This window comes from Equus asinus, chromosome X (assembly GCF_041296235.1).
Source record: "Equus asinus isolate D_3611 breed Donkey chromosome X, EquAss-T2T_v2, whole genome shotgun sequence".
NCBI classification, from domain to species: Eukaryota; Metazoa; Chordata; class Mammalia; order Perissodactyla; family Equidae; genus Equus; species Equus asinus.
In genome coordinates this window covers 17,625,927-17,698,015 of record NC_091820.1, presented here as the reverse complement: position 1 = coordinate 17,698,015, position 72,089 = coordinate 17,625,927, and the positions used below count along the sequence as shown (strand labels likewise).

Here is a 72,089-nt window from a genome sequence, read left to right as displayed (position 1 = left end):
AAGTTCTAGAGATCTGCTGTACAACATCGTCCCTATATGTAACAGTACTGTGCCACATGCTTAAAAATTTGAGGGTAAATCTTATGGTTTTTTACCACAATAAAAAATATCATCTTTTAAGTCTATTCGTTTCAACCTATTTTGAGATGCTTTATCACTAGGACATACCAATTTACTGGTACATAAATATAGAAAAACATGAATATCACTGTGATTGCAGAAAAAGAATGCATGATAGAATATACATGGTTATTTAGTTTGCCTTCTTCATTTTGCAAGAAACTAAATTATTAACTTTTTATTGAAGTATAATATATATTCAACTCATAAATATACAGCTCAGTGAATTATCACAAAGTGAACACACCCAAGTAACGATCGCTTAGATCAAGAAAGCAAATTATCAGCCTCCAAGAAGCCAGCATCATGCCTCCTCTCAATCAAGACCTATTTATCCCCCAAATGTAACCACCATCCTGAATTCCAACAACATAGATTAGTTTTGGTTGTTCTTGAACTTTATGAAAATGCAACCATACAGTATCTATTCTTTAGTGACTGGCTTCTTTGGGACATTATTAACTCATTCTATAGTTGATGCGCGTTTGGTGGTTTTGTGGGGTTATTTTTACAGTTCTTAGTCATTTCAAATAAAGCTGCTATAAATGTTTCTGAACATGTCTGGTACAAATATGTATACATGTCTATTGGTTATATGCCTAAGAGTGAAATTTCTGGGTGACAGGATATGCATGTGTTCAACTTTGGTAAACACTGATAGTTTTCCAGAGTCGTTGAACCAATTAAATCTCCCGCCAATAGAGTACAGATTTTCCCCTTGCTCCACATTCTTGCCTACATTAGATATTTTCAGGGTTTTTAAACTTTTAGTCATTCTGGTAGGTCTTTAGACATTTAGTTTGCCTTTTTAAAGTCAGTTTATCATTTGGATATCTTATTTCATAAGTGCCTATGTAATTCTTGCCTGTTTTTCTGTTAGGTTGTCATTTTCTTTTATTTAAAATAACCACAACAGTTCACCTATTTTTCTCACACCTTGCATTTGGCAAACACAAATCTGTTCTCTGTACCTATGAGCTTGGTTTTTTGTTTTGGGGTGTTTTTTTTTTTTAGATTCCACATATAAGAGATCACACAAAATTTGTCTCTCTCTGACTTATTTCACTTAGCTTAATACCCTCAAGGTCAATCCATGTTGTTGCAAAAGGCAAAATTTAATGCTTTTTTTTGGCTGAATAATATTCCATTGTATAAATAGACCACATTTTCTTTATCCGTTCATACATCAACAGACACTTAGGTTGTTGCAATGTCTTGGCTATCATAAATCTGCAATGAATATGGGAGTGCATATATCTTTTCAAGTTATTTTTTTTGTTTTCTTTGGATAAATAACCAGAAGGGGAATTGCTGGATCATATAGTAGTTCTATTTTTAATTTTTTGAGGGACCTCCATACTGTTTTCCATAATGGCTGCACCAATTTACATTCCCACCAGCAGTGCACAAAGATTCCCTTTTCTCCACATCCTTGCCAACACTCGTTATTTCTTATCTTTTTGATAATAGCCATTCTAACAAGTGTGAAGTGATATCTCATTGTGGTTTTGATTCATATTTCCCTGATGATTAATGATGTAGAGCATCTTTTCATGTACCCGTTAGCCACCTATATGTCTTCTTTGGAAAAATACCTATTCAGGTCTTCTGCCCATTTTTTAATCTGATGGCTTGTTTTTCTTGCTATTGAATTGTATGAATTCGTCATCTATTTTAGATATTAGCCCCTTATCAGATATATGAGTTGCAAATATTTTCCCCCATATCACAGGTTGCTTTTTCATTTTGTTGATAGTTTTCTCTGCTATGCAGAAGCTTTTTAGTATGATGTAGTCCACTTATTTATCTTTGCTTTGGATTCAAAAAGTCATCGCCAAGATCAATGTCAAGGAACTTATTGCCTATGTTTTCTTCTAGGAGTTTAATGGTTTCAGGTCTTACATTCAAGTCTTTAATCCATTTTGAGTTAATTTTTGTGTATGGTGTAAGATAGTGGCGTACTTTCATTCTTTTGCATGTGGCTGTCCAGTTTTCCCAACACCATTGATTGAAGAGACTGTCCTTTCCCAATTGTATATTCTTGGCTCCTTTGGTCATAAATTAATTGACCATATGTGCATGGGTTTGTTTCTGGGCTCTCGATTCTGTTCCATTCAGCTATGTGTCTGTTTTTATGCCAATTCCATACTGCTTTGATTACTATAGCTTTGTGATATAGTTTGAAATCAGGGAGCATGATGCCTTCAGCTGTGTTCTTTTTCAGGATTGTTTTGGCAGTTTGGGGTTTTTTTGTGGTTCCATATAAATTTTAGGATTGTTTGTTCTATTTCTTTGAAAAATGCCAATGGAATTTTGATTGAGATTGCATTGAATCTGTAGACTGCTTTGAGTAGTATGGACATTTTAACAATATGGATTCTTTCAATCCATAAGCATGGTATATCTTTCCATCTATTTGTGTCTTCTTCAATTTCTTCCATCATTATCTTATAGTTTTCAGTGCACAGGTCTTTTAACTCCTTGGTTAAATTTATTCTGAGGTGTTTTATTTTTTCTGATGCAATTATAAATGGGATTTTTCTTTATTTCTCTTTCTGATAGTTTGTTTTTAGTGTATAGAAATGCAACATATTTTTGTATTTTGATTTTGTATCCTGTAACTTTACTGAATTTATTAGTTGCAATGGTTTTTTGGTGGAGTCTTTAGGATTTTATATATATAATACGCCATCTGCAAATAGTGACAGTTTTACTTTCTAATTTGGATGCATTTTATTTCATTTTCTTTCTTAATTGCTCGCTCTAGGACTTCCAACACTGTCTTGAATAAAAGTGGCAAGAGTGAGCATCCTGGTCTTTTTCCTGATCTTAGAGGATAAGCTTTCAGCCATTCACCATTAAGTAGGATGTCAGCTGTGGACTTGTCATACATCGCCTTTATTATGTTGAGGTACATTCCCTTTATACCCACTTTGTTGTGAGTTTTTATCCTAAATGGATGTTGAATTTTGTCAAATGTGGGGGTTTTTGCACCTATTAAGATGATCACATGATTTTTAATCCTTCATTTTGTTAATGTCGTGTATCACATTGTGTGGATATTAAACCATTCTTGCATCCCTAAATAAATCTCACGTGATCATGGTGTTTGATCCTTTTAATGTATTGTTGAAAATGGTTTGCAAATATTTTGTTGAGGACTTCAGCGTGTATATTCATCAGGGATATTGTCCAGCAATTTTCTTTTCTTATGGTATCTGTCTGGTTTTAGTATCAGAGTAATGCTGGCCTCATAAAATGACTTAGAAGCATTCCCTCCTGTACTATTTTTTGGTAGATTTTGACAAGGATTGGTATTAATTCTTCTTTGAATGTTTGGTAGAATTCACCAGTGAAGCCATCTGATCCTGGACTTCTGTTTGTTGGGAGATTTTTGATTACTGATTCAATCTCCTTACTAGTAATCAGTCTGCTCAGATTTTCTATTTCTTCATGATTCAGTCCTGGAAAGTTGTATATTTCTAGGAATTTATCCATTTCTTATGGGTTGTCCAATTTGTTGGTGTATAACTGTTCATAGTGGGTTTCTATGGTCCTTTCTATTTCTGTGGTATCAGTTGTTATGTTCCCTCTTTCATATCTGATTTTAATTATTTGAGTCCCCTCTCTTTGTTTCTTGGTGAGTCTAGCTAAAGGTTTGTCAATTTGTTTGTCTTTTCACAGAACCAGCTCTTTGTTTCACTGATCTTTTCTATTTTCTTTTTAGTCTCTATTCATGTGTTTCTGCCCTGATCTTTATTACTTCCTTCCTTCTACTAACTTTGGGCTTCATTTGTTCTTCTTTTTCTATTTCCATGAGGTATAAAGTTAGGTTGTTTGAGTGTTTATTTTGTTTCTTGAGGTTGGCATTTATTGCTATAAACTTCCCTCTTTTGCTGCATCTCAAAAGTTTTGGTATGTTTTATTTCCATTTTAATTTGTCTCAAGGTATTTTTTATTTCTCTTTTGATTTCTTTGTTTACCCATTGGTGTTCAATAGCATATTGTTTAATCTGCACATATTTGTCACTTCCAGTTTTCTTCTTATAATTGATTTCTAGTTTCATACCATTGTGGTCAGAGAAGGTTCTTTGATATGATTTCAATCTTCTTAAATTTATTAAGAGTTGTTTTGTGTCCTAACATATGATCTATCCTAGAGAATGTTCTATGTGCACTTGAGAAGGATGTATATTCTGTTGATTTTGGGTGGAATATTCTGTATATATCTAGGAAGTCCATCTGGTCTGACATGTCATTTCAGACCAATGTTTCATTATTGACTTTCTGTCTGGATGATCTATCCATTGATGTAAGTGGGGTTTTAAAGTCCCCTACTATTATTGTATTGCTAGCTATTTCTCCCTTAAGGTCTGTTAATGTTTGTTTTATATATTTAGGTGCCTTTAGAGTTCTAACAGAAATCCTGGAAGATATGTTAGGACTCCTCCCTCTTGGTGGTCTTGAACTCGAATTTTCATCACAGGATGCTTCTAAGTCTATTGAAAACTCTGTCCCATTTATTAGCCTCTCAGCTTTTGGAATGGTCACATGCCTTGAGGTATAAATCAGTGCCAAATGCCAGGCTCACTTCTCTGGATTTTCTTCTCTATAGGATCTTAGTGCCACTAATCTAATCCTAGCACCTTGGTAGCTCCCTTATGCCTTCAAATAGAACTTTTAAATATTTAGTTCAGATTTTGTAGGTGTTCTCAGTGAGAGACTTGTTACATTGCCAAAAGTTGAACTCCTCTTCAGTCTATGCATGATAGACATAGGCTTAAACGACATTTATTGAGTACTTCCTATGCACTGAGTGCTAAACAAAGGCTTATGTATGTTTTATCTCATAATCTTCATAGTAACTCTGGATTCAAGAATTTCTGTTCTACAGACAAAGGTAAAGACATTGCTTAAGAATGTATGCCTAGCAATTTCCAGATGTGGAATTGTATACATTTAGTTTTATCTTTGTCCCCACATCCTATTGTAGATATTTGCAAGTATTTTCCTAATAATTGAGACGAGTTTGTATTTTTTTTCATATACTAGAAAACGCAGCTCTAATCACACTCGTAGAAGTTGAAACTTTCCTCGATGCCTAGCATTCTGGTTGGGTAATAGTAGCATGCCTCATTAATCACTTCAACCTGTTTCATCTGTTTTGTGATTTTTATTGGAAAAGTTTCCAAATGCACTAAAGAATAGAGAGTACAATGAACCTTAATTGACCTATCACATAGTTTCAATCACCAAAAATCTATTTCCAGGGCTGGCCCCATAGCTGAGTGGTTAAGTTTGTGTGCTCCACTTTGGCGGCCCAGGGTTTTGCCAGTTTGGATTCTGGGTGCGGACATGGCATCACTCATCAGGCCATACTGAGGCAGCATCCCACATGCTACAATTAGAAGGACCCACAACTAAAATATACAACTATGTACTGGGGGGATTTGGGGAGAAAAAGCAGAAAAAAACAAAGATTGGCAACAGTTGTTAGCTCAGGTGCCAATCTTTAAAAAAAAAAATCTATTTCCCTTTATCTTCTCTTTTACTATAGCCTTTTAAATAATGTCCCAGAATTTACCCCCTTAATACTTCAGTATTCATCTCCAAAGATAAAAATATTTTTTGCTTCATACTTTTAAAAGGTCCTACCAAATGTATCTTGCTCATATCAAACTGGAGTTCTACTTTTTAAAAAAGGATCAGCATCCAAGAAATTCCATTTTAGGCAGATACTCAAGAGAATTGAATGTATATGTTCACAAAAATATATGTACAAGAATGTTCATAGCTGCTGTAGTCACAGTAGTCAAAAATTGAAAACTACCCAATATCCAACAAGAGTATAATATATAAATAAATTATAGTATATTCATACAATAGAACAAACTACTGCCATATGTAACAATATGAGTGAATTTCACAGACACAATGTTGGATAAAATAAACCAGGCAAAAAAATACACACTATATTACTCTGTTTACATAAATTTCAAAAATAGGAAGAATCAATTTATGGTGATTGCCTTTAGAAAAAGAGACAACTTTGGGAGTGAGTGTTGACTGAGAAGGAGCCTTCTGGGGTGCTGGAAATTTTTCAAATTCTTATCTGAGTGGTGGTTACTCATGTGAATCCATATGTAAATTTCATAGAATTTGTACCCTTTATTGAAGCATTCTATTCAACAAAACATTAGGAGGTTGGTGTCAAGATGATGGCATAGGTGGACTCTGAACTCAACTCCTCCCATGAACACAACCAAATTACAATGATTCTTGGAACAATTACACCTGAGAGAGAACTGAAAACTGGATTAAAAGAAGTCCCACAACAAGAGACCATCTTGACTGGGGTATAAGAGATGGTTCTTTGAAGAGGTAAACAAAATTGACAAACCTTTAGCTAGACTTACCAAGAAAAAAGAGAGAAGGCTCAAATAAATAAAATCAGAAATGAAACAGGAGAAATCACAGTGGAAACCTCAGAAATACAAAAAGATTGTAAGAGTGTACTACAAAAAGCTATAAGCCAACAAACTCAATAATCTAGAAGAAATGGACAAACTCTTAGAATCATACAGCCTTCCAAAACTGAATCAAGAAGAAATAGAGAATTTCAATAGACCAATCGCCAGTAAGGAGATTGAAAGAGTAATCAAAAAACCTCCCCAAAAATTAAAGGTCCAGGACCAGACAGCTTCCCTGGGAATTCTACCAAACATGCAAAGAATTAATACATATCCTTCTCTAACTCTTCCAAAAAGTTGAAGAGTAGGGGAAGTTTCCTAACTCATTCTACAAAGCTAAAATTACCCTGATACCAAACTAGACAAGGACAGCACAAAAAAAGAAAATTATAGGCCAATATCACTCATGAAGATCAATGCAAAAATCCTCAACAAAATACTAGTAAATCTAATACAATACATCAGTAAGATCATACACCATGATCAAGTGGGATTTATTCCAGGGATGCAGGGATGGTACAACATCCGCGAATCAATCAACATGATACAAAACATTAACAAAATGAAGAATAAAAATCACATGATCTTCTCAATAGATGCAAAGAAAGCATTTGACAAGATACAGCATCCATTTATGATAAAAACTCTAAATAAAATTGGTATAGTAGGAAAGTACCTCAACATAATAGAGGCCATATATGACAAACTCACAGCTAATATCATTCTCAATGGAGAAAAACTGAAAGCTATCCCTCTAAGGACAGGAACCAAACAAGGATGCCCACTTTCACAACTCTTATTTAACACAGTATTGGAAGTCCTAGCCAGAGCAATCAGGCAAGAAAAAGAAATAAAAGGAATCCAAATTGGAAAGGAAGAAGTGAAACTGTCACTATCTTCAGATGACATTTTATATACAGAAAACCCTAAAGAAACCACGTAAAACTATTAGAAATAATAAACCAATACAGTAAAGTTGCAGGATACAAAAATCAACTATGAAAATAAGCTGCATTTCTATACACTATCAATGAAGTAGCAGAAAGATAAATTAAGAATACACTCCTATTTACAATTACAACAAAAAGAATGAAATACCTAGGAACAAACTTAACCAAAGAGGTGAAAGACCTATACACTGAAAACTATAAAACACTGTTGAAAGAAATTGAAGAAGACACAAAGAAATGGAAAGGTATTCCATGCTCTTGGATTGGAAGAATTAACATAGTTGAAATGTCCATACTTCCTAAAGCAATCTACAGATTCAATACAATACCTATCAAAGTTCCAACAACATTTTTCACGGAAGTAAAACAAAGAATCCTAAAATTTATATGGAACAATAAAAGACCTCGAATAGCCAAAGCAATCCTGAGGAAAAAGAACAAAGCTGGAGGTATCACACTCCCTGATTTCAAAATATACTACAAAGCTATAGTAATCAAAACAGCATGGTACTGGCACAAAAACAGACACACAGATCAATGGAACAGAATCTAGAACCCAGAAATAAAGCCACGCATATACGGACAGTTAATTTTCAAGAAGGGGATCAAGAACGTACAATGGAGAAAGGAGCCTCTCTTCAATAAATGGCGTTGGGAAAAGTGGACAGTCACGTGCAAAGAATGAAAGTAGACCATTACCTCACACCATACACAAAAATTAACTCAAAATGGATTAAAGACTTGAATGTAAGACCTGGAACCATGAAACTTCTAGAAGAAAACATAAACAGTACGCTCTTCGACATCAGTCTTGGCAGCATATTTTCAAGTACCATGTCTGACTGGGCAAGGGAAACAATAGAAAAAATAAATAAATAATACCACATTAAATTAAAAGCCTACACAGCAAAGGAAACCATCAACAAAACAAAAAGACAACCTAACAATTGGGAAAATATATCTGATAAGGGGTTAATATCCAAAATATACAAAGAACTCATACAGCTCAACAACAAAAAAATCTAACAACCCAATTAAAAAATGAGGAAAAGATCTGAAAAGATATTTCTCCAAAGAAGATATGCAGATGACCAACAGGTACATGAAAAGATGTTCAATATCATTAGCTATCAGGGAAATGCAAGTCAAAACTACAATGAGGTATCACCTCACTCCGGTCAGAATGGCTATAATCAACAAGACAGGAGATAACAAATGTTGGAGAGGATGTAGAGAGAAGGGAACCCTCATACACTGCTGGTGGGAGTGCAAACTGGTGCAGCCACCATGGAAAACAGTATGGAGATTCCTCAAAAAATTAAGAATAGAACTACCATACGATCCAGCCATCCCACTACTGGGTATTTATCCAAAGAGCCTGAAGTCAGCAATCCCAAAAGTCCTGTGCACCCCAATGTTTATTGCAGCACTGTTTACAATAGCCAAGACGTGGAAGCAAGCTAAGTGCCCAGCAACAGACGAATGGATAAAGAAGATGTGGTACATATATACAATGGAATACTACTCAGCTGCAAAACAGAACAAAATCATTCCATTTGCAATAACATGGATGGACCTTGAGAGAATTATGTTAAGTGAAATAAGCCAGCGAGAGAAAGATAATCTGTGTATGACTCCACTCATATGAGAAATTTAAAGTTATGGACCAAGAACAGTTTAGTGGATACCAGGGGAAAGGTGGGGTGGGGGGTGGGCACAAAGGGTGAAGTGGTGCACCTACAACATGACTGACAAACATTAATGTACAATTGAAATTTCACAAGATTGTAACCTATCAATAACTCAATAAAAAAAAAAAAGAATAGAACTAGCGTACGACCCAGCTATTCCACTGCTCGGTATGTATCCAAAGAACATGAAAACACTAAGTTGAAGAAATACATGCTATATAATGTTATAAACCAATGTTACTGCAATAAAAAATTAATTTTAAAAGACATTATACTTTTACTTATACCTTGCTTATATGTACTTATACATTATACTCCAACAGAAAAGTAATTTTTAAAAAGGAGCAACTAATATGCTCTAGATCACGAGTTGGTAAAATTTATCTGTAAAGAGCCAGAGAGTAACTATTTTTGGCTTTCTGAGTCATAGGGTCTCTGTAACAGCTGCTCGCCTCTGTTGTAGTGCGAAAGCAGCCATAGATAATACATAAATTTATGAGCATGACTGTGTTCCAATAAAACTTTATTTATGGGCATCAATATTTATATTTCATACAATTTTCACTTATAATGAAATCATGAAATATTATTCTTCTTTGGACTTTTTTGCAGCCATTTAAAAATGTTAAAACCAGTCTTAGCTCATGAGACATACAAAAACAGGTAGTGGACATTTGGGCATTTTTGGACTACATTTGGACCACAGATTGTAGCTTGCCAACCCCTGCTGTAGATGTTGTGTATGTGTATAAACATACCAGGAATGTATAGATGAATATGGGCATGAGAACTTGAATAGTTCTAGAAAAGCTGAAGGCCAAATAGACCTGACATTCATGTGTGGAAGATTTATTTCAGGCTTTCTGCAGTTGTGGGGAAAGATAAAAAGAGCCAGTGTTCCACAGTGATTGGTGACAGTGGTCAGTAACAGGAATGTAGATTGTTATTTTCGTACTATGCTTTATGGTGAAAGTAAATAATGTTCTGGGATTTTTATCATTAGACCACTTATGAACATTTAACAATTTCTTCCTGCTGTGCTCTTTATTTACCTGAAAGTTTTACTACACACAGTGGTGACAGTAATTTGGGATTTGGGGGAGATGGCACTAAATGCAGGCAGCTTGAGCATGGAATATCTCAAATGAACTTTCCTCACCAGCCCATCTCCAAAGCAGACTTCTTTTAGGAACATGTTTTTCTGTGGCATGGAGGTATTCATGGCAGTGATGATAATAATAAGACTTGGCACTTATATGGTGTTTTCTCCTTTCAAAGTGCTGCTCTCTAAAAAGAACCTAAAGGGTACATTTTAAGTCCATCTTCTTTTCACAGCAGTGAAAGCCACAATTTTTACTAACTCCAGAGAATCACTGTAGCCTTTCTGAAAACATGTACTTAGTTTGGTACCAGAAAACCCTGGCCATGACCAGAATTTTCCTTCAAAAACTGTGCATTTCACCTTTTTAATTCTGTCTTTTCTGTTCTTCCATTACACAAATTGCAACTAATTATAATAAATGAAAATTTACTCACTTAACCCAACAGTCTCTTTGTATAGCTTGACTTACTTGAATAGTTACATTAACAAAAATATTGTGTACCTCCTTAATTGTGATAATTATTTTTTCATGGTGCCAAAATTTATTTAGTTCACATATGGTAAGCACTAGAGGAATTAGATAAGAGCTTCCTCAGGGAGCTCACAGCCTTATGGGAGAGACAGACTTGGGGGGTAGATCCCATCTCTGTCCTTTATATCTGGTTCCTTCTGCTAATACACTCCTACAGGCACATAGGCGGCCAGCTCCTGACAACAGTACCTGTTTCAAAAGTTGCCTGGGATAATACCCTGCTTTCTTGAAGTGGATTTATCTTCTCTCTGGCACCAAATCCCTGCCACTATTTGCTTTTGGCCCTTTGGCTTTAACCATCTGCTTTGATTTGACCTCTCTGGCTTACTGGACTCAACTTCCTATTCAGCTCAGCTATGCATCCTCCTTGTTTTCAGCCCTGCTGAATCTTCATGGAAAAGAATTGCTCCATTAGTCCTGGACCCAAAGGACTATGATAGCCTGGCTGACCTCTGGCCTGGGGAGAAGTTTCTGGACATACACCACAAATAGGGATAATATGATTGAGTTGAGCAACTGCAACAAGAGCAGAGAGGAATAAGCCAAACTTCCCTGTGTGGATATTGGTAATTGTCCCAATCTAATGGCTTCCTCAGAGAATAAGAATCATCATCCAAAATAGAGAAAACATAGGCAATGATCATGACTTTTGGCCTCTGTTGCCAGATTCTAACATATAAGAAGTAATTTTTCCTGCATATACTTAAGCAAGTAGAATTCAAAATCTTGCAGTCTATAGTTTTCTGTTCCATTGATAATTTCATTAATTGCTACATGAAATTTTTGAAATCTGGTTTCCTTAATCTTTGAATAGATGCCTATTCTCATGCTTGAAGCTGAGGAAGTTTCCCACATCTGAAAAGCTGTATTTTCTTCCATAGACACAGCCTACTTTTGATTAAGCTGAGTAGAGTGGCTGAGCCAGCGAATAGAGCATCCAGAAGGATAATAACAGTGAGGTGTTCTCTTTGTGGGACTACATCAATTCAAGCAGGAAAATCAATGCACCTGGGGGGAGAGTACAATACTATTCCAGCATCATTAATGCTCAGGAGGCAAACAAAATCACAGGGAGAAAAATTCACTCAACTTTGGCCCTGCAGAGAAACAACAGGAGAGCTGGCTAAGCTTGCCCTCAGTCACTAAGAAGAGAATGTCCATTTGGGAGGCATTGCCAGGTTAATTTTTAGCGACTCTAGCTACTGAAAGAAAAGCCACGTATTTAAAGTACTGTGGGCTTTTAAAAGTCTTTGCCATCTTTGATTTTCCTCACATTTACTTTGGAAGGAAGGCTAACTAGTGATATTTTCCTTGTTTTCCTGGTAACAAAGCTTGAGAGATAAGGAGTTCAGGAAGAAGAAAGTTGCATCATGTAAGCCAGAAATAGACCTTATTAAAGCAAAGGGTTCTACTCAGCTGCCTTGCTCACTGAGCTGTGCAATTTCTGTTACACAAATCCATAGAATTTGCAGGTCTCCCTCTTCGTAAAACTACTAAAAGAAACTGCCTTGAAAGCAAATAATCCCTGTCTGATCTCCCCAGCACTAAATGCAAAATCCAAAGGGAGCTCAGAAGAATTACGGAGGTTAATTCAGCCTCCCTCAATAATGTGCAAAGTCCTCCAAGAAAGGAGAAATCCTTCTTATATTTCCCCTTGTATTAGTCAGCTATGTTACAATAATGACGAGTAACAAATTGACCCAAAACTCTGCATCTTAAAACAGATCTATAGATTGGCTGTACCTCGGCTGGGCTAGAATGGACTCCAGGCATAAGGTGTCAGTCTCTAGATTAGATTCAGGTCCATTCCCACGTGTCTCCACATTTTCCTTGGACCAGCGGTTACCCAGGTTCTCATGGCAATCATAGGAACACAAGAGGTTAAACTCAACCATACAAGCAAGTGTAAAGCCTGTGCTTGTGTCATAGTTGTTAACACTTCATTGGCCAACACAAGTCACGTGGTGAAGCTCAAAGTCAAGAGATGAGGAAATACACTCAGCTCACCATGAAGCTGGGGCAAGTATGTGGATATATAAGGAAGGAAATGAAGTATTATGAGCAGTGTCCTACCTTACCCCTCAAAATGGAAGAGATTTTCTCTGGTTGGAACTGGAGGATTGCTATAGTGATAGGGAATGTTTCTCTTTTGCTCCTTCAGGAAAAATATCTAGTTGCTCACCTGACTAGCCTCATTCCATCTATTAAGGTTGATGGGAATTGACTGCTTTCATGGATCTTCATACAATTCAGCTAAGTTATAAAGAGAGGGAACATTTTCTTCTGTGGCCTCTAAAAGGCCTAGAGCTGTGCTGTCCAATATGGTAGCCACCAGCCATTTGTGGCTACCTGAATTTAAATTATTTAAAATAAAATAAAATTTAAAATTCAGCTCCTCGATCACACTAGCCCCATTTAAAGAACTCAACTGTCACATGCAGCTTGTGGCTACCACACTGGACAGTGCAGCTCTATCATATTACCCCCACATATTGCCTTCATAGCGCAAATCATACTCTAAAATTCTCTTACATATTTTTATGCCTGTTTACTTTCTCTCTCTCCCTGTGGTAGACTAAATAATGACCCCCTAGAGGTGTATACACCCTAATTCCCAGAACTCATAAATGTTACTTTATATGAAAAAAAGTGACTTTGCAGATGTGACTGAGTTAAGGATCTTAAGTTGAGAAGATTATCCTGGATTATCTAGCTGAGCCCAGTGTCATCACAAGGATCCCTGTAAGAGGGAGGCAGGAGGGTCAGAGTCAGATAGAAGGTGATGTGACAATGAAAGCAGAAGGACAGAAGAAGGACAGAGAAAAAGAGATTTAAAGATGCTACATTCCCAGCTTTGAAGATAGAGGAAAGGGGACATGAGCCATAGCATGCAGGCAACCTCTAGAAGCTGGAAATGGCAAGGAAATAGATCCTTCCCTGGGGTTCCAGAAGGAACACATCTCTGTGCACCCATTTTAGGCTCCTGACCTCCATAATGAAAGATAGTAATTTTGTACTGTCTTAAGCTACTAAGATTGTGGTAATTTGTTACAGCAATGATAGGAAATTAATACACTCCCCATTACCGTGTAAGATCTATGCAAGATGGACCTTGTCTGTCTCATTCACTACTGTATCTGCAGCACCAAGCCCAGAGCCTCTCAAAGAGCAGCTACTCCTAATTATTTGAGAATTAATGAGTGTATGGAGAAATGGCCAACATAAGCTCCAAAAGGCCCTTCTAATACAAAATACCTTCCACAATCATGTGCCACCTATCCACAATCTGTACCACTGGAGGTCATCATTTTTTGCATCTAATTTCCAGAAAATCACTACTGGGAGACATCAGATCAAAATAGGAGAGCATGTTGAATGAGTAGCCACAAAATTAATTTATCAGTTAAGCAAATAGCAGAACAGATTCATGGAGAACAGAGAATCATGAAGATTTTGAAACATGAGAGAGAGGGAGGACAGATGAGGGCAGAAGGGAGGGAGGAAGGAAGGAAGAGGAATCCAGGATGAGAAGACCAAATGCTTTGTAATAGGCACATCAATAAGAATTAGCAGGTGTCATGCACTTTGAAGCTGCAATTCGCCATCATATTCTTTTATCTCATTTGAACTTTAACCACTTGCATTTAAGTGAGCAGGCAGATATTAATCCCATCAGCTTACAGAAACTTAGGCTCAGAGATATTAACCATCATGCTCATGGTACTGCAACTAGAACATGCCTCATATTCAAATCTCATGACTTGAAATCTAGTTTTCTTTCCACTACACTTGGAATGACGTCATGTGCAAAAGACTTGGGAAAGCACTTGAAATATTCACCATTTCTATTTCAAATTCAATTTAGCATTTTCCTACTCAGTTTGAGTCAAAGTATCTGGCAACTTTCAAGTCAAAGAAGACAACTGCAAAGAGAAGCAGGCCTCACACAAAATGGCTAAAATCACAGCCCACACAATCATTGTCTACAGAATACACTCACATTTCAGAACTTGGAAACACAGCCTCCATTGAAGAGCAGCCTACCTGCAGTGGGATATTTGGAAGCAAAGAAGCATGATTGTTTGGGACAAAATATGAAGTGTAATACGTATACTTAGCCAGTAAAAGTAAATGGTTATATAAGTTTCTACATCATAACCTTGATTTTGCTTCTTAGCCTGAGAAGCCTAAAATATTCACTATCTTGCCCTTTAAATAAAAGTTTGCCAATCCCTGTTCTAGATGAAAAGTGAGCCACAGGTACTTGCTGTTTTTCCCTTAGCCTTACCAGAGACATGAAGAGTGAAGACCCATATCACTACCTCACTCTGCGATTTTCTATATACTCCTCTACGATTCAGCAGCTTCTTCCTTTGTACAGAGAAAGTTTTTAATCTCCTCTCTTTGTAGAGGGACAAAAAATCAAGGAAGAGTTTGGATTTTTTTATGGCTGTGCAAGGAATCACCAGAAACTTAGTTTCATAAAGCAAAACTCATTTTATCATCATCATCATCGCCATGTCATAGTTAAGGAGGTTGATTGGGCTATGGTGGTTCTTACTAGGGATCTCTTAGTTTGATGGTAGTGGGAGCTAAATCTATATCAAAAGCATCTTCTGAGATGCCTGGCACCTAAACTGGAAGACTCAAACAGCTTGGGAATGGAACAGCTCAGACATCTCTATCTCTGTGTGTTCTCTCCAGCATAGTAGCTTCAGGTTAGCCATGCTTCTTAGGTGGTTGCTCAGTATTCCAAAGGTATGAGTCCAGAGAGAAAGAGCATGCCAGGTGAAAGTTGTACTGCCTTTTTGCCTTTTATAACCTAGCCTTGGTAGTCATGTAGTACTGCCTTCATTTTCTATTGCTACCATATCAAATTACCACAAATTTAATTATTTAAACAACACAAATTTTTATTATTTCACACTTTTATAGGTCAGATGCCCAGGTATGCATGGCTGGATCCTCTGCTCCAAGTTCCAGCGGCAATGTATGAGAATTCCATTTTCTCCACATCCTCACCAATACACAAACTTTCTATTTTTATTATTATTATTATTGTTATTATTATAGCTCTCTTCATGGGTGTGAAGTGGTATCCCATTGTAGTTTTGATTTGCATTTCCCTAATGATATTGAGCATCTTTTCATGTGGTTATTTGCCATCTGTATATCTTCTTTTGGAAAAATGTCTATTCAAGTTCTTTGCCATTTTTAAATTGAGTGATTTGTCTTTTTTATTGTTGAGTTATAAGAGTTCTTTATATATTCTGGATACTAGAGCCTTATCAGATAAATGATTTGTAAATATTTTCTCTCACTCTATGGGTTCTTTTCATCTTCTTTGTTTTTCCAGCTTTATTGAGACGTATTTGACATATAACATTGTGTAATTTTAAGGCATACAATGTGATGATTTGATATACATATATATTGCAAAACGATTACCACAATAAGGTTAGTTAACACATCTACCACCTCACATAGTTATCATTTTTGTGTGTGTGGTGAGAACTTTTAAGATATAATCTCTCAGCAAGTTTCAAGTATACAGTATACTATTGTTCACTATAGTCATCATGATGTACATTAGATCGCCAGAACTCATTCATCTTACCCCTGGAAGTTTGTACTCTTTGACCACCTTCACCCATTTCCTTTATCCATTCATTTGTCAATGGACACTTAGGTTGTTTGCCTGTCTTGGCTATTGTGAATAATGCTGCAGTGAACATGGAAGTGCAGATATCTTCTCAACGTGGTGATTTTGCTTCCTTCAGATATAGACCCAGAAGAATTGCTGAATAATATGGTAGTTCTAGTTTTAATTTTTTGAGGAATCTTCATACTGTTTCCATAGTAGCTGTACAAATTTACAATCCCACCAACAGTACACAGGACTTCCCTTTTCTTCACATTCTTGCCAGCATTTGTTATCTCTTGTCTTTTTCATAGTAGCCATTAACAGATGTAAGGTGATAGTTTGATTTGCATTTCCCTGATGATTAGTGATGTTGAGCACCTTTTCATGTCATGTACCTGTTGGCCATTCGTATATCTTCTTTGCAAAACTGTCTATTCAGGTCCTTTGCCCATTTTTAATTGGATTATTTGTGGGTTGGGGTGTTTTCTGGTTTTTTTTTTGCTATAGAGTTATATGACTTCTTTATATATTTTGGACATTAACCCCTTGTCAGATAGATGATTTGCAAATTATTTCTCCCATTCTGTAGGCTGACTTTTCATTTTGTTGACTGTTTATTTTGATATACATAAGCTTTTTAGTTCAATGCAGTTTCACTCGTTTATTTTTTATTTTGTTCCTTGTGCTTTAGGCGTCATATCCAAAAAATCATTGCCAAGACCCATGTCAAGGAGCTTTTTTCCTGTTTTCTTCAGGAGTTTCATGGTTTGAGGCATTACATTTAAGTCTTTAATCCATTTTGAGTTAATTTTTGTGTGTGATGTAAAATAGGGGTCCAGTTTCATTCTTGTGCATGTGGATATCCAGTTTTTTCAGCACCGCTTGTTGAAAAGACTATCTTTTCCCTATTGAGTATTCTTAGCTCCCTTGTCAAATATTAATTAACCACATATAGGTGGGTTTATTTCTGAGCTCTTGATTCTGTTCCATTGCTCTATGTGTCTGTTTTTATGCAAGTACCCTACTGTTTTGATTACTATAGATTTATAGTATGGTTTGAAATCAGGAAGTATGATGCCTCCAGCTTTATTCTTCTTTCTCAAGATTGCTCTGGCTGTTCGGGGTCTTTTGTGGTTCTATACGAATTTTAGGATTTTTGTTCTTTTTCTGTAAAATATGCCATTGGAATTTTCATAGGGATTGCATTGAATCTATACTTGGGCAGTATGAACATTTTAACAACATTAATTTTTCTGAAACATGAACACAGGATATCTTTCCATTTATTTGTGTCTTCATCAATTTATTTCATCAATGTCTTATAATTCAGTGTACAGATCTTTTACCTCCTTGGTTAATTTTATTCCTAAGAATTTTATTGTTTTTGATGTTTATGGTCTTTTCACTTTCTTGATGGTCTCCTTTGAAGCACAAAAGTTTTTAATTTTTTTTTTTTTTTGAGGAAGATTAGCCCTGAGCTAACTACTGCCAATCCTCCTCTTTTTGCTGAGGAAGACTGGCCCTGAGCTAACATCCATACGCATCTCCCTCTACTTTATACGTGGGACGCCTGCCACAGCATGGCTTTTGCCAAGTGGTAACATGTCCACACCCGGGATCCGAACAGGCGAACTCCGGGCTGCCGAGAAGCAGAACGTGTGAACTTAACCACTGAGCAACCGGGCCAGCCCCCAGAAGCTTTTAATTTTAATGAAGTCCAATTTATCTATTTTTCCTTTGGTTGCTTGAGTTTTAATGTCATGTCTAAGAAATGGTTGCCTAGTCCAAGATCACAAATATTTATGTTTTCTTCTAAGATTTTTATGGTTTTAGTGTTATATTTAAGTTTTTGATCCATTTGAGTTAATTTTTGTATATGGTGTGAAGTAGGGATCTGACTTCATTCCTCTGCCTGTGGATATCCAGTCATTCCATCACCATTTGTTGAAAAGACTATTTTTCCCCCATTCAATGGTCTTGGTGCCCTTGTCAAAAATCAATGAAACATAGACGTATAGGTTTATTTCAGCATTCCATTGGTCTATGTCTATCTTTATGCTAGAACTACACGGTCTTTATTGTATGTTTGTAGTAAGATTTGAAATTTGGAATTGTGAGTTCTCCAATATTGTTCTTCTCTTTCAAGATTGATTTTAGCTTATCTATGTCCCTTATATGCCCCTCTACATTTCAGGATCAGCTTGTCAATTTCTGTGAAAAAATGGAAGTTGGAATTTTGATAGGTATTGAAGCTGTAGGTCAATTTATTGACATCTGAACAATATTAGGTCTTCTATTCCATGAAATTAATAAGCCTTTTTAAGGCATCATTTTAAGAAGTACTGCTGAACTGTGTATTTAGGCCTTCAGAATCTTGACTACAATCATAAATTCAGGTCCTTTTTCTCCATAGCTACCTCCATATCCTGTCTGTTGCTGTGAATATGGAAGGATTTTATAGTGTAGTGGCTCCTTAATTGGTGGAATAATATAAAATTAAAAACCAACTCTCATATATTGGTGGTGGGAATGGAAAATAGAACCACTACTATGGAGGGGAATTTGGTAATGTCTATTAATTTACAAGATATCATGGGAGATTTTTTTCCACTCAGACCAGGACAGCAAGCTTCTTTTCTGTCTCCCTCTTCCCCATCCTTTAACTGAGGAGGTCGTCCTTTGAGAGTCTCAACTTTATGCATGCATGTGTATTTCAGTTCCAACTGCCGTGTCATACAAGTCTACAGCCTTGTCTCCTAGTCCCAAGAAGGCACTTAAAAAACCCAATTTGCTAGGTTACTAAGACCAGCATCCATCCCATCTTCACCCAGGGCACCTTCAACCTCAGTTCAGGTACTTAGACTTTGGTTTTAGTTTTCTTTAGGATTTTTTCCCCTTGAGGATTTCCTCTAATTTGTTACAAGCTCAACTATCCCTTTAACAGGATATTGTCTCCCTCTTTCCCAACATTTCTAAGTGCTTTTATAGCAGGATGATTTTTCTAGTTATCTACTACAAAAAAAATTGCCTAACATATTCTTAAATGTGTCTATTAAATCATAGACATAAGTACCATAAATAAATCTGATTCACAGATTTTATTTTCCCTGTGTTATATTTTATTTTCTATTTTTCCCCACAGTTTTTTGGAAGAGCGTATACAGATCTTACTTTTGTCTACCATAATAAATGCTAATATTGGTCTCTTGCCTACTTAGTAAGGAGGTCACTGAATTGGCTAAACGTATTCTTTTTCCTGTAGAATTCTTTGAGATAAACACTCTTTGGACGTGTGTATTTTAGGTGGGAAAAGACAGAGTTTTTAACCCAAAGGTGTGATCATAGTAACAAAAAATTAGATTCAAAACATATTAACTGTTTCAATTAAAACTGCATGGAAGTTCTTCTGCTTTAAGTTCCTTTCCAAGCTGGCTTTCAGACAGAAAATGAGATATATGACTGCAGGTAAATGAAAGACATTATCTAAAGAAGAGCAAGGTCTCCAAGTCTCATCCATTTTATGTCAAATTGGTCAATCAGAAACAATCAGAAAAGGTGAAATTGAGCATAGCAGAATCGCAAATACTTAAGAATTTAGTTTTAGCTCTTTACTGAGCACCTCAGCTTTTGATCATACTCATGAAAATTCTTAACTAGGTTCATAAGTGGTAAAAACATAATAATTCAAGTAGAAAATATGATAATTCTATTTTTAAAGCCCCATGATAACCACAAATTTCCAGTCTGTCAAACTGGGCAGGCAGTTTTTAGAATTTTTTTTAAATGCCATCTTAGAAAAATAAACATCTTAAACATGAAAAGCAGAGGATGTCAGTCAAGAAGGAGAGCCATGAATAAAGTACATTGCTAGGCATTCACCAGTGTTGGCAATTTTTCACCTTTGAGCCAAAGTTACCTTCAAAGACAGGAGACAAATAAATCTGTAAAGTTATCCAGTAAGATAAATGAAAATTCAACAAGTATTTGATCCAATATTCTAGTTTTATTCTAAATTATTTGTTATAGCTTTAGGTATTAATCTTACATACCAATTCAGTGAGTTGACATTTTCAGTTGAATGAAGAAAGTGATAGGGATGGCAGTATGATTATAGCCACTAGAAGTTTATTTTTTTTTAATATTCATGTGCCCCCAACCTATCATCTCACAGTCTATTGTGGGCAAGAGTTGCTGTCTAAAGATTAGTTGTGAACAAAGATATTTACAGAGCTTCACTCAAAAACAAAATTAAATGAAAAAACCATATGTATCCAATAACAAAAGGGATATCTTAAACAAATTGTGGTACACCTGTATGATAAAAGATTATGCAGCCATTAAAATTATATATGTGAAGAATGAGGAAATGTACTTTAATAATTTTATGTGAAAATGCAGAGGAGGTACTCAGTTTTCCTGGGTATCTCCCATGTATATAGGAGGTATACATGTTAAGAAATTCCTGTTTTTTTTCTCTTGTTACTCTGTCTTTTTACTACAAGGGAGTCTCAGCCAAGAACCTAGAAGGGTAGAGTAAAAATTATTTTTCCTCCCCCACAGTTTGGCCACCTACACTGGAACTTGCTGAGATACCATACTCACTTAGGAACCTGTAGATGGGACCCTGGAAAACTGGCAGAAGCTGGGGAAGGGTAAGATTTTTTTACCAGAGTCAGCTCTCCCAGATCTCTCTCTGTAGTGTGTGGTCAAGAGAGGAAGGTAAAAATTCCACCTTGTCATTTCCTTTCCAAGTTTATTATTTTATTATAATTTTTTTGAGGAAGATTAGCCCTGAGCTAACTGCTGGCAATCCTCCTCTTTTTGCTGAGGAAGACCGGCCCTGAGCTAACATCAGTACCCATCTTCCTTTACTTTATATGTGGGATGCCTACCACAGCATGGCTTGCCAAGCACTGCCATGTCCACACCCGGGATCTGAACCAGTGAACCCCAGGCTGCCGAAACGGAACATGCACACTTAACCACTGCGCCACTGGGCCGGCCCTTCCTTTCCAAATTTAGATTAGCAGGAGAACATGTTTGTGTGAACTGATTGTTTGGGTATAGCAACTGGTAATGATTTGTTATGAGTACTCTTGTTTTCTGTTGATCCTCTTCCTCCCAGAAATAGTCATTGTTTTCTTTTGTCTCTTTTGTGTCGTTTGTCATAAGGAGGAAAACAATGGGTTTGATGAAGTTTTCCTTTCATCTTGTTCTATGTCTTGAGAGCTTGGCTTTGTGACTAGTGAAAATATTCTGTCTGGTCTCTGACAGCTGGAGGATGCATGTACTGGCATGCATCTCACAGGCAACTGAATAGGCTGTGGATCTAGAAGCTGCATTTTCTTTGTCCAACCATGCCAGCTCTCAGGGGAGTTTGTCATAAGGGGTCCTAGTCCATAAGGAACCTTTTGCCACATCAACCTTTGTTGTCTTGTTAGTGATGGAAAAGTCCCATTCCAATAGCACCTGCCCAGTGTCAGAGATTAGCAGGTCTGTGGCTGGAGGCATCTCACAGTCTCATGGAAAACCAGGACACCTTTGGCAGTATACCATTCTTATCACCTATAGCTACAAAGATCTTTGCTTTCTTTTTTTTTTTTTAAAGATTTTATTTTTCCTTTTTCCCCCAAAGTCCCCTGGTATATAGTTGTGGATTTTTAGTTGTGGGTCCTTCTAGTTGTGTCATGTGGGATGCCACCTCAGCATGGCCTCATGAACAGTGCCATGTCTGCACCCAGGATTCAAACCAGTGAAACCCCGGGCCGCTGCAGTGGAGCGCATGAACTGAACCACTTGGCCACAGGGCCGGCCCCTAGATCTTTGCTTTCTTAGGCTAACTCTGGGAGTGAACTTTCTGGGTCTTGTAAGGGCTGCATTATTTGCATTCTTTTGGGACACCTCTTGTGTCCATAGTTAAGCCATAAAAAAGCCTAGTGGTTTGAGTTGCTATTGAGATTAATATAAGATCCTACTCATCAATGGCCAGGCAATGGATCCTTGGAATTGTAAAAGCATCTACATTTCAAAAAGTTTTAGAGAGCTTTCATCCTAAACAATTGTCTTATTGGTCTCTACGGAAAGCCCAAATTAAAAAGTGGACACTTTTTAAAAAGAATATGGAAGCTAGCCTTAGGGGCTTCCCTTAACAAGATGAAATTGTAAAGCCTTTTGTTCCTCCATTTTCAGAAGATCCAGCCAAATTTAGAGAAAAGTTAGAAAGATGAGTAGACATTCACAACCCCACTCACAGGGACCTTAATTGGCTACTATGGGGTATTCTTTCCACCCATAATTATATGGTAGTTAACAGACAAGCCAGATGCCTCCTTGGGGAAAACTCCCCCATCACAGAGGAAACAGATAACCAAAATGTCTCCCAGACACTCCTACAAATGAGCAGGAATGGTGAGCCATTGTTCAGGAGCTGATAGAAGCAACAGTAGAGGCTTTTCCCCATAAGGGGAGTTGGTCCAAGGTTGAATTTTACACTCAGAAAAAAGGAAAGCGTTTCAACGCCTTTGTTAAACACTTTATTCAGATTTTATAAAGGAATAATGCATTAAACCCTGAAGCTCCACTTAAGAAATCTGCAATTAAGAAAAAGGAAATATTTAAATAGTAATTACTCTAGACCTCTGATAAATTATAATAGGCAAATATACCCCAAAACTCTTAGGAGAAAACTTGGATACTTTCTCTGTGTCTTTATGATGTATATTTCTACCCCATTTTCTCTAGGATGTAACAGCCATTCTTTGAAATGAAAAGAAGCTATTTTGAAGCTGGGAAAATGAAAAATCTTAAGTGTCTTCTCCACATGTATTTAGTAAAAAGCTTTAGCCATCTGAGCAGGTAAACTTAATCATTCCAACTACCAGAAACACAATTTGGATCCAACTGTTCTTTTATAAACAGGTGAGTTTTGTATTCTATACCTGAATCATGGCTAATATTTTAGAATGATAGCTATAAGGTCACTGTTTGTGTCTATCTGTATGTTTATGTTTATCTATGTATGTTGTAGATGCGGTATTTTTCTGCCAACAGATGGTATTGCCAAAATTAATTTGTAAAAGAGCTCTATTTAATTGGCTTAAGGGAAATTAGCACTTATATAAATTAGAAGTATAGAAACTAATCCAAGTGTTTTTCTTTCAGGGGGGGAGTTAATGGTTTTTTGTTTGTTTGTTTGTTTGTTTTTTTACTGCAGTAACATTGGTTTATAACATTATATGTTTCATGAGTACATCATTCTATTTTGATCTCTGTGTAGACCACATCATGTTCACTACCCAAAGCCTAATTAGCATCCATCACTGTACACATGTACCCTTTTACTCCTTTTGCTCTTCCCCCTGCCCCTTTCCCCTCTGGTAACCACCAATCCAATATCTATGTGTTTGTTGTTGTTGTTGTTTTTATCTTCCACATATGACTGAAATCATATGGTATTAGGCTTTCTCTATCTGATATATTACAGTGAGCATGATACCCTCAAGGTCCACCCATGTTGTCACAAATGGCAAGATTTCCTCTTTTTATGGCTGAGTAGTATTCCATTGTATATAAATACCACATCTTTATGCATTCGTCCATTGATGGACATTTAGGTTGTTTCCAAGTCTTGGCTATTGTGAATAATGCTACAATGAACATAGGTGTGCAAATATATTTTCAAATTAGTGTTTCTTTGTTCTTTCGATAAATACCTAGCAGAGGAATAGCTGGATCATATGGTAGTTCTATTCTTAATTTTTTGAGTAATCTTCATACTGTTTTCCATAGTGTTGGTACCAGTTTATGTTCCCAACAGCAGTGTGTGAAGGTTCCCTTTTATCCACATCCTTTCAAAAACTTGTTACTTCATGTCTTTTTAATAATAGGCTTTCTGACAGGTGTGAGGTGATACCTCATTGTAGTTTTGATTTGCATTTGCTAATAATGAATGATGTTGAACATCTTTTCATGTGCCTGTTGGCTATCTGCATATATTCTTTGGAGAAATGTCTGTTCAGATCCTTTGCCATTTTTTAATTGGGTTATTTATTTTGTTGTTGTTGAGTTGTAGGAGTTCTTTATATATTTTGGCTATTAACCTCTTATCGGATATATGATTTAAAAATATCTTCTCCCAATTGTTAGGTTGTCTTTTTGTTTTGTTGACAGTTTCCCTTGTTGCACAAAAGCTTTTTAGTTTGCTGTAGTCCCATTTGTTTATTTTTTCTTTTGTTTCCCTTACCTGGGGAGACATGTTATTCAAAAAGATACTGCTAGAACTGATGTCGAAGAGCATACTAACTATGTTATCTTCTAGGAGTTTTACAGTTTCAGGTCTTACATTCAAGTCTTTAATCCATTTTGAGTTAATTTTTGTGTATGGTGTAAGATAATGGTCTACTTTCATTCTTTTGTACATGGCCATCCAGTTTTCCCAACACCATTTATTGAAGAGACTTTCCTTTCTCCATTGTATGTTCTTGGCTCCTTTATTGACAATTAGCCATCCATAGATGTAGGTTTTACTTCTGGGATCTCAATTCTGTTACATTGATCTATGTGTCTGTTTTTGTGCCAGTACCATGCTGTTTTGATTACTATAGCTTTGTAGTATATTTTGAAATCAGGGAGTGTGATACTTCCAGCTTTGTTCTTTTTCCTCAGGATTGCTTATGAAATCATGTTACCTGCAAATAGTGACAGTTTTCCTTCTTCCTTTCTAATTTGGATCCTTTTTATTTCTTTTTCTTGCATGATTGCTTTGGCTAAGACTTCCAATACTGTGTTAAATAAGAGTGGTGAAAGTGGACATCTTTGTCTTGTTCCTGTTCTTATAGGGATAGCTTTCAGTTTTCACCATTGAGTATGATGTTAGCTCTGTCATATATGGCCTTTATTATGTTGAGGTACTTTCCTTCTATACCCATTTTATTCAAAGTTTTTATTATAAATGGATGTATCTTGTCAAATTCTTTCTTTGCATTTGTTGAGATCATGATGTGATTTTTATTCTTCATTTTGTTCATGTGGTGTATCACATTGATTGATTTGTAGATGTTGAACCATTCCTGCCTTCCTGGAATAAATCCCATTTGATCATGGTGTATTATCCTTTTAATGTATTATTGTATTCAATTTGCTAATAGGTTGTTGAGGATTTTTGCATCTATGTTCATCAGTGATATTGGCCTGTAATTTTCTTTTTTTGTGTTGTCCTTGTCTGGTTTTGGTATCAGGGTAATGTTGGCCTCATAGAATGAGTTAGGAAGTGTCCCCTCCTCAATTTTTTGGAAGACTTTGAGAAAAATAGGTACTAAATCTTCTTTGAATGTTTGGTAGAATTCACTGGGTAGGCCATCTGGTCCTGGACTTTTATTTTTGATTACTGTTTCAATCTCCTTACTGGTGATTGGTCTATTCAAATTCTCTATTTATTCTTGATTCAGTTTTGGAAGGTTGTATGATTCTAGGAATTTTTTCATTTCTTCTAGGTTATCCAATTTGTTGGTTTATAGCTTTTCGTAGTATTCTCTTATAATCTTTTGTATTTCTGCAGTGTCTGTTGTAATTTCTCCTCTTTCATTTCTGATTTTATTTATTTGAGCCTTCTCTCTTTTTTTCTTGGTGAGTCTAGCTAAAGGTTTGTTAATTTTGTTTATCTTTTCAAAGAACCAGCTCAGTTTCATTAATCCTTTCTATTATCTTTTATGTTCTATTTCACTTATTTGTGCTTTGATTTTTATTATTTCCTTACTTCTACTGATTTTGAGCTTTGTTTGTTCTTATTTTTCTAGTTCCTTTAGGAGTATTAGATTTTTTAATTTGAGATTTTTCTTGTTTCTTAAAGTAGGCCTGTATTGCTATAGACATCCTTCTTAGTACCACTTTTGCAGTATCTTATAAATTTTGGTATGTCATATGTTCATGTTCATTTGTCTTCAGGTATTTTTTGGTTTCTTGTTTGATATCTTCATTGACTCAATAGTTGTTCGGTAGCATTTTGTTTAACCTCCACATATTTGTGACTTTTCCAGTTTTCTTCTTGTAGTTGATTTCCTGTTTCATACTGTTGTGGTCAGAACAAAGATGCTTGGTATTATTTCAGTCTTCTTAAATTTGTTGAGACTTGTTTTGCGGCCTAATATGTGATGTATCCTGGAGAATATTCAATGTGCATCTGAAAACAATGTGTTTTCTTCAGTTTGGATGGAATGTTCTGTGCATATCTACTCAGTCCATCTGGTCTGATGTGTCATTTAAGGCTGGTGTTTCCTTATTGATCTTCTGTCTGGATGATCTATCCATTGATATAAGTGGAGTGTTAAAGTCCCATACTATTATTGTGCTACTGTCAGTTTCTTCTTTTATGTCTGTTAATATTTGCTTTATGCATTTAGGTGTTCCTATGTTGGGTGCATACATATTTACAATTGTTACGTCCTCTTGTTGGATTGTTCCCTTTATCATGGGAACATGATAAAGGGCATGTAGTGGCCTTCTTTGTCTCTTGTTATAGTTTTGGTTTTAGAGTCTATTTTGTCTGATATAAGCATTGCTACCCCAGCTTTCTTTTTATTTCCATTTGCATGGAGAATCTCTTTCCATCCCTTCACTTTCAGTTTGTGTCTTTAGGTCCGAGTGTGTCTCTTGTATGCAGCATATATATGGGTCTTGTTTTTTTATCCATTCAGCTACTCTATGTCTTTTGATTGGAGCATTTAGTCTATTTACATTTAAAGTAACTATTGATAAGTGTGTACTTATTGCCATTTTGTTACTTTTTTTCTGGTTGTTTTCGTAGTTCCTATCTGTTCCTTTCTTCTTCTCTTGCTCTCTTCCTTTGTGGTTTGATGGATTTCTTTAGTGTTATATTTGGGTTCCTTTATCTTTATTTTTTGTGTATTTATTTTTGTTTTTTTATTATCATGAGGTTTATATATAATAACCTATGTAAACAGCAGTCTATATTAAGTCAATGGTCTCTTAAGTTTGACATCTTACTAAAAGCTCTACACTTTTACTCCCCCCTACATGTCTTACATTTTTGATATCATATTTTACCTCTTTTATTTTTGTGTATTCCTTAACCTCTTATCAGAGATATAGATAAGTTTAGTAATTTTGTCTTTTGAACCTCATACTAGCTTTATAGGTGGTTGATCCACTACTTTACCTGTATGTTTGCCTTTACCAGTGATATTTTTTTCTTTGATAATTTTCTTATTCTTACTTGTAGCCTTTTCTTTTCTACTTAAAGAAGTCCCTTTAACATTTCTTATAAGGCTGGCTTAGGGGTGATGAACTTCTTTAGTTTTTACTTGTCTGAAAAACTCTCTCTCCTTTTATTCTGAGTGATAACTTTGCCAGGTAGAGTATTCTTGGCTGTGGGTTTTTTCCTTTCAGCACTTTGAATATATCATGCCATTCCCTTCTAGCCTGTAAAGTTTCTGCCGAGAAGTCAGCTGATTACCTTATGGGTTTTCTTCTGTATGGAACTTGTTCCTTTTCTCTTGTAGCTTTTAGGATTCTCTCTTTATCCTTAATTCTTGACATTTTAATTATAATGTGTCTTGGTGTGGGTCTCTTTGGGTTCATTTTGTTTGGTACTCTCTGTGTTTCCTGTACCTGCATATATGTTTCCTTCTCCAGGTTAGGGAAGTCTTCAGCTATTATTTCCTCAAACAAGCTCTCTGCCCCTTTGTCTCTCTCTTCTCCTTCTGGGACATCTATAATGTGAATGTTAGTACACTTGATGTTGTCCCAGAGGTCCCTTAGACTGTCCTCATTCTTTTTAATTCTTTTTTCTGGGTGATTTCCTCTTCTCTTTCATCCAGATTGCTGATCCATTCTTCTGTGTCATCTACTCTGCTGTTGATTCCCTCTAATGAGTTTTTCATTTCCATTATTGTATTCTTCAGTTCTTATTTTTTTTTCATATTTTCCAATTCTTTGTTGAAACTCACTGTGTTCATCTATTCCTCTCACAAGATCACTGAGTATCCTTATGACTATTAGTTGTACTCTTTATCAGGTATATTGTTTCTTTCTGTTTCATTTAGTCTTTTTTCTGAGGACTTGTCCTTTACCCTTATTTGAAATATATTCCTTTCTCTCTTCATTTTTCCTACCTCCCTTTGATTGTATCTATATATTAGGTAGACCATGTATGTCTCCCAATCTTGGAAATGTAAGAAATACATTTTATGTATGAGATGCCTTATGGGGCCCCCCTCTGATAACCCATGCCAAATGCTCCAGGAGTGTCCCCTGTGTGGGCTGTATGTGCTGTCTGTTGTGGTAGGGGTGCTACTACTGCGGGCACAGAGGTAGGCTAGGCTGGACCCCGGGCCAGCTGGCTGTAAGGCTCAGCCACATGTGGCTGCTACAGTCACTTTACTGGGTGGGGCAAGCCCCAGCACAACTGGCTGTGAGGTCTAATATCACACAACTCCTGCTGTTTGTTCTTAAGCAAGTCAGGCCCCCAATGTGGCTAGCTGCTAGGATAGGGGCTTACAATTGCTCTAGGCCTCTGGTGCAGCTCCCTGCAGCACTTGGCTGTTGTCAGCTCTCTTTTGGGCAGGGCAGGTCTCTGGCAAGATCTGGCTATGCTTCCCTGTGGTACACAGCTGCCTCAGGAGCAGAGATGGGTGGACCCAGCCCCAGGCACATCAGCACACAATTGCTTCAAGCATTGGAAGGTGGACCAGATCCCCTGTGGGGCTGTTTGTGATGGCCAGCAGCACAAGTCTGCTCTGGGCCCACACACAGCACTGCCCACTGCCATAGGCCCAAGAGTTCCTTTCAGTCTTGCTAGTAGTCAGAGCCAGTCCCTGGGGCAGGCTACATGCTGCCTGGCTATGCTGGATTGCTTCAGGTGCTCTATTGGGCAGAGCAGACCCCTGCACTAACAGGCTAAGGGAAGGAATCCAATGGGTAGCATCTGTGCCAGCACAATTGAACTAGGTCACAATAACTGCTACTGCTAGTGTCTCAGTCCCTGGGGGGTTGGGGGCAGCTGCCTCCTGCCTTTCTGAGATGCACTCCAAGCTTAGTGAGTCTCTTTTACCAATGGACTATGCACTTTTCTATCTGGTGTTTTTGTGCTGGTTTCCCGAATGGGTGAATCTGTGCATGGGCCCCTAAGAGTAGGTTTTTGTTTCTCTGAAGTTCTATAATTTTCCTAGGTGTATTCCCTGTTGGTTTTCAAAGCCAGCAAAGTCAGGTATTATGGGATCTCATCTCTGCTGTGCTGAATTTAAGGGCTGGAAATCCAAATGTGGAGCTCAGATCCCCTGCTCCTCCAGGAAAATCTCCATACCTTTTGATCTCTCTTGGCCCTGAAGTGCCATGGCTAGGGTATGTGTTTTTTCCTCAGTAGGGCTGTATTTCTGTCTTTTCCATCTGTGTTAGTGTTGTCCTTTGTTGTGGAGGTTATTTTTATCTAGTTGCCAGATCTCTCTAAGGTAGTTTTAGATTTGTTGTGTCTGTGAGAGGAGGAGGATTCAGGATCCTCCTATGCCACCATCTTCTAAAACTCCAAAAATGTTTTTCAAGTTAATGTGTTCTAAGATAATCTTTTTAGTAAATAAAGGTTAAGTTTGTTGGTTCAATTAAAATAGGTATGTCTTCAGAGTTATCAGCATTAAATATAATGCAGACATATAACTTTTATTCTATCTTAGTTTACTAGTCATAAGTTGATGTTATATGTCACAAAATTTGTCAGGAAGGGAAAACTAACTTAAGATGACAGCCAGCTGTGTAATGGCTTGTGAAACTTTGTTGGGTAATCTAAACATATTGTTGGGAGCAAGTGATTTAGATAGACGTAAGTGGGATAAGAGTTTTGTTCAGAAATAATTATTTGTTATGGTATGTCTAGTTAAAAAGTTTGTTAAATCTTTTTGGTAACTTCTACTCTTAGAGTTTTAATGAGTTAAGTTAAATGATGGAGATTTCTGGGTTTTTTAAAAAATTTTTTATTGAGTTAATGATAGGTTACAATCTTGTGAAATTTCAGTTGTATATTATTGTCTGTCAGTCGTGTTGTAGGTGCAACCCTTCACCCTTTGTGCCCACCACCACCCCCCCCCCCTTTCCCCTGGTAGCTACTAATCTGTTCTCTTTATCCACAGGTTTAAATTCCTCATATGAGTGGAGTCATACAGAGATTGTCCTTCTCTATCTGGCTTATTTCACTTAACATAATCCCCTCAAGGTCCATCCATGTTGTTGCAAATGGGACGATTTTGTTCTTTTTCACAGCTGAGTAGTATTCCATTGTATATACATATATATATATACACCACATCTTCTTTATCCAATCATCTGTTGATGGGCACTTAGGTTGCTTCCATGTCTTGGCTATTGTAAATAATGCTGCAATAAACATCGGGGTGCATAGGACTTTTGGAATTTCTGACTTCCTGCTCTCTGGATAGATACCCAGTAGTAGAATAGCTGGATCATGTGGTACTTCTATTTTTAATTTTTTGAGGAATCTCCATACTGTTTTCCATAGTGGCTGCACCAGTTTGCATTCCCACCAGCAGTGTATGAGGGTTCCTTTTTCTCCACAACCTCTCCAACATTTGTTACTATTTGTTTTAGTTATTTCTGTCATTCTAATGGGTGTAAGGTGATATCTTAGTGTAGTTTTGATTTGCATTTCCCTGATGATCAGCGATGATGAACATCTTTTCATGTCCCTATTGGCCATCCGTGTATCTTCTTTGGAGAAATGTCTGTTCATGTCTCCTGCACATTTTTTGATCGGGTTGTTTAATTCTTTGTTGTTGAGTTGTGTGAGTTCTTTATATATTATGGATATTAAGCCTTTGTCAGATGTATTACTTGCAAATATTTTTTCCCAGTTAGTGAGTTGTTTGTTTCAATCCTGTTTTCCCTTGGCTTAAAGAAGCTCTTTAGTTTGATGAAGTCCCATTTGTTTATTCTTTCTGTTGTTTCCCTTGTCCAAGACATGGTGTCTGAAAAGATCCTTTTAATACTGATATCAAAGAGTGTACTGCCTACATTTTCTTCTAGAAGCCTTATGATTTCAGGTCTCAGCTTTAAGTCTTTGATCCATTTTGAGTTTATTTTGGTGAATGGTGAAAAAGAATGGTCAATTTTCATTCTTTTACATGTGGCTTTCCAGTTTTCCCAGCACCATTTGTTGAAAAGACTTTCTTTTCTCCATTGTATGCCCTCAGCTCCTTTGTCAAAGATAAGCTGTCCATAGATGTGTGGTTTTATTTCTGGGCTTTCAATTCTGTTCCATTGATCTGTATACCTGTTTTTGTGCCAGTACCATGCTGTTTTGATTACTGTAGCTTTGCAGTATGTTTTGAAGTCAGGGATTGTGATGCCTCCTGCTGTGTTCTTTTTTCTCAGGATTTCTTTAGCAATTCGGGGTCTTTTTTTGCCCCATATGAATTTTAGGATTCATTGTTCTATTTCTGTAAAGAATGTCATTGGGATTCTGATTGGGATGGCATTGAATCTGTAGATTGCTTTAGGTAGAATGGACATTTTAACTATGTCTATTCTTCCAATCCATGTGCATGGAATGTCTTTCTATCTCTTTATGTTGTCATCCATTTCTTTCAGTAAAGCCTTGTAATTTTCATTGTATAGGTCTTTCATTTCCTTAGTTAAATTCACCCCAATGTATTTTATTCTTTTTGTTGCAATTGTGAATGGTATTGTGTTCTTGAGTTCTTTTTCTGTTAGTTTGTTATTACAGTATAGAAATGCTAGTGATTTATGTAAACTGATTTTTATACCCTGCAACTTTGCTGTAGTTGTTGATTACTTCTAAAAGTTTTTCAATGGATTCTTTGGGGTTTTCTATATATAAGATCATGTCATCTGCAAACAGCGGGAGTTTCACTTCTTCCCCCCCATTTGGATTCCTTTTAGTCCTTTTTTTTTTTTTTTGCCTGATTACTCTGGCCAGGACCTCCAGTACTATGTTAAATAAGAGTGGTGATAGAGGGCATCCTTGTCTCGTTCCTGTTCAAAGGGAGATGGCGCTCAGTTTTTGCCCATTGAGAATGATGCTGGCTGTGGGTTTGTCATATATGGCCTTTATTATGTTGAGGTAGTTCCCTTCTATCCGCTTTTTGTTCAGAGTTTTTATCATAAATTGCTGTTGGATCTTGTCAAATGCTTTCTCTGCATCTATTGAGATGATCATGTGGTTTTTATTTCTCAGTTTGTTGATGTGGTATATCACGTTGATTGATTTGCGGATGTTGAACCATCCCTGTATCCCTGGTATGAATCCCACTTGATCATGATGTATGATCTTTTCGATGAATTGCTGTATTCGGGTTGCCAAAATTTTGTTGAAAATTTTTGCATCTATGTTCATCAGCGATATTGGCCAGTAGTTCTCCTTTTTCGTGCTGTCCTTGTCAGGCTTTGGTATCAGCATGATGTTGGCCTCATAGAATGTGTTAGGAAGTGTTCCATCCTCCCTAATTTTTTGGAATAGCTTGAAAAGGATAGGTATTAAATCCTCTCTGAAAGTTTGGTAGAATTCCCCAGGAAAGCCATCTGGTCCTGGGGTTTTATTCTTTGGGATGCTTTTAATGGCTGTTTCAATCTCTTTCCTTGTGATTGGTCTGTTCAAACTGTCTGCTTCTTCTCGAGTGAGCTTTGGGAGAATGTAGGAGTCCAAGAATTTATCCATTTCCTCTAGGTTATCCATTTTGCTGGCATATAGTTTTTCATAGTATTCTCTTATAATCCGTTGTATTTCTGCAGAGTCTGTTGTTATTTCTCCTCTTTCATTTCTGATTTTGTTTATTTGAGCTTTCTCTCTTTTTTCCTTTGGCTAGAGGTTTGTCAATTTTATTTATCTTCTCAAAGAACCAGCTCTTTGTTTCATTGATACTTTCTACTGCCTTTTTGTTTCAATAGCATTTATTTCTGCTCTGACTTTTATTATTTCTCTCCTTCTGCTATCTTTGGGCTTTGTTTGTTCTTCTTTCTCTAATTCAGTTAGGTGTAGTTTAAGATTGGTGATTTGGGATTTTTCTTGTTTGTTAAGATGTGCCTGAATTGCGATGAATTTTCCTCTTAATACAGCTTTTGCTGCATCCCATATGAGTTGGTATGGCATGTTATCATTTTCATTTGTCTCCAGGTATTTTTTGATTTCTTCTTTAATTTCTTCAATGATGCATTGCTTGTTCAATAGCATATTGTTTAGTCTCCACGTCCTTGTGCCTTTCTTTTTTCTTGTAATTAATTTCTAGCTTTATAGCATTATGATCGGAGAAGATGCTTGTTATTATTTCAATTTTTTTTAAATTTGTAGAGGCTTGCCTTGTTTCCCAACATATGGTCTATCCTTGAGAATGTTCCATGGGTGCTTGAGAAGAATGTGTATTCTGCTGTTTTTGGATGAAGTGTTCTATGTATGTCTATTAAGTCCAGCTGTTTTAGCTTTTCATTTAGCTCCACTGTTTCCTTGTTGATTTTCTGTCTGGATGATCTGTCCATTGATGTGAGTGGGGTGTTGAGGTCCCCTAATATTATTGTGTTATTTATGATATCTTCTTTTAGGTTTGTTAATAGTTGCTTTATGAACTTTGGTGCTCCTATGTTGCATGCATAGATATTTATAAGCATTACTTCTTGATGAAGTGTCCCTTTGATCATTATATATTGGCCCTCTGTGTCTCTCTTAACCTGCCTTATCTTGAAGCCTGTTTTGTCTGATTAAGTATTGTGACACCTGCTTTCTTTTCTTTGCTATTAGCTTGGAGTATTGTCTTCCACCCCTTCACTCTGAGCCTCTGTTTGTCCTTGGAGGGAAGGTGTGTTTCCTGGAGGCAACAAAGTGTTGGATCTTGTTCTTTAATCCATTTTGCCACTCTGTGTCTTTTTATTGGAGAGTTCAATCCATTTACATTGAGGGTGATTATTGATGCATGTGGGCTTAATGCTGTCATTCTGTTGCTCATTATCTGGTTGTCCTGCATTACCTTTGTTTCTCGTCCTTTGTGTTTTAGCCTACCCATTAACTTCTGCAATTTCTTATAAATAAGGAAGCATGTTTTGTGTGTCTGTTCTGTTTTTTAGTTTACTGGCTACCCTCAAGTTTGTATTCAGAATCTCGTGTATAACATAGTCCATTTTATGGTGGTCTCTTACTTACTTAGCCTAGACTGTTTCAGTCCCCTTCCTCCTCCCCTCCTAAATTATTATTTTCATCTCTTACTCCAACTTGTGTTGTGAATTTGTGGTTAGCGTGATAAGATTGTCTCTGCTTTTGTGATTTCCTTCCTTTTATCCTAATGTTATAGTTGAATATTTGCTATCCTATTCAGATTCTATCTATCTGTCTCCCTACTCTGTGTTTTGTGACCCCTTACTCCCTTTTTTTCTTTTTTCAGGTATGAGAGCCTTCTTGAGGATTTCTTGTAGTGGAGGTCGTGTGACTATGAAGTCCCTTAGCTTTTGTAAAAGATTTAATTTCTCCCTCATATCTGAAGGATATTTTTGCTGGATAGAGTATTCTTGGCTGAAGATTTTTATCCTTTAAAGTTTTGAAAATGTCACTCCAATCTCTCCTAGTTTGTAAGGTTTTTGTAGAGAAATCCACTGAAAGTCTGATGGAGGTTTCTTTGTAGGTTATTTTCTTCTGCCTTGCTGCCCTGAGTATTCTTTCTTTGTCCTTCATTTTTGCCATTTTTACTACTATGTGCCTTGCAGTAGGTCTTTTTATGTTGACAAATCTAGGAGATCTGAAAGCTTCCTCCATACACATTTCTCTCTCAATCCCTAGATTTGGGAAGTTCTCTTCTATGATTTCGTTGAGCACACTTTCTGCTCCATTTTCCTTTTCCACGCCCTCAGGAATTACGATGATTCTTAAGTTGCCTTTTCTCATTGAGTCAGCTATTTCTCTGAGATTTTCTTCAGTTTTTAAAATTCTTAGTTCTCTTTCTTCCTCTGTCTGGAGCCATTCAGCCTGTCTATCTTCAATTTTGCTAATTTGCTCCTCTATGGTGTCTACACGGGCATTCAGGGAATCTGTATTCTGTTTTATCTGATCCATTGTATTTTTCATCTCTAGTTTTCTAATTGATTGATTCTTCTTTATAATTTCAATCTCTTTTGTGAAGTAATTCCAGAACTCGTTGACTTGTTTCTCTATATTTCCCTTTACCTCATTGAATATTTTGAGGATAGCTATTTTGAACTCATCTTCACTTAGTTTACCCATTTCTAAGCCCTCAGGACCTACTTCTGTATTTTTATTGTTTTCCTTTTGGACTGGAGCTTTTATAAATTGCTGGGTGGTAGAGGAGTGGTTTTTGTGCATGATGCTATTATTCAGCTGCAGTTACAGCCTGTAGCCACTAGATGGGGGTCGAGAAGCTTGTTTTCTGAGCCCTCCACCTTCAGCCACAATGGCAGCATGCAGCATGGTTTGGGGGAGGAGGGGCACTTTCAGTCATGCCGACCTGGATTGGCTCAGGTCTTGCTTTCTGGTCTCCCAGGGCCCTGGCTTCCTGGGGCTCCCCCATGTGAAAGCTTTACCCCAGTTAGAGTGTTTCCACTGCACTGGCAGTGGGAGTCCTGGATGATCCCCGGATGTGCAGCCCCTCCCCTGCTCCTTCTCACACCCACAGCAGCAATCCCAGTCTCTAGGGGAGGGAGCGAAGTTCTCTCCTACCCTGTTCCAGCTCCTCCGAGGGGGGCTCCAGCCTCTCCACCTTCCATCATTTATTTGGCTGCTGTGGGTCTCTGACAATTTCTGTTATTAGGATTTTTTTTTTTGGTTGGAAAGCAGTTGCTCTTTTTGGTTGTAATTTGGAGGGAGAGAGTCCCGGGTGAGCTCACGCCGCCATGTTGCTGACATCACTCCTCAAAATGATGGAGATTTCTTGACTATCTAGATCATTTACAAATAAGATAAAATATTGAGCATTAATTACTGAACATGGGTTTACCTACTTTTAGTTTCTTATTACAGAGGAACTAAATATGTTCTGGGTCTGTTAATAAACATGTGCCACATTGAAAAATTATACTATAATAAGGCATGTTTCTAGAAATTATGAAATGTATTCATAAGTTTGCCAATCTAAAGAATGCTGGTATAACAGTTCACAATTGCCTACTTCTTAGTTTTCACTTGAAACCAAGGTTCCTATGAATTCTAATTAATATGTAATTAAAATATCTAGAAGTAATAAGGGAAACAACTCTGTGTGCAAGGAAAGTTGGATGTATTTTTGGCTAAGAAAAGGTATGAGGTATGGAGATGCATTTTTGTTAAGGGAAATGAAAGTAATTTTGTTGTAAAGTAAAGCTGGTTATTTCAGAATGGGAAAGAGGAGAATAAAGGACAAACTAAATGGATATAGGAAGTTATGAGGTGAGAAGTTTACCTTGTGTAGTCAAGCTGGCTAAAATTGAGTTGCTATTATAAGGATTTTAAAAATAAGCTTTAATATCAATAGAGTACAATGTAAAACTAAAACTTTATTTTCTTTCATCTGCTAAAAGGAAAAGGTTTTCTTGGACTTTGGTCTGCTTTTGATAAAGTGATTGTGAAAGGTTTTTCTTTACCTTTTAAAGAATCTGCCTAGAGAGCAAATATTTTGTCTTACCAAAATAATTTCCTGTGCTTCATGTTGTCCTAATTAGATCTTTGATTACTTACAAGAACTGAATCTTCTCAATATTAAAAGAGCTAAGTTTCTCCCACAACTATATAACCTTCTGCATTTGCCTTTAATAATGATTTTAGTCAAGTGTCTGAAACTTTTGACATTTTTCACAAAACTTCCAAAATCAAATTCTAAATGAAGTTATTTTGACCTGGAAGTAGCTTTGGGATTTCCCAAACAGCCAGTAGAACATCTCAAAAGATTTTCTCTCTCTTTTAAAAGAGAGATGCTAAACTATTTAGGCTTAATTGATATGTTAAATTACTTGGGAAGCATTGTCAAAAAAAACCTTCTTTATTTGTATTTGTATAGGTATATAAGTGTTTTAAAAATTGTATGAAATTCCTAAAATCTGCTATGTCCTGGTATAATGTTATTACTTGTAATTCTAGTTATCTTAAAATGTATGCCTCAGAAATAACCAAATTTCCTTGTCAATAATGGTCTCTCATCAGATCTTTAACCATGGCCATTCTACAGTCTTTTGTCATTTACAGACCGTTTTGCAAAAGTACTTCATCTTCAGAGATTCATGGCAAGGACTCTGACAAGTTAAGAATTTCATAGAACTGAATGAACTAATGAGGATTATTATAACTTTTTATGCCTTTTAATATTTTGTTTTTTCAGATTTAAGGAAATCTTTTCTCTGAAGCTATCTCTGTATTACAGCAATATGGTAAAGTATACCTTTCTGAACAAAGATGAAACAGTTAGTGAGTATTCTTATTTTCATGGCAATATTGTTATTTGTATAAGTTCAATAAGAATCTATTCTCCTTATAACAGGACACAATTGGAAAAACTGGGTATCTTACCAAGCCTTTGATTGGAAAGTTAGTTACATTAGAGAATGATGTGCAGAGACTCAGATATGACCAGCCAGCTTTAAAGAACTAAGGTTGACTTTACAGAGCCAACAAAGCCCCTTAGAAAAACCACCTGGTACCATGCTTACTAACCAGGTGAGTATTGAAGGTCACTTCCTGACAGGTGCAGGAACTTCAGGATATTTTGGGGACCTCAAGAAGAGAGGAATTTACCCAAATCTATAGGCATCACAGGCAAAATCTGATGGTGAGTCCTTGGCTTCCTTGCCCCAAGAGACTTTTAAAAGGCTGATCTGAGATTCCTTATGAAACGTTCCAGCAAAGCAGATTTATTTTGCAAACAAATTAGTCTTACTTTGATTATCTGATAGAAATCAGGGAGAAAAATTATGTTTCAGTAGAAACTATAATACACACTTGTGGATATCAGATTCTAGTTCTATTAATTATCTTTGAGATTTTTTTTTTGAGGAAGATCAGCCCTGAGCTAACATCTGCTGCCAATCCTCCTCTTTTTGCTGAGGGAGACTGAGCCTGAGCTAACATCTGTGCCCATCTTCCTATACTTTATACATGGGACGCCTGCCAGAGCATGGCTTGATGAGAAATGCCATGTCTGCACCAGGGATCCGAACCAGCAGACCCCGGGCTGCCGAAGCAGAATATGCGAACTTAACTGCTGCACCACCAGACCGGCCCCTTTGAGATTTTTTATTTACCTGTAAACTGGACTGGATCCTGAATTCTTCTAGTTTCTTCCAATATTTGACTATAATTCTCCAAACTAACATTTCCAGTTTCCTCCCACCCTTTTGACTTACGATCACTAAGAACAAAAGCTGCCCTTTTCACTGAAACCCTGAAAGGTCAATGTGAATGACTCGATATAAACTGCTGAGAAATCACCAAAACAGCTCATGTTCAGACACTAGTCATGCCTATTTCTTTGAGGGCCTCTCAGAAAGTTTACCTGAATACTCGATGACATCAGAAACATTCAAACTGCTAAAATGTTTCAACCCCAACATGTAGAAATCTCTTCTCAACTGGCTGCTATCAGGACTCAGACTGGATTTATAGTGTGCTCCAACTATTAACCTTTGTTTTTCTTCTGTTTCCACAGAAATGCCGTATTAACTACCTGATTGCTCATACCATGTGGACCTAACTTTGGGAGCCCACTTGCATTACTGCCTCATGAAATGAGACAAACTGTTTAACTGAACCATTCTACATTTAACTACAAACTATTTAACTTACCTATTGTCAAGATTAAGAGACTGGTTCAGTGAGATATGGAGCAATCTAAAAACTTCGCTTCTAGACTGTAAGACTTCTTGGGAAAGTTTCAAAGGCAGGACTGAAGGGGAGGAGAATTTGTCACTCTAAAACGTGCATCTTTGGTGTAAGGATTATTTTAGGCTTATCATTTTTAAGAAACAGCAGGCATGGAAAATCTCTGAAAACCAAGTAGAAGTACCCTAATGTAAGATAAATTTATATCTATGAGGGAAATCTCCATTTTTACGGGTGTCTCTCTCTCTGTACCAGGAAAAGGAGGATGACTAAATCGCTAGAAACTTATCAGTGGAGAAGGCATGGACTTAAATCTTCATAACAACCAAAAAAAAACCAGAAAAAAATTAGCTGTATGGGATGATCTCAATTAGGTAAAAATATGCTTAGAAAAAAGTGAGGGAGGAAATATAGCAAAATTTTAACAACGTTTGCCTTTGGGTGGTAGGATTATGGATAGTTTCCTCTTTTGTATTCATATTTTTATAGGTTATTTTGTAATCAGAAAATATCTAGTGAACTATTTTTTTAAACCAAGGGCATCCACACCTTCCCCCTTCTTGTACACTATGGTAATATGATACATTTCCTTTTAATCCAACACTTAATTGTGACTCGACAAAATGCAGAGTTATTACGACATGAGGATAGTTCAAAGGGGCTTACCATGTCATGTTTAGGCTGCCCAACTTGTTAGAAGTTTTTCAATAGTACTTCATTCTTCTGGTAAATATCACCACTGGATAGTACGATGGGCTCCCAGCAACTCTACTCACTTGAAAGCACCTGACCAAAATAAAAAAGTCGTCTTATTAATGAAAAGCAACTATTTATATGCTACAAAAGGCAAATCATGTCGATCTAAAATCTTACTGAGCATTCCCTAGTGTCACTATTATTCATAGGGATTTTTGGTCCAAACAGGAATCCTCTTAACCCTGATGTGGAATAGCTTCTCTATGGAAGCCTTGCACCTCACATCACCAGGTGAGCAGAGAAGTGATGTGTTTATTGCTTCCTAATGCCATGAACTCCTTTTGGGAAATCTGAGACTATATAGCCCATTGATAATTATGATATGACAAATTCTGAAAAAAAATGCTTTTCAAAATATTTCAAGAAATAGTCTTTCTAGTTGGAAACCAAATGAAAGATTTTTTTGAAGACTTAATGTCTTTATCATTTTCTTTGCTTCTTTCAAGATAAAAGAATTTTCTAACTATCCCCCATACATTTTCAAAAGGTTTCAAATTTCAAGCTGTTGTAGATTTGCAACCATCTTATAAAAGCATTTCAGGGCTCTCCTTGGCTGAATATGCAAATTATGGTTTCACTTTAAATATTCAGACTCAACAGTGTGCATCAATATGCTACTTAGGGGTACAAAATGTGTTTGTATTGTTTTGCTCTACTTTTGGCACAGGCAGGCACGAATGGGGGAGTCAGGTGGCATGGCTGTGAAGAGACAGTTTCATTATTAAACAAATCTATTTGGAACATAAGCTTGAACCAATCAAGTCTCTAGGGAAGTCCTATAGAAAATGAATTCATTTTGCATCCAAACCTCAAGGACATAAATTCATAAAATTGAAAACTGAATATCGCCTTTGGCCCCTTAGGAAACCTCAGTAAGAAATTAAAAAGGGAAACAATGGCCCTTCTCCGTCACTGAGCAGTATAATATGCTTTTTCTCTTTGGGTGATTTGAATTGGAGAAATGGTGCATTGCAGATGATTGGATCACTTTGTAATCCCAAAATTCATTTCTATGGAGTTAACATAAATTGAATGAACTCTCAGTGAAAAATGGTTTGTCTGTGACTATTGGTCATAACTGCACTGTTTGCATTAAAATGTCTTGCCATTATATCACCTGGCATAAAGAAGGCCTTCAATAAATACTTGTGAAATAAATAAACAAACAAACTCTAGTTGCCTTGGGTTTTAAAAAGATGTTAGCCTAAAGACACCAAAATAGAGATAATCAGGACTTCACTGACACAAAGCATGAGTAAGAATCACTACCAATGGCACCAGCTACAAGTAAACCATTTAACTTTTCTTAGTTCCCTCATTTAAAAATGAGACTGTTCTAGGTCTAAAATACTCTCTTTCTGGGTTTCTTCCTCTAAACCTCTCAGCCTTCCCTATGGACCAAAACTTACTTGAGACAACTGATGGGTTTTCTTTGTCAGTTTCCTCTCCTAGGATCAAGCTACTATACTGGCTTTTTTGAAGATCACTTTTTTGCCCTTTTTGCCCTATCTATCTTAGCCTCTCTTCCAAAGTAGTGAAACATACTTGCAAGGCAGCTTCCCAAGATTAAGACCAAAGTCTGTGGTGATATTTAGAATAAAGTCTGAGAGAATTTTAATTCATATCATTGTCTTTACCAACACGGTGTTTTAACAACTTACAAACATTGGACAATATCAATCAGTAGCTTAAACGAACCAACTCTAATGTAACCTTTAAGATGATTGCATCTTCTCAAACACTAAGATCTAAATAGAAGAAATTTTACAAATCTCATAGAACAAACTAGTGGACTTTCAAGCTACGCTTAGGGTATCTATCACCTTATTGTGACTAATCTAGTGCCTGATATATACAAGTATATTGAATACATTTATTACCTTCCAGAAACAAATACTTAGTAGCATTCATCTGCTGTTTCTGCTTCCTTATCTGTGAGTTTTTCCCTCTCTTATTTGCTTTCATAACTTTATCTTTTCCTCACAGACTCATGCAAATTTAGATACTGTATGAAAGAATAACTCTCTGACTACAACCATAAGAAATATAGAAGCAGAGTAGAATACAGAATATGGAAATATGAATAAGAAATTATGTATGATTTCAAAGCTAATGATTAGGTTTGTTCAGAGATATGATGACACATGGAGGCCTTAAGAGAAAGCAGAGACAAGAAGATGAGTGGAATCAAACACCAATTAACCAGAATGTTTCTGAAATGGGATCTATCAAATAATTTACTTTCCTGATTAACAGTGACTAGAATCTGTAGATTTTTAGAAGAGTTCATATGTTATTTATTTGATCCTCACAACTACTCAAGATGCAAGCCAAGCGTAACTATTACCCCAATTTCACAAATGACAAAACTAAGGCCTAGAGAGACTCAGTTATTTGTCTAAGATTACACAACCAGGAACTGATAAAAACTCAAATCTAACTGAAAATTCCATCACCTTCTCAATATACTATATAACATCTGATTAGCTAAGAATTAACATATATCACTTTTTTAAAAGTCCTGTTAAGAATTATTCTAAAGCATATTCATACACTTCATTCAGGAAGCAAGATATGCTAAGCATATGTAAATCTTTTTGATAATATAGATATAAAAAAAGCCTGATCTTATCATGATAAAAAATAGCCCAGTTGATTATTGTTATACGTGAGATTCATTTTAGTAAAAGATATTAATTGCAAAGACCCATGGAGTGGAAAAAGAATGTCGAGTTTTCACTGCAGGTACACCTCTAAACATAAAAAGGTTTGTTTCAACAACCTTTTATGTATTATAAATAAAACTTTAAATCACATTTTAATTACATCAGAGAAGACTAAAAGAAATTATTTTTAAATGTGAATGATCTGATTATCCATTTTGAAGGTTGAAGTGTTCTTGCAGTGAATTTTTCACAAGAACTTCACCCCAACAAATTCCTTTCTTCTTTAAATCTCGTATGAATCTGTTTTGTAATCTAGAATAATCTGCAGTCAGACAAATGGCACCAACGTTGGCAAGACAGTTGTACCTCACTGCTTGAAATGAGTTTAAAAATTAGTGCTCAAACTTATTTTTCGTCATCTAGCCCAAAGAAAATGCCTATATGCAAAGAAGATGCATACACATTTAGATACTGATTTTGAAAACGAAATCACCTGATCATTGGAGAACTTAGAGGATTCAGGGAAAATGAAAGCAGAGTAACAATTCTAACATTAGATAAGTATTTAGACCATTAAAGTCCCTTTTTGATACCTGAGATCCTAAGAGTCAATAAATCACATCTAAGTGTTACTATTCTCCTCACTAGTTACCTTGATTTCTTGTTAAATGACCTTCCATAACCACCCTTAATTACTGAATAATGCCGACATACCTTGGGCTGGAATTCAGGGCCACTCAAACACTGCTCTCAGCAACCTTTCCAACCTCTTCAATCTCTCCTCCCTTAAACATCATCAGTGATGTGGAAAACCACCTCTAAAGAGTTTAAGAAACAAATTCGTACTTTGTAGTATTTGCCAATTTTCGTGGTTAATACTCCCACTACAACCAGTTTCAAGCTACCAAAGATTTAAAACTGGCTCACAAAAATTCCTGAATATTTAACAGTTGGCTTTAGCTAGCCTGTAGGAGTCGATCCAGCTCACACACACCACAGACACACCCCATATTCTAATCAGATGAATTAATTTCAGCTCTATGAATATGCCTTTCCATTTTCTGTAACTGTGCCTCCATATATAAGGGAGTGAACCCCATTTCATGTCAAATTCCTAGCCACTCAATTTTCAACCTAAATGTTACTTCTTTCTAAATTCCCATGACTTTTTAATCTGTACATCTTGTTGAATTTACCACATTGACTTCAATGTTGTTTGTTGTACGTGTCATAATTCCTTACTCAACAGAGGACAGATCTATTTATTTTTTTAATATCACTGTGGACTAATAAAGTACTTTACACACAATGATACTTCTCAAATCCTTGGTTTAGGGGGAGGGTAACTGGAATATGGTTTTTCAGTGACACATAAGGCAATGAATAAATAAGTAGACTCCATAAACGTGTATTTGAGGGTGAATTTGAGGCTGAAAATTGAAAATACAAATTAAAACTAGTTTATATATGCATTCACTTGAAAATAATCCTCAAAAGTCACACTCATGAAATAAGATAGTTTAGTAGTTAATACTGTTAGTTCTGTTGTAAGCTTGCCTGGGTTCAAATCTGTCTCTAATACTTACTAGCTGAGTGACAATGGGCATGTTACTTAACATCTCCAAGCCTTGGTTTCTTCATCTATAAATTGGATATAATAATATCTATTTCATTAGGTTATCATAAGGATTGTATAGAATAATATATGTAAAGCACTTAAAACAGTGCCTGACATATACTAAGCATTCAATACAGATTTGTTAGTTACTAATAGTAAGAATAGTAAGGATAGTAGTAGAAAATACTGCCTATCACCTAAAAATAAATCTCAAAAATTGTAAATGAAATGAAAAAATAAATGAATGTTAAAGGAAATAGGAAAAAGATGGAGAATAGATGACTACTTCTAATAATCACAAACACAGGATTTGAGTGCAACCTAGTCCTTAAACTGAACCAAACACTTTCAAAATCTCAGTATCTCCTCCTCTGTCCCACTTCTGTTCTTATCAAATAAATCAATCATTCTCCCCATATCCATCTTCACAGCTCCCAGGTAGTGTCCCACTGTAGAATACGAAAGCCACAGTCATGTTTCCAGTGTCCACTTTAAAAAAAAAATAAGATCAGCTTGTCGAAACCCCTTCTAATCCCGCAGCATTCACTTATTGATGGCACAGACAGCCCCAATTCGCATTAGCCTCAACAGATTCATTAAATGTCTGCCTCAAGTGCTAGACAGATGAACCCTGAAGGACATGGAACTGCTGACATTTCTTTTAAGCATATGACATTTTAAAAGGATTCTGCGTTATCCACTTATTCCACGTCAGATAAATATGCTGCCTCCGTCCTAAATCCTGATGGTTAGAAGAAGCTGAGTAAAAGGAAAATGCTTTGTCCATAATCAAGAAAGAAGAAAATATCCAAGCTCTTTTATCTAAAGGGAGTGCATCTGCCTTTTTGATTCACGTTGGAGATTGCTGAAAATGCTAAAGGAAGAAAGTAGCAACTAATTATCCCTTAGCAGAAAGGTGAAAAAGCACTAAAAAAATCTAGGGCAGCTCTTTGTCAACAGGTATAGGAGAAATAGCTGGAGATTATACTCCTACTTGGGACCTTCAGATTTTTCACATGAATAATTCCCGAAATGAGTATTTGGCGTGTGTGTGTGAGGAAGACTGATCCCTGAGCTAACATCCGCCACCAATCCTCCTCTTTTTGCTGAAGAAGATTGGCCCTGAGCTAACATCTGTGCCAATCTTCCTCTACTTTATGTGGGCTGCCACCACAGTGTGGCTTGAGAAGCAGTGCAAGGTCTGCGCCCGGGATCTGAAACGCTGCAAACCCTGGGCCACCGAAAGGGAACACGTGGCCACTACACCACCAGGCCAGCCCCCTAAGTGAGTATTTTTAATGCCCATCTCAGAATGGCATCTAATCTCTCACTAGAATACATAATCTTGACAAATAGGAAGTGTTTGACTGTGCTGAAATCTCTTTCCTAGAAGTATCAACCCACTATCTTTTCAAAGGCATGGCTAATGGGAGATGATTTCAAACTTGTATTCAGAATGCCCTGAGCACATGCATTGAGCCTGAGCTTGCTCTTTGCTTTATTGGACTTTTGCTTCCGGAGAAACCAACTACTATATTGTTACTTCCATTTCATTGTGGTCTTATCCCCATCCTGAAGCCCCAGGAGCTATTTGATCTGTTGATCACTGTCTGTGGATTATGTACTTCCACATCTGTCTATTTTCAAAACGTCATTGACAACATAATATGCAGTGGAGCTTATATGTTGTAGGTACTTTGTCTAGTGAAATGGAGTAAAGTTTGTTGGAATCTACTTTTCCTTAATTTATGAGGAGACTCTGGGATCCTCTGAATTATCCAGAAAACAGTCTGGTAGCCCCTTTTAAGCAACAAGCTCTCTAGTATTTCCAATGGTTGCCATGGCCACAGGTGGAAAAAAATTAGAAAATCTTATACCATTCCAATCTTATAATTTCTAGCATATATACTCTTTCCCGATAGAGACACATCATCAGCATTTATATGGTATAACACAGGGCTGAAATTCCTGTGCTAGTTTAAGAAAATCATGCAAAAAGTTAAATTGCTATACAGCAATGAGAATAAACAAATTACAGTTCCTCACATAACATACGTGATCTCAAAACTTGAGTGAAAGAAGCCAGATCCCAAACAGTACATATAGTATGATTCCATTTATTTAAAGTTTAAATACAGGTAAAATGAATATATAGTGTTAGAAGTCTACAGAGTGGTTACCCTTGTAGAGGGGGAGGTGAATGAATTGAATGAGGAATAAAGGAAGCTTCTGAGAAGCTTGTTTCTTGATCTGGGTTCTGATTACATAGGGTTCACTTGGTGACAATTCATTGAGCTCTATGCTTATTATTTGTGTACTTTTATACATGTATGTTACACTGCAATAAAAATTTACTACCATAATACAACTCAAGGAAGGAAATTGGATAAAATCTTACCAATACTAAAAATAATTTGAATGCTATTATATTCAGAAAGTAATATATTTATAAGTACTAAATGAAAATTAAAATATTTTTAAAAGTTTAAATGGGAAGATATCATATCAAAGTAAGAAAATTAAGACAATATGAAAATGAATGGACAATAATAAAGTGAGGATAAAAGTTTAGAAATACCATCTATTTTATAACTGAGGAAAATAAATTCCACACAGAAACTTAGGAAGAAGAATGGTTCCAAGCTGTATATAATTGTATCACTCATCCAACCACTTCATCTTACAGATGAGGAAACAGAGGGACAGAAAGAAGCCACTTGCTCAAGCTCACCCAGCTGCTCAGCAGCAAGGTGAAAACCATAAGCCAGGCCTCCTCTTCCTTTGTAGAAGCTGAGAACAACAGTTAGGCTCCACAACACAGTGTGACTTTTCCAAAGAAAATAGATCAGATAACATGGAAGGTTAGAGGTCAGGTAGATGGCTGCAGTGTGACTTTACAGATTCCAGGGCTCCAGCCTTTGGGAATGTTATAGTAGTGACTTCCTCAAGGTTGCAGTGAGTCATAAGAAGGCTTGGGAAGGCAACTTGAGCTCCTGCTGGGACTTCAATGGAAGAAACTGAATCAACTGAACAGGAATATCAACTTTGAGCATTTGGAAAGACTAGATTCCAAGGATGAGCTGTCCTCATTTTAGGTGGCCTGAGAAATCTCCAGATCACTGGCTAGTGTTGAAGGCAAAGAATAATTTCAAAGATTAAATATCAGGGATAGACTTTGTACATGTCTGTGAACACTGTGTATCTTTGAATAGGCCAAAGTCCCTTCTCAAAAGGCCCCCTTGGTAGAATAATCTTGCAGGAGAAGGGAAAGAAATAGATATAAGAAGCCATTTCCATTTCTTCTGTTACCTAAGCAATGACTGATGCTAGAAAATTCAAACAGATGAGGTCATGTAGGGAGAGGAATTAGCAACGAAAGACTAATTCACACGGGCAGAGAGATTAATTTAGAAAACAGAGTCAACAGAGATGGGGTGACAAATGGGAACAAAGAAAATTTAGAAAATCCAACCCAATGAAAAGGATGCCTCCAGTCAATCAGGGGAAAGGGGCACTGCTTCTAGAATTGTATTTTTGTTTTCAGCAAGTAGAAGGGAACCATTGAATCACTTGACCAAAGGTGGGAACTTAGAACAGCCATGAAATGGTAATGGCAGAGGAGAAAATTATGGCAATGACTGTGAAATTACTCAGAAATAAATGCCTCAATTAGCATCTGTTTCTCAAGACTTCTTTAAGACGAGAATCTCAGACCCACTCATCGTCCATTTCACAGGTTCTATCAGGCTTTACAGCACATAGAACAATCCCAGGCCCTACATAGAACAGTGTTTCCTGAGTCTCCTCCCCTGACAACCTACATTTGCTGTGAATGTGGGGCTAGGTGTGATGGCCGCCAGCCAGTTCTCTGCTAGGGAACTAATGGCTGCAACTAAGCACTCCTTCCAAAACATCGAAGTGCTCAAGCCATTGGTTTGGGGATTTTTTCCTTTGAAACCTTGCCATAATTCAAGGACTATGGAGATTAAGAGCCCATTTAAGAAGACAGCCTTAAAAGTTGAAAATCATGCATTTCTAAGGATGTCACAGCACCTGGTGATGAATGCACAAAATGGTTGTGTTCTGGGTCTTTGGGCAGAATCTCTCAAGGCTGGGAGATCAGGGTGGGAGGAGGATATGTAGGTCTGTCTCCCAATCTGGGGTCCTTGTGGGAGTGGGCTAAGTGCTGGGGTAGGTCACAGCCTGGAAGTATTAGTGCTTTTCTATATAAATCATGGAAATCCCAGAAGTCCTGCTTGCTAGTAGGTACATGATTCATTACACAGGATCACAAATCCTTGATAAGTTGCAGGGTGGGTGCCGTCTAAAAATGTCCCAATCAAATCGATGCCCAGGTGCCTGATCCTTCTCCAAGTCACTCTCCATGGTCACCCCATCCCAATGCATCGCCTGGGGGTGCTGGCTTATATAGAGTGAGGTTTTACTGCTGTGTCACCAGCAGAACAGCCTTCCAAAGAGTGGGAAGAAGCTTAGACACCAATTGTCATGCTCCTATAAGTTCTATAACCTAAACAATTTCATATAAACTATGTATCTTGTAATTGTCTGGCAAAACTCTACAGTAATGACATATTTATGTGTGTGTATCTACACACACGTGTGGTATAAATCCATCAATTGGATTGTTGTGATCTCAACGCTGCAAAATGCTATCTAAAACACATGATATGGGGTTTCTTCTCATAAAATTCACCTCTTTTGGACAGACATCTCTTAACCAAAATTAAAAGCAATAAACACACCACCTGGAAGTCATGCCTCATTCTTCCCTTATCATTGTGGCCTTAATCCAAGACATTATCTCATCTGGCCTGTCTCCCAGCCTTCTGTCCACCCACTGTGGGGTTGCATCACTCTAGGAATGTTCCTTTTGCATGCTTTTTGTTTTCACTGGGAGTTCCATCTCAAGGCTGCCAGCGTCTCACTTGTCTTTCCAAAGCCTTCCCCAATAATATGAATGCTGAAGTTAGATAGACAAGTAAAGGGTTAATTGAAGATGAAGGCCAGCTATAAAGATATTTCATTGATGAAGCCCATACCAACGTGGCCAAAGAGAGCCAGATACCAAAATTCAATTTGTATACATCTACATAGCTGGGCTACGTGGCAAGGATCTGAAATATCAGTTCTGTCACTTACATGTCAGTAAGACTGCTCTGGGGAAACTGTACCAACTAAATTCTTATAGCCCTATGTTAAAATTTTTCCAATTCCAAAAAGACACAGTACATTCTGTTCAAGACACTAAACATGAATGCTTTGTTTCCCTCCTCCTTATCATTTCTCATAAATAAGATTCACATAAAAGCCTCTCTTTACACTGACTCAGCCAGAGAAGTACCCATATATGCCTTTCTAGCCCAGTTCCTTCTTCATCATCAGAAATTCTTGATCCTTCCTTTACAGGCAACTCCAACCCCAGGCACAGCTCAATCTCTCAATAGTTGTGCTGTGAAATTTCATGAAGCCCTTTTGAAAAAGCTAGGGGCCAAGGGTCCAGTTGTATGACTTAGGTAAGCCACTTAATCTCTGAAGCCCTCAGTTTTGCAATCTGTTAAGGAGGAATATAGAATAAATTATCAAGGTTCCTTGAAGTTCTAAAAAGAATCTAAAAATTCCAGAAGAAAGGAGGGAGAAAAAGAGTGAGAGATAATTAGCTTATCTGTCTTTGGAACTATAAGCTGTCCCCACTTTCCACTCTCTCTAAGCTTGTCTCTGTCATCAAAAGCCCAGAGCCTTCCTATTTCTCTAGCCAAACACACTATTAAGAAAGAATTTAGTGTCAGTTATTGGCCTATACTATAAACTTCTTGAGATCAGAGACACTCTTTGTCTTCTCAATGTCTATAACCTAGCTCTAATCCTCTCAATTATTCTTAAACTACTGAATGTGATACCTCTTCCAGGCATCTTTTAAATTAAAATCTTATCTCTAAATAGAATGAAGGATTTCATCTCCTAATAAAGAAATCACAAGAAAAGTGATGAGCAGAGGATATTTTTTGCAGAGCATCCTTCAGAGTTTCCCTGAAAGTTGGTTGACTTTTTTTTTTTTGATCTAACCATGAAGCAGGTTAGAGGACTGGAAACAGATCTAGGCAGAGGAACCCATAGGAGAATGTGAGGACTATCCCTACCTGCGTGAGTCAGGATCCTGGGGGGAAATAGAAAGGCACACTCAAATGGACGAGTTTAACAAAGGGTTATTTAAGGGAATCTAACAATGGATAATCCAGTACACTTCAGGTAGCACAGCAGGGAGCCATTACCACTCTTAAACCTGGAAAGGCAAGGGCACAGGCCATCTGACAGGAGTTGGAGCCTTCAGCAGAGGAAGCCAACCCACAATGACTGGGCAGGGAGGGAGATGAAGGAATAAAATCCCTGATCTCATTGTCTCCTTGCCCTCCTAGCTCTTACTAGGGCCTTACATTGGCCAAAACCAACTAGAAGCCAAAGAGCAAGGGAGCCCATAGAGGCAATCCATAAACGTCACCCTGCTGGGACAGAGCAGGTTGGAAAAAGAACAGAAAGTAGACCTGGAATGGCTAATGGAAAAGATCCAGCCCACTACTCAAGCAGCTGGCTGACAAGCATGACAACTTCCATGCAAGCTATAGCAAGAAAAGCCCGGTTCTGACTCTTGTTTCACAAAATGTTGTGTTCATCTCTGGTCTCCACAGGTCTGCCCCTATGAGAATAAGAGCAAGAGTCCCCATGCTTAGGACAAAATAATCAGAGTTTAACCCTCCTTTTGAAGCCACAAAGAAGCACTTCTACCATGTTTGAGCTTTGCTTGAGGTGGGAGATATTGTACATTAAAGCCTTGGTATATGTTGGAGTAAGGATGTCTCTCCACTCCAAAACTGAGCTGTGTGGGTGTCTGATTCAGTGGTCTTTCCCACAGTCCAGTCATATCTCAGCCCACCTGAAAGCTTCCAAGCTCTTCGTAATGACCAATTCTGCTGGATTGAGGGCTACAGATTTCCTTCTGTGAGGACAAAAGAACTTGGGTGTCTTCTCAGATTGGATTCATCTTTTGAAGAGGAAGCATTCTGGTACTGAACAATAACTTCCTGTGGCTTCTAGCAAGTGCCACTTACTTGAAAGAAATAGGGTTTCCCTCCAGAGGGCTTTAGGAGGAAATAAAAACTAGAAACATCTGTTGGAGCCACAAAAGCAGATTCCCTCTCTCTCTCTCTTTTCTCCTTTTTATCTTTTTTCACTTTGGCCATAAAACATGAATCAGACTGTGAAAATTAAAGTCCCATTTTAGCTTTAATGAAGTCCAATTTCAGTGCTGATGAAATACTTGACAGCGATGTGGGCTTGTTTACTCTTCACTGAAATGGGGTGCCACAAGAATTCATGGGAAAATAACCCTTTCCAAGAAGCCAATGGAATAAATTTTTTTAATCCCTTTGAAAAATATACCAGAATAATCACAGATTCTATATTAGTAAAAGGCCTAAATAGTACCCTTTTCTATATAAATATAGTACTTCTTGCTTGAACAAACTGTCAAAAGACTGTAGGTTTCAAAAGAAGGATGGGTTTAAGACAAGCCAGAATGATGTCAAATTTCGTAGAGTCCAGATGGTTCTGTCAGACTTGTCTTTGGCTGCTTGGTTTGTGATGATTCTTTTTCCTGAGAGCTAAATAGACATGGGCGATAGAGACGTAGCAAGCAACCCCAGAAATACATCTGAATCACTGTAGTAAATATGTTTTAGAATGTGTGCCCACCCCGAGCTCCACTTCTGTAACAATCCTTCTTCCCCTGAGAGTGAGACTCTGAAGCCATGTTAGTGCTATGCTCTCACCACCCACTGATCCCAGCTGACTGGACCAAAAGTGGACACTTGGCTCAGGGAAACCAATTCAGAGTCTAGATTGGCAGAAAAAAACTGTCCTTCACTGTTTGGTATGGGGACATAGAAAGTTCTAACTCTAGGCAGTCATTTTGTAAGCTGACGTAAACTTGAGTGAGGCCACCATTTAAGGCAGCTATGATGTGCCGTATATAAATATAGCAGAAGAACTAACCCGAAGAGTAAGAGAAATATGAAGCCAGTAACATAGATTAGCAGATATAAACACTATGTTGTCCCAAAGAGAGAAATGAATATAGACGGCGGGGGGCGGGGGGGGGGGGGAGGTCTGCCTTAACTTAGGTTGACTTTCCAGGTCCTGTTTCCAGTCCCTAGTGAGGCATGAATTCATGTCTTGCCCCTAGGATCTTAGACACACTCTTGTATCCCTCCAGGGAATGTTCTCTTTTAGCTTAAACCACTTTGTATTTTACCATCAAAATCGTCTGTGGACGTAATTAACTGGAAAACCTGAACCAGGCATCTCAAGGCTTCAGCTTCCAGAAGCAATATCGTGCAGGCACAGGGATTCCTACAAAAGTATTAAGCCAGGTTCTCTAATACCAAGATGGAGTACATCAAAGGAAATCTTTCTACAGGATCAGAGGAAACAAGAGGATTGGCAACAGTTCAGCAGAAGATGGAGTTACATGAGGCAGCTATTAGTGCCCTGGCACTGTGTAGAAGGGGGAGGGTCATGTCAGGGGCAAGCCTTCTTCAGAGGACTTGCCTCATTACTCTGTTCTCTGTCAACACTTTACACTTAGCAGAACTCCAAGAGGTGTGTTTAGATTTTGCTGTCACCTGTAGCATTGCCTGTTTTATGTGTCAGCTTGATCTTCATTTTAACCACACCAAGCTTATTACGTTGTACTGACCCTATCAAATCACGCTTGTTTAATTCAGCAAGGATAAAAACATTGAAGTTAATTTTTAAAGCAGTGCCTTATAAAATATGTAACATGTTCTACAAAATGACACGATATACTTTCATTTTTCAAAGGCTTTGCTTGTTGATTGTTCACATAATATCTCCAGGTAATGACTAAGTTTTGGATTACGTGCCATAGAGGCTTTTATATATTCTGCTTTAGTCAGCCCTACAGCAACCCTGTGAGTTTGGCAGGGCAGGCATTAGTATGTTCATTGTAAATGGAAAAGGTAACTCAGTGAGTCAAATGCAGCTACCCAAGGTTTTACAGCTATACATGAACAATTCAGGACACAGATTCAGAAGTTCGAACGCTGAAACCTATATTCTTTCCCCTACAGAGAAAGTGCAGAATTGTACAGAATATCTAAAATTCACTCTTTATTGTGGAGTACATGAGAGTACTCCCTGAGAGTAAGACTATGTCTGACTTTTTCATGGCTTCATTCCTAGCACCCAGTATGGAGTTAATGGAAGGTGCATGACTTGGGCTGTTTCCCAAAAGTAAACCCCGAAATAACGATTTATGTGAAAATGAGTTATTGGGAAGTATTCTCAGGAAATTAGTAGGGGACTAGGGAAATGAGAGTAGGAAGGGAAGGAGACCAAGCAAAGATGTGACATTAACTCCCAGGGAGGGTAACTTTGGCTCAATCCCACAAGGGAGCTCTAGAGATAGTCTAGGTCACGCCTCAAAGTTGTCCCTCTTAGTGGGCATGATGACTAGAGCAATTATTTCTTCCCACCAGTCAATTATTGGTCAGGGGATGCCCATAAGGGGATGTACATTCCCAGGCCCTTTTGGTTCTGCAGGCAAAGTAGGCTCTGGCAGCTTAACGGCAACCCTTAGATAAATAGACACAGATGCTGGCTTCTGGGAGTGAAAACACACCAGGAGTCATGTGCACAAAAATTGTAAAGGGATCCAAGAGAATATGGACAGAGCACTGACGGCATCTGGTACAGTGTTCTATAAATATTTTTTGAATGGAAAAAATAGAGGCAGAAAGGCAGGAAGGAAGGAAGGGAGGGAGGGAGGGAAGAAAGGAGGGAGAAATACTGTGTCCCAGGAGCTTAGTAATATTATCTAAGCTAAACATCCTGGCAACCTTTGTAGATAGATGTGTCTTTCTCCATTTTACTGATAAGGGAACCGAAGCTCATAATGGTTAAGTAGTTTGCCTAAGGTCACACAGCTTGTAATAGTAGAGCCAAATTCAGACATGTCCATCTAGCATCAAAGCCTCTGCACTTTCCACTACTCCACTCTATCACATTGAGCTCTCATTCACATACTGCCTGACGTCCATGGAAACTGCCTAGCCTCCCTTCTCAACTCACCAAGAGTTAGCTCTTGTGGGTCATGATTTGGATCACTTTGCAGCATCTGCATTCCTTGGTCCCATGCTCATATCCTCTCTTATGCCCTCAGATCTTATCGATTTGAAACAGGATCAGAAAAAAAGAGTTGGACATACAGACGATCAGATAAAATGTGTTGACCCATTCCCTATGCAAAAACAATGAAAGATGCCAAGTCCTAATGAAGAGTCTAGTCTCCTAAAATCTCCTGGCATTTTCAGCAGACTGCAGTTTTCTCAGAATGTCTGTGTTTTCCAGAGCATGTCTGCTCAGAATGTATGAGCCAAAACCTCCCAGGGATTTTCCATCACTTGTTTATATTGTGCCTGGATCTACTCGAATGAGTTTATTATAAATAAGATAGAGTGATGGGGTTTTTTCATGAATTAAGGCTGAAATTGGTTTTAAATATTGTTTTCTGCTCTAGACTAACTATAAATGGCATTTAGACTGATTCCACTATTAGTAGGTAAAGGATGCCGAGTTTTTAAGGGATTACAACCTGATTTAATGTAATTATGAAAGTAAATTACAATCAGAGGGGTTCAGTAGGAGATTATAAGAAGCAGCCATTTCCTTTTTCTGTATACTACTCAAGCTTATCCCATTAAACATACAATTCCCTTTCAAAGGAAGAGAAAATAGAATTGCAAATGTTCCCAGAGCATAGTGCACTAGTTGTGGCATTAACTAGCCTCTGCTTTCTCCAGGATCCTTCTACCTATGATGTTTTCTCCACCACATCCATAAATTTGTCTCATTAAACATCCTAACCACCCTCTTAACTTTAATTCTATAACAGGACTAGTCCAAGGCCGGCAAGAGTAGATTGGGCCTATTAAGGGTCTGTCTTAGGGCAAAACTGTGAGATCATATTGAATTTCATCTTTACCTTCCTTCCCTGTGGCCCCTTAACCTTTCAGTGTCCTCCTTTCCCCACTAGGTTTCCCAGAGTGCATATACCCTAAAGCGTTGAAGATTGAGAATCACTGACGTTTTGAAGCTCTCTCAAAGGCACTGCCTTTTACAGGAGACCAAGCAATAACCACAACAAAAGCAATGCTTAACCCAAAAGTAGATCGGTATGGCAATCTCATGAGGGCATTTGTCAGGATGAAGCTTCTCAAAATAGTCCACACGGGCTGTAATCTAGTCCACTGATGGGGTATGTAAACAGGGAAAATGCCTGCTTTTGTATCTCCTCTTCATAAGAAATTCAACCACATTCATTATAACATCTGATTTATAAAGTGAAATTGGCTCCTCCCCAAAATGGAAAAAATACAACTCTAGAATAATATATCTCCTCTCTCCCTTGTAGACATCAAAATAACCTCAACTTTTTCGTAGCTGGCACACAGCTGACCACAGAAGTGTAAGTCCCACAGAGCCCGTCTTAGTTCAGAAAAATTATTCAGCCAACCTGTAGACTCATGAACAGTAATAAATACCTGTTGTTTTAAGCCACTCAGTTTTGGAGTGGTTTATTATGCAGCGATAGCTAACTGATACAGGGCTCGCCCTTCATCATAAATAAGCTAACATTATGCAAGGCTTACACACAAAAAGAAGTCCCCTGGAAGAAAGGCACATGTTTCTATACTAAACTAAGTGAACTACACACACACACACACACATATAGATAACCTGATACAGTATGTTCCTTTATCATTTGATTTATCAAATATAAGGATAAGTTTAGACACTGACCATAATTTACGAAAGGTTAGCTTTTAAATTATTGTGTTCTGTTATATGGAGATTACAAAATAGCCCACTTCAGCTCCCACCATCTTTGCTTTTTTCCATTATTAAAACATTCTCTCAGCCATGACCTCCTTGACTCATGTGGCCCGGGGAGACTTTTCTGCTCCTTTATTACTACCTATTAATTATCCTGGGTGATAAAGAGAAGGTGGAAATGGCAGATCCGAGTTTACCCTGAAAAATGTACATTCTATGAGTTAGGCCCAAAGCAAAGCCCTTTCCCTATAGCTGATGCCTGAAATTATTCATAAGGCGTGCCCTTAACCACTCAGTGCAAGTATAGATGTCCATCCCTGATTGCTAGGCAATTTCCCTAGAAATTATCTGAGTGTGGCTTAGAGGCCTATCTATATGTAATAGAAAATTGGCAATTACCCATATCAGCTGCACTGGAGACTATGAATTTTCCAAATAATAACATCAAAGTCTGGCATTTTTCTAGAAATAGTTTGTGCACCCTATTCTTCTAATGGATCAGGCCTCACCTCCTCTCCTAAGAAGCCATAGTTTTTGAAACTACTTCTTGGAATAGCGTCTGAAAGTTTTCAAAGTGCTTCCAAATCCCATTTCATCTTCATAACAATCTGGAGACAGAGAGAACTAAGAATTAGAAAATTTAATTGGCTGCCCAGGGTCACACCAGATAGTTAAATGCAAAGACTCATTTCACCACAAATTCCTACTTATTTTTTTTTTTAAAGATTTTATTTTTCTTTTTTCTCCCCAAAGCCCCCCAGTACATAGTTGTATATTCTTCGTTGTGGGTTCTAGTTGTGGCATGTGGGACGCTGCCTCAGCTCAGCGTGGTTTGATGAGCAGTGCCATGTCCGCACCCAGGATTCGAACCAACAAAACACTGGGCCGCCTGCAGCAGAGCGTGAGAACTTAACCACTCGGCCACGGGGCCAGCCCCAATTCCTACTTATTTTTCAAGGCCAAATTTAAATGTCACCAGCTCTATGAAGCCTCCACAGGCAGAGATAGAGGCTCAATCCTCAGTGGTCCTAGAGCTCTTTATGATATTACTGTGTGTTTTAGTTATTGGTGATGATGCCCTAGCTAGAAGGTAGTTTTCCAAACCTCAGGAAAACCATGTCTTATTCTTCTTATCCTCAGTGCTTAGCGTAAGACAAAGAGCTTTTCAATACATGTTTATTAGACACTTTAATTAATTCACAGATGATTACTTTTTTAGTATAAATCATATAAACATCCTCTGGCAGCAGTGTAGAGAAGCAGAAAAATCATGGTGCCTAGGTCAACATAACTCAGGCTGAATCCCAGTTTGGACACTTCCTAACTGAGTCACCTCGGAAAGGCCACTTCACCTCTCTGAGCCTCCACTTCTTTACCTGCCAAGGATTTCTTCTACAAGCATATGGTTAAAGCTAGATTCCAACAGTGTGATGACGCTGTAGCCAGAGATTATCCAAAAATGAGTGGGAAAGAGAAAAGAGGCAAATAAAAAGAAGTGGTAAGAGATCGCTTTCTCAAGTTTCATCATGTGACAAGTTCTTCAATAATTCAGAGACCCTGTAATTACATTTCTAACTTGAATTATTCAGGGTATAACTTTCAAACTCCTTACAACGTATGAAACGCTAGACTCAGGGCATGTCACTGAATGAAAACACAATCTCTCTAGCCTGCAATATAGCATGTCAGTAGTTCTGGGGAGAGAAGAGGGATAGTCCTGAATGTCCAAGGTTTTGTTTCTACCAGGACTTCAGTGGAGAAAACTATTTTTTCCAGTAACAATATCTACTCAAACTTGACTAGTAATTTCCAACTTTGGTGGTGGTGATGATTTTGCAAAATATACAGCATTTCCCATGTCAGAGATACTAATATACAACCTAGGCCCCTATATACTCACCCTTCCACCTCATGCACATATACCACTTGATAACTACAAATCTAGACAGATTTGTTTTGGCTCCAACCCGAGACAGTTCAAATGGACACTCCCATTCTTGCGCTCTCCATCTCAGAAAGGATGGATGCTGACCACACCCTGGGCAGAATGGGAACCTGGGCAAATAATCAATCCACTCGTACACGTCAAGCAAGATATTAAAGAGTTTTAATATGACTGTCATTTCCTGGCAGGGAACGATAAATGAAACATACGTTCCTATTATCTGCCCACCCTTCATAGTGATGGATTACCTGAATGGAAAGGGATATTGCTCCTGGGCTCCAGAGAATTATAGATATCTCTTCATGAATGTTAATATCAAATGGTGGGGCAAAATTGCCACAGCAGAGGCAAGAACTATCTGATAATTCATTCTTCCTTTATTTTGTGCTCCAAAAAATAAATAAAAATAAGCAATGTCTTTTGCCTTCTCCCATTTTCCATATATTTTTCCCTTTAGAAAGTAAGTAACAACATCATCATTCCTACACTAATGGCAGTTCTGGCCATAATTTCAGGCTTAAAAGCAGGGTGATGTGTTTTGAATTGAGCTTTTAGGAGGCTGAAGATCAACACTCTGCTAAGAAGGAATATTGGTAATGTTTTGCCAATCAGAAGGTTGACCTCATCTGTCATAGTGGAAAATTATCACAAGTAGAATATCACAAAGCATATGGTTATTAATACTAACAACAAGCCCTTGATTAACTAAAACACTCTGGGAGTGTCTGCATAAAACAAACATTTATCTGAAAATCCACTTTATTTCACCATTTGCAGTTCAAACTTTTAAAACTTGTTTTCCTCCTTTTTTACCTTAGTAAATCTGAGTTACCCTCTACCAACTGAAGGCTGTATAGTGCCCTGAAGTCCTCATTGCAACGGTGACTATACGTCACATGGAGAGGGAGAGGCGAAAAATCACGTGAACAATCAGCCTTAATGGATCTGACCCGGGACAATTCCCTGGAAGTTGTTTTATTAACTAAATCCCTGATGTCAATTGGTTTCGTGGCCATTGACCTCTTTATCTTATAAGTCTAGGCCAAAGCAATTCCCAGCCTTTGGGTTCACTAAGTCAGGGTTTACGGTGGGAGGAGGCACTGATGCTGCTTTGTGAAGAAGACTGTTAGCATTACTTTAGAGCTCAATCTTTTAAAAAATCTAAAAGAGATTTTTGAAGGGAGACATGGGTTGATTTTAAGATAGGGACACATACTATGTCTCATTGCTCTCTTCCCACCTTGCCCCACCCTAACAGTCTTTAAGGACAGACAAATGGCTGTGAGTTTTCAGTCATCAAGGCACTAAACACTGGCTGCTTTTTCAGTGGGCAAAATACTGCTATAAATGTCAGACTGCACAGGGACCATTAAGACTATAGACCAAAAGTCCACAAAAACATATTTTCTCAGAAAATATTCCTAAACCATTTTGGCCCAACTTGATTTATAGGAGAAATGAAAATATTCTAAAAAGTGAATATGGTGATTTTTTTTCCTTGACCCTAAAGGAGTACAACTTATTTGCTATGAACTAAAATTCCCAAGATTTGTTACTCACAATTCAGTCTGAGAACAATCTGTTGTGGAGCCATTTAAAATCCCTGCTCAGGGAGCATCTGGGATGCCCACAACAGCTGAGCTGGAAGAATGCTCAGGAAGGGGAAAATAAAAACAATAGGAGTGCATTCCCGACTGTATTACCAACTTTAGACTCCTTCATGTGAAAGATCAAATTGTGCCTTTGTAAATGTTTCACTTTTCAGATTTCACCTCCGAGACTATGAGGGAGAATATACTTTTATTTGAAACAGTCGATGACTTTTTCAACTTTACAGATACAAAGAGTCAAGCCAATGTGACACTGTGAATGTCTTATGGGTGTCCTCGTGAGGAGCCAGAGATGGAAAATAGAAAGTTCTGTAATTTTCAACCACGTTAGCAGTGGAGAAATGAATATATATAAATATTCCCTGAATCCAATCTACACTGATAGATGAACCACTACTTAAATAACCATTCATTGGCTGTCTTCAAGAATTGGAATCTGCTGTTTCCATGATGAAAGATCTAATTCATAATAATGGTTCACCACATTAAAAATGAAAAAATACCAGTCTAGTGCATCAACCTAAATTAAGCTTTAGTAAATGTTCAGACTTAGATAAATCATTTCTGTTGGAACCGAAGAAAAAGTCTTTAATATCTGGTCAAAATTGAATCTGAGTTGCTTATCTTATTGCATATTCAAAGTGAGCTAGCACTCATCTCTTTAAGTAGCTCATGATCTTTTGACGTAATATATTATAACTTGAAAATGTATGATTTAGTTATTCAATGGCTATATGACATCACATTTTTGTGCATACTCAGAATCTCTCCATACCATTGCCACCTGGGTCCATGGATGCTTGCTATGCCTCAGCCACTTCCGTGGCCCATCAACTTCCTTCATGCGTGTGTGGTTCTGCCATCTGGGATCGATCAGTTACTTGACTCAGGAATGCTGAATGCATTGCCTTGGCCTCTGCCATGCAGCCAAGTGACCAGCCACTTGCCTAGTATATCTGACTCCTCCTTTACTGAATTAGGATGGAATACCACTCCACAGTGCATGCAATGGAGCATCCTCTTAGATACCAAAAGATCAGGATGATACAACCTAGAAGCGTGCGGCAGTTCCCTCCCTTTGGGGCAAACTCGAACCAATGGGAAACAGGAGATGGGAGGAGGCCTGGCACATAAATTCGCTCGCCATCCTCCCTCCCATGAATACTTGGAGGCACAATTTATCCACATAGCCAGTGCACAGACATCCATAGACATCCTGACTAAGTGGACACATCTGCCAAGTGATCTGCTTTGTCTCTTTGTGACTCATTGTGAAACACTGTCGCACATCACCTTGCATTGCTTCACTTCCTCCCTGCACTACCTCCTTTGTCCTCACTCTCACTTCCTGGGTTTGTACCTCCCCAAAAGTATCAGCATTTAATCCTTTCCCAGGCTCTAGGGAATCTGACCAAAGACAGCTGCTTAGAAATCACCCCTACATTTTCAAATGCATGTATTTCTCAGACAAATAATGGGGCATAGTACATTTTGTACATCCTTATGATGTTTTGAGTCCACCAAGCAATAATGGTCAAGTTGTTAACATGTATTTACAATGTTTATATTTATATGCAATGAGAAAATAATGTCATTCCATTTAAACTCTAAGATGTCAAGGAGGAAATAGATACTAACTTGTCATGCTGTGTTCAAAGGGAAGAGCATGATAAGGTCCTATTTTGTTAGATCACTTAAATCCCATAACCACAACAAAATTTATGTGAACTTTGGAGTCACAAAGAATGTGGATGGTATATCAGCTTTGCCACTTACTTAGCTGTGAGCTCTTAATCAAACTACTTAAACTCTCTGAGTTTTATTCCTTCCTCTGTAATGTGGCACTGATAATACATACTTCATAATGTTGTACAACAACCAGCCCTGTGCTTAGAACATTGAGAGTGCTCAGTAATTAGTAGCTGTATACTTTATTATTGCAGCTTTCCAATTAAGCAAGAAGGAAAAAGTTGGGTTTCTTATTGAACTTCTGGAAGAGCTGTGACATATTTGAATTACAGAGAGGTATTTTGCTTACAAGTGGTAGAACTGTAACTCAAATAAGCTTAAACAACAAAGGGAAATTGCTGACTCAGATAATGCAGAGGGAGAAGAACAGATCTGGCCTCAAGTGTCAAGGCTCAAATGCCTTGGTCTGTGCCCTCTTACTCTCCATCTAGCAGGCCCACTTCCTTCTAGACATTGGCTCCATTCTCTCCTATTGCAGATGCTCTTCCATGATGTCCACCAGCATAACCAGGCTTATCCCATCTCAGCTTAGCAACTCTAGCAAAAAGAGATGGAGCCTTTTCCCAACATCTCCATGTCAATTCTATGGGAAGGACACTGACGGCCCCTGCTGGTTTCACATGCTCGCCTCTTAGACCAATCATAGTTGTTAGGACAATGACATACTAGGATGGGCCAAGTCTGATCACTTGTACACCCCAGTGGTCAAAGGGACAAAATCTATTATTTAAAGAAGGGGTCTGAGAAAGTTTCCTAGGCGTACCTGTGTGCACACACATGCACAGGTGCACATGCACACGTGAGGTACTATGCAGGGATCAGCAAACTCTTTCTGTAAAGGGCCAAATAGTGAATAGTTTAGGTTTTGCAGGCCACATAAGGTCTCAGTTGCATATTATTCTTTGTTTGTTTGTTTTTACAGCCCTTTAAAGATGTAAAAAGCGTTCTTAGCTTGCTGGCTGTACAGAAACAGGCCACAAGCCATAGTTTGTCAACCACTGCACTATAGCATAAACCAAGCAAAGTGAATATGAAGGACTGCTCATCATGGAATTGGTGATATGTTGGATACAGGTTTAAATGTTCCGACTTTTAGAACACTACATTAGTGAGGAGGTACACAGGAGAGCTGGGGAGTGAGTAATCATTTCTATCCAGCAGTTGACAAACAAGTATTTTTTAAGCATCTATCTTTAACATTCCAAAATTAACAGCACACTCATAAGTTAGGCATCATATTTTAAAGAACCTAAGGTACCGATATTTTGTATACCAGTATGTAATTAGAGGGGGAGAAGAATATAATAGATATTCTAGAACTTTAAAGGAGGCAATAGAAAGAACAAAGGAAGAACCTTTATACAAATGTCTATCCTTCTTCCCTATAAAGTATTCTGAATATCAAATAATGGGAGTAGAGGTAGATTTAAACGTTTTCTGCCCTAATGAATTCAATTCCAAATCTGTTTTAATATTAGACATCTTTATGAATATTAATGGTCTTCAACATAAGCAACTAGAGAAAAGAATATTCAGCATTCCCCTCCCCACTCCACCCACCTCCTCTGTCATTGCTCCTATGCCCTTTTAATGTCATTTTTCTAACAGAGAGATAGAACATTGACAAGCCTAAGGGTTTTGCTCAAGATTAAACAAGTATAGCAAAATAAGTCACTATTTAGAAGAATCCACACCACTGAGTACCATTTCTGAAGGTTTATCTTTTAACTTTAGACAGGTGGTTTTGAAATCAGAGAGTCTGTGAACTTACATGGAAAAAAATATGTTTGTATTTTCACTAATCACTAACTGAAACAGCATTTTTGAGTTTTAAACATAGTCAACAAACCACAGTGGTATTTAGCAATACCTGTGACTTTGTCACAAAATCACAGATATTTTCATATTACATCTTATACATATTCTATTTTCATATTATATCTTACATATTACATTGAAGATGTTGCAGATATCTCAAACTATCATCTCTGCACACCACTACTTAGCGATTACTGTGGTTATTAACTCACCACTAGATCTAGCTATAGAATATGTTTAAAAACACATATATTACTATCAAATTTGTTTTTTAATATTTTGACAACTCTACTTCAACATAACTGGTTTCCTTTATAATCCTATGTATTTTCTTTTGTGCACTTAAAAATGTTTTTCTGAGAAGTGTTCCACAGACCTTAACATCCTACAAAAGGCATTATGGCACAAAAATGTTTAAAAACTGCTGCTTTAGACAAAGTTGACTATTCCCTCCAACTTGAGATATTTTCTTCTCTTGGTTTTCTCAGCTTCACATTCTCCTGATTGTCCTTCTATCTCACTGGCCAATCTCCCCTGCTGGTTTCTCCTCTTCTCTTTGACTTCTATATTGGAATGTGCTATGGCTCACTCCTGGGTCCCTATCTCTTCTCCATCTGAACTATAGCTGGGTGATTTCATCCCACCCATGGCCTTAAAAACCATTGATAAGGGCGCCAGCCCCGTGGTGTAGTGGTTAAGTTCACACACTCCACTGTGACAGCCCAGGGTTCGCAGTTTGGATCCCGGGCACAGACCTACACACCACTCATCAAGCCATGCTGTGGCAGCATCCCACATACAGAAGAGGAAGATTGGCATGGAGGTTAGCTCAGGGACAATCTTCCTCAAGAAAAAAGAGGAAGATTGGCAACAGGTGTTAGCTCAGAGCCAGTCTTCCTCACCAAAAAAAAAAAACATTGATAAGCTGATGATCTCAGATCTCTATCTTCCACCTATTATATCCAATCTTGACATGTCCACTTGAAGATCTGATAGAAATCTCATGTTTAATATGGGCACAAGGGAATTTTTGATCACCCTAACACTACCAAAACATGTGCTTCTCCCAGTTTTCCCCATCTCAGTAAATGGAACCACATTCTAAACCAATTGTTCAAGCAAAACATATCTTTGATTCCTATTCTTTTCTCTCATGCTCCATGTTTAATCCATCAGCAAGTTTATCAACTCAACCTTCAAAACACAGCTTGAACTCATCTACTTCTCTCCCTCACACTTGCTACTACCCTGGTTCTAGCCACCTTTATCTATCACCTGAAATTGTGCGATGGCCTCCTGTCTCAGCCCCCTACCTCCGTTATTGCTCTCTAACAATTAATTTTGCCCACAGTAAAGAATTATCTTTAAAATATGAAATATTTCAGAACATCAAACAAAAAAGATTAATATAATAAATATATATATATATATCACCCAGTAAACTTTTTTATAATAATGAATCAGGTCATTGTCATTTCTCTGCTTAAACCCGTTTAATTGCTATCCACTGGATTTAGAATAAATTAACAACTCTTTACTATGGCTTACAAGGTCCTATATGATCTAGTCCTTGCCAATATCTAGAATCTTGTTCCCTGACTCCCTTGCCCTCCCCCACCACAATCAGTCATAGTGACCTCACTGCTGTTCCTCAAACCCACCAAGCTCACTCGCCTCAGAAGCTTTGCATTAACTATTTTCTCTGCCTGCAATTCTCTTGCACCAGATCTTTTCATAGCTAGGTCTTTCTTGTCCCGGATCAAAACCTTATGGAAAGACCTTTTCTGTTCACCCAATCTAAGGAATTCACCCACTAATTCCTCTCTATCAAAGCACCCTGTTTTCTCTTCATCATAACATTTAAAATGGATATTTTTGTTTACTCTTTTATTTTTTGAGGAAGATTAGCCCTGAGCTAACATCTGCCTCCCAATCCTCCTCTCTTTTGCTAAGGAAGACTGGCCCTGAGCTAAAATCCATGCCCATCTTCCTCTATTTTATATGTGGGACACCTGCCACAGCATGGCTTGACAAGCAGTGCATAGGTCCGCACCCAGGATCCGAACCTGTGAACCCCAGGCCACCGAAGCAGAGCATGTAAATAACCACTACGCCACTGGGTTGGCCTCTATTTTCGTTTATTCTTGATTTGCCTATTTATTTCTGTAAACACCCCACTACACACACACACATGCACACGCACACAAACACTCACACAAGCTTTATAATATAAAGCTCTATGAGATGTGGGATGTTGTCAGACTTTATAACCTTTTAACTCTAGCACTCAGTAGGTGCTCAATAAAATGTTTGGAGAAGGAAGGGGGAGAGGGAGGGAGGCGGTGGGGGGAGGAAGAAGGAGGAAGGAGGAAAAGAAGGAAAGAAGTAAACATGTTTAAGTACTCCTTTTAAAAATCTGTCATAAAATGATTTCCAGCAGCATCTCAATAGGTATTTCCAGAGGACAAAATTACTCACAGCACCCAATAACTTTAAAAAAATGTCATGCTCAGATCTTAAGGAAAAGAGATAATTTAAAAGATGATGAAGGCTGAACAATCACTGTTACAGTTCAAGAGGCCTAATTGCAAAGTGTGCCGCCCACTCGCCTTTCCACCACTCTTGTCTCCATCCACAATGCCAAGCTAACCACGAAGAGGGCAGTGTGGGTACTCAACCAGAGAACAGTGCACTGTCTTTCCACCCTGATGAGCGGATCATCTCTTAGAGAGAAATGAGCATTAACAACAAAATGTTTAACTGGAGACAGAACACAGAAATAATTCCTACAGGTGACAATTCTAAGGCTATCCTCTCTCACGTTTTCAAAGTGTTAAGTACTGATGGATCTGGTCACCAGACCTAAGTAAAGTGCTTCAAGCTGCATAATCAGAGTTAGGCTTCCTATTCTAATCCTCCACATGAAGAGGCTTGCTTCAGAAAGCATGAGTGGATTCGGAAGCTCTCAAGCTCTCTCTAGGTAATCTCAGCCTGGGCCTCACACACTGATTTGAGAAGCATCTTTCAGATATCTATTATGCGCTAGTCACTGCACTACATGCTGGGGACTCAAAGATTCTAGTTTCACCAATTACTCACAGTGTGCCTTAAGGAAAGAAACTTAACATCTCTAACCCCAAATTCCTAGCTCTAAAATGGGAACAATGATAGGACTTCAAAGTTCACTCAGGTTGTTACAGGCTCTTAACATCAGCCCTGATATCAGTTCCCCACATTGAACCCAGCGTATATGGGGTTAAAACTAAAACCCACCACCCCCTTTCCTGCTTCTCTAGCTCCACTCATATGTTTCTTTAAACTTGGACTCCTTGAGCTTTACAACTAAATGGGAGCTACAAATTGTTAAAAGCCCAGGTGGCCTGGAGTTGGAGGCACACTCAAGTTTAGCTAATCATGTGTCCTTGAGTTTGCCAGCAAAGCCGCTGTCTCAAGAATATCAAGGAGCGGAGGCTTCCCAGACCTCAACTCCTCACTCCCGGCACTCGAACCCGCCTCAAACAGGAAGACGAGACAAGAGACAACGGGGAAGGACGCCCACCTGCCATCCTCCTGTCTCACCCTCCCCCTGCCGCCTTGGTGCAAGCAGCCTCTCAAGGCCAAACGCAGGCTGGTGGGAAAGCACCGAGCTGCGCAAGCTACATGTTCCCCCGTCCCCTACCCAAAACCCAAATAAAAATCCCTACCCATTCCTCATCGAGGAGCTAGCAATTTTTGAGGCATGAGCCCTTGCTTTGCTCCCTGTGCCTGGCATAGTAAAAAACCTTTCCTCTTCCACTCAAGACTCTGTTCTTGTTATTTGGATTGGCATCGGGTTCAGAGACTGAACTTTCGGTTACAAGGTCATTGGCAAAATTTATTTCTTTGCTGCAGGACTCCTGGCAGCTGGCTTCTTCAGAGCTACAAAGGAGAGTCTCTAGAGTGAGCCTGCTGGCAAGATAGTTTTATATAATGTAAGTTAATCATAGCTGGGGATAAAGACAAGTAAAGAGGCACTTATGATAAGTGTTATGATGGTCAAGTACAGAATACTATGTATCTAACTTTTACTGGGTAGGTGGTGGTGGTGGTGAAATACTTCCAGGAGGAAGAACCCTAAGCTGAGACAACGAGGATGTGTACAAGTTCGCCATGTGTCTCCTGGGGCATGGTGAGTGTTCCAGGCGGAAAGCCTCATAGAATGAAAAACACTACATAAGTAAAAATTAATGCATATGGCCAACGATATTTCATCTTGTTTTGTATTCTATGAATTGCCAATCCTCACCAAAAGAAAATTCTCTGTCATGGGCACAGGGCCACACTCAATAAGTTTAAATACGTTCTTAAATTAATATCTAAAGAAAAAGTCTTTTAAAATACGTTCCTTACTCTTAGAAGAAAATGCTTACAATGTGCCTCACAGAGGATTTCTATTTAAAATAGTGATTCCTAAGATTTCAGTACATCCTTGGTCTTGAATGAACCCAGCTCAGATCCCAGCTCTTTGTTAATCTCTAAAGTAATTATCTTCTGAAAAGAAAGGCCACATGGGTGGGAGAGCACCAGCTGTTGAACGCTTACTACTACATGCCAAGCGAATGGCCAATTGCCCAAATAAAATAGGTATCTAAGCCTGGTGGAATTGTTGACTAATTTGCTTATTCAAATTGGAATGTAGCCAGTTCATTTTGTGAAATGTGTTTGCAAAATAATAAACTATTGCTGATTGCTAGACAACATCTTCCTCTATCATGTTTATACTGAACCTCCGCTTCAAGAAGACTCCTGAACTTTGTCCTCTGCTATGTTCATAATAATGTTCAGATTTCTCAGCCAGATTTAACATCAACTCCAGAAAAGTCCATAATATAGGGCTTAAAAGTATAGCTTATTGTGACAGATTATGGCCAAAGCAAAATTTTTATTGAATTATTTTCAAAGAATAAGTTCTAGTAGTCACATTCCTATCATGTGTAAGTGTGTCCATAAGGATGCCTTCTGGTATAAGAAATAGAAGTCCTCATATAAACAGGCTAAAACACTAAAGAAGATTTAGAGGCTCATGTAACTGAGAAGTCCATAGATAGTGGTGGTTTCAGGTATAGCTTGATCATGCCTCTGGCTCCACTCCTCTCCTAAATTCTACACAATTTTCTCTACTCTGTCTACCCTCTTTTAAAGGCTGATTTCAAAGAGTGGCTTCAAGTAGTAATTTATATCCAAGAGGCTGCTTCCTTCAACCGTTCCACAAGAGCCCTGACCATTGAGCTGAGGAAGCCACATTCAAACCAATCCCTGTGGCCAAGGGAGTGTCATTTGCTAATTGATTTAGTTCTATGATTTTGCAAGCAAAGTGGCTGTATACATCCATATCTGTGATGCTTGAGTGAGGATCCAAGTCCCTTAGCCAGTGTACGGATCTTATGCACTACCAAACATCTGCATCTCAACATAGCTATCTTTACACTGCATTCATACCATAGATGGATTTACGAATATAGGGGTGCCTGAAGGTCTACTGAGGTGCATAGGGAATGCCAAGGGCCCACTCTTTGGGGTTTGATAATGTATCATAATGGAACAACTCAGGGCTATTCCCAAGCATCCTCAAACCAAAACATCAGGATGTTCAGCACCCCTCAGAACACCAGTGCTTCATGAACATAGTTCTAGTTCCCAAATTTCCCTGAAAAATCAACCTCTTATAGCAATTCCAAGACAGAGGAAATGACCCCACCTGAACCAGCAGCCTATACCTGACCAGCTTTTTGTTTAATCATGGCATTTCAAGATTTCTTTTCAAATAGTCTTTTTCTTTCTATGCAGATATTTCAGGTTTAACTATTCCAATTTTCAATAGATCGCTAAATCTGCTTTCGATTCCTTACTTCAAGCTTTTCAAAATACGGTGCTGAGAAGACCCAGTCCCTAGCACCACCTCCTTCTTTCTAATGGAAGCCCAGCCCAGGGATGGTGGGAGGTCTGTAGTAATTTTCAGTGCCTGGGCCCTGTTGGGATTGCTTGGAAAGGCAGCTCAAAATTAGTAGTAAATGCCAGTGAAGGCTACATCCTGGCTCGGTAGGGACACTATAGATTCGTGGAACATATATTAATTCATTGCAAAATTTCTTCTCTGGAAAGAGGAGAGGTAAGTGTAATGACCATGCAGAATTTAACATGGGCCCTGGGGGCTTGCCAAGTGCAAATATATTTGTTATCTCACACACTTGCAGGTTCTAGAGTCACATAACCTCAGTTCAAATCTCATTACAAGCTAGGTGACTTGGGCCTCAGTTTCCTCATCAAGAAAGGAGAGATAATACCTACTTCATAGGATTGCTATGAGGACTAAATGAATTATTTTTTCTAGATAAAGTGCTGAGAACATGCCGGTTACATAATAAGCTACTCTACTATGGCACCCTATACCTCTGTACTCTGGTCACCAAATGCAGAGGAGGAGTTGCCCACACCGAGCAATTCTGCCACACCAGCTAGGTGTTCTACAATCCAGTTCTGACACCATCTACCTGGAGTGGAGTCAGATCCCACAGGTTAAGGACTTAATCTCAAAAGACTGTGCCCTCTCCCTGTGTACTTCAGACATCGATGGGAAGTCCAGGTTTTCACCTGTGCTTCAGACCAACCATCTATAAATCAGATGTTCCCATGACCCCCACTTTGGATTTGCTTAATTTGCCAGAGTGGTTCACGGAACTCAGGAAAATAGTTTACTTACTAGATTACTACTTTATTATGAAAACATATACCTCAGAAACAGTCAAATGGAAGAGATGCATAGGGCAAGGTATGTGAGAAGGGCTTGAAGCTTCCATGCCCTCTCCCGTGTGTGTCAAGCTCTCAGTACCTCCACTCGTTCACCAACCTGGAAGCTCAAAATATTCTTTTTGCTCCTCTAATTTTCCAGACCTTCACATCTCTCAAGATATCAAACATGGTACTTTTAGGAGCCAACCAAGTTATACATAATGCATTTTTATGTTCCTAAATTAACAAAGTGACTTTAGATCTGTGAAGGGTGTTAAAAATTATATAAGCTATGTAAGTATTTTTATTTGTTCAAACGTTTTCAGTTTCCTTCAGGGCTTGAAAGTTTCCGAGAATTTTGTATTTCTAAGTAGGCCCAGCTTGTCATGTATGAAAAAAAGGGTACTCTAAAAAGATGTTCATTTTTTTCTGAGGGACCTCACAGCCAGCATATTTTTTTTGCGTCTTCTAGAATATCAAACAATCATTTGGATATATCTACCCCCAAACCATAGAGTACTTAGACCTCTTGCTTATTTCTAGTCATCATTCAATGAGGTAAAGCAGGCCACAAGACAAGGATTTGAGTGCAAGTAGTTTTATTTGCAAGATGATCCCAGAAAACACCAGGAGAGAAGGAAAGTGAGATGGGAAAAGAAAGCAACCAGTTCAGGATGTGCTGTCAGTGAGCAAGTGTCTACTGTGGGCTCTTGAGGTTTAATCCTGCTGGGGACTTCTGAAGAGAGTGTGCAGAATAAGCTTCAATGTGTTGTCTCATCTGAGGAACAAGTAGCTGGGGTGTTTATTCTTCAAATCCTTTCCATCACTGGTGTGGGGACTGTCCCCAAGGGGGCAATAATTTCTGGATATTTCTTGCCTTCCCATGCAAAGGTCAAGAAAAAGCCCACAAGCAGATTGTCACAGATGCCTGTAGAAGGATGCTAATAGCGTGCACTGGGCTAGTGAGCAGGGGAGATATGACAGGGGGTGGGGGGCACCAACACATGTTCAACAACTCCTGAGGCCAAAAGATTAATATATACTTCTGGATTGTGGTCATAAGTATCACTGGCTGCTTTTGGCTGTTACTGTAAGAATATATTGCATTCAATGAAATTCTGATTTCTTGGGGTTTACTGATATCATTTCACTTACATAGCAAGACATCATGGCAAAGCAAAAAGAGCCCTGAATTTGGGATGAGCAGAGCTAGATTCTGACCCAGATTCTGTGGCCTTACATACAATGATGTATGACTCTGGACCTCAGTTTCTTCAATGTAAATCGAAGTCTTAAGCTAATGATAATAGAAAACACATATGGCCTTATTACATGCCAGGCACCATTCTGAGTGCTTTACAGATATTAACTTACATAACCCTCATGACACTCGATGAGATGAGAACTATTATTATTATCTCCGTTTTACAGAGAAGAAAACTGAAGCACAAGGTGGGTAAGTAACTTGAATGAGGTCACGTGGGTAGTAAGCAGTAGAAGCAGGATTGGAATCCAAGTTGTCTGGCTCTAAAATCAAGACCCTTAACTATCACCAGACTTCCTCTTAATGCAATAATCTCTAGGGCCCCTTCAGTACTAGTGATCTATGATCTTTGACCTCTGATAAAATCAGGCAGGAGAATGGTATATTCATCTGCCATATGTTTTGACTTCTGTTGTTTGACAAAAGCCTGACTTGTGTCATTCCTCTTGTGGAATAATTTACAAGACATATTTATGGAAACTAGCAATGAGCAGAAAACATCATGTACCCAGTAGGTTCTAATATATCCCCTGTAGAAATGGCAATTCATGTCTGCACCAGAAAGAGAGGTGATTTAAATCCTTTCCTTAAGAAAATGAATCATCATATCTTTCCAATACCCTTGCAAATATTTTACCA

General features: G+C 38.0%; 1 long non-coding RNA gene across 1 annotated transcript; it reads left to right on the top strand.

The window, feature by feature from the left end:
* The first annotated feature begins 21,066 nt into the window (after positions 1-21,066).
* On the top strand, positions 21,067-44,047 carry LOC123282706 (uncharacterized). The gene is made up of 3 exons (XR_011499794.1): positions 21,067-21,161; positions 23,251-23,427; positions 37,833-44,047. It is a non-coding gene; the product is annotated as an uncharacterized lncRNA (long non-coding RNA).
* The last annotated feature ends 28,042 nt before the right edge of the window (positions 44,048-72,089 follow it).